Source organism: Nicotiana sylvestris, chromosome 10, assembly GCF_000393655.2.
Source record: "Nicotiana sylvestris chromosome 10, ASM39365v2, whole genome shotgun sequence".
Taxonomy (NCBI): Eukaryota; Viridiplantae; Streptophyta; class Magnoliopsida; order Solanales; family Solanaceae; genus Nicotiana; species Nicotiana sylvestris.
Window position 1 is genome coordinate 17,956,674 of NC_091066.1, and position 72,089 is coordinate 18,028,762.

At 37.1% G+C, this 72,089-nt stretch overlaps 2 protein-coding genes across 5 annotated transcripts; one reads left to right on the plus strand and one right to left on the minus strand.

Moving 5' to 3' along the window:
- Nucleotides 1–17,215: 17,215 nt before the first annotated feature.
- On the plus strand, nucleotides 17,216–20,268 carry LOC104235825 (uncharacterized). Of its 4 annotated transcripts, none has more exons than XM_009789649.2 (8): nucleotides 17,216–17,255; nucleotides 17,544–17,630; nucleotides 18,061–18,174; nucleotides 18,265–18,543; nucleotides 18,826–18,939; nucleotides 19,161–19,233; nucleotides 19,351–19,417; nucleotides 19,946–20,268. In XM_009789649.2, the coding sequence occupies exons 1-7, from the start codon at nucleotides 17,226–17,228 to the stop codon at nucleotides 19,386–19,388; spliced, it is 735 nt and encodes a 244-aa protein (XP_009787951.1). In that variant the 5' UTR covers nucleotides 17,216–17,225; the 3' UTR covers nucleotides 19,389–19,417; nucleotides 19,946–20,268. The 4 variants fall into 4 exon arrangements, with proteins under 4 accessions (XP_009787951.1, XP_009787952.1, XP_009787953.1 ...); XM_009789650.2 differs by lacking the exon at nucleotides 19,946–20,268 and adding an exon at nucleotides 19,548–19,635; XM_009789651.2 differs by having other exon boundaries at nucleotides 17,231–17,301.
- Nucleotides 20,269–21,049: 781 nt separating this feature from the next.
- On the minus strand, nucleotides 21,050–34,617 carry LOC104235824 (hexanoyl-CoA synthase-like). The gene is made up of 14 exons (XM_009789648.2): nucleotides 34,223–34,617; nucleotides 29,152–29,281; nucleotides 28,785–29,032; nucleotides 27,506–27,710; nucleotides 25,954–25,994; nucleotides 25,652–25,777; nucleotides 24,930–25,003; nucleotides 23,886–24,106; nucleotides 23,246–23,340; nucleotides 22,751–22,967; nucleotides 21,967–22,092; nucleotides 21,790–21,888; nucleotides 21,418–21,630; nucleotides 21,050–21,345 (listed from the first exon to the last, which is right to left on the minus strand). The coding sequence occupies exons 1-14, from the start codon at nucleotides 34,483–34,485 to the stop codon at nucleotides 21,235–21,237; spliced, it is 2,169 nt and encodes a 722-aa protein (XP_009787950.1). The 5' UTR covers nucleotides 34,486–34,617; the 3' UTR covers nucleotides 21,050–21,234.
- Between the last annotated feature and the right edge of the window lie 37,472 nt (nucleotides 34,618–72,089).

Sequence of the window (72,089 nt, forward strand, 5' to 3'; positions counted from 1 at the left end):
CTAAGACTGGCTTGCTCTCGTGTGTGCCTGGATTTTGGTCCATTTAAACGGGCTATGCTTCAGGCTCAAGCTGGTTGACAGTTCAAGTAGCGTGAATCCATTGACCTCAAATATAGTCGTTATTAATTAGGATTTCTTTTCTTTATCGTTAGAGACAAAAAAAAATTAATAGGAAAATGTATTCACTTTAGGATTGCCCTTTTAAAATAAACGAGATGAGTCTCGCTTAGTAAAACGCATAATGGCGGGGCCCTCTTTAAATGTATATATTAAATGCTTAGATTCCGGGACGGGCCGTTTAGCGAATTTCCTTGCCTCATCCAAAATAACAACGTGTTAGTCTCTTTAGGCGCGTAATTTTAATAATTTACTTTCTTAAACTCGGGTGCACATTTATGTGACCCAAATCCAAATCTCAACGAAGTTGAAATATGTCGATAATCACGGGTACATTGATTGTAACGTGGTTCGAGATGCATTTCCATGACGTTGCAATTCTTTTCTTAAATAATGAAATGAGACGAGCCTCAACAAACAAAATACATAAGCTATGGGGCCCTCTATAAGTGTTTGTAAAAATTCCTTAGACTTTGGGATGGGCCGTTTAGCAAAAAGTTCACGGCCTTCCCCAAAATGATGATACGCTAGTCGCTTTAGGCGTGCCTTTAATAATTTACTTTCTTAAACTTGGGTGTACATTTATGTGACCCAAATCCAAATCTCAACGGAGTTGTGTCGATAATCACGGGTACATTGATGTGACGTGGTTCGAGATATGTTTTCACGACGTTGCAATTCTCTGATAAAATAATAATGATAATAATAAAAGCGGTTAAAAGTTAAAATTTGCACATAGGTTCATAATTGTATAAAAATCAGATAATTAAACTGAATATGACAGTTGAGCGACCGTGCTAGAACCACAGAACTCGGGAATGCCTAACACCTTCTCCCGGGTTAACAGAATTCCTTATCCGGATTTCTGGTGCGCAGACTGTTAAACAGAGTTAATCTTTTCCTCGATTCGGGATTCAACCGGTGACTTGGGACACCATAAATCTCCCAAGTGGCGACTCTAAATTAAATAATAAATCTCGTTTTGATTGTCCTTTAATTGGAAAAACACCCTTTACGTCCCCTCACGGGGGTGTAGGTGAAAAGGAGGTGTGACAATTCTTTATCTTTCAACCCCCCTTAGCATGCTTCCCCTCCCATTAATATCTGCTTAGCTTCTATCACTTGTTATTTTTGTTAGCATATTGTTTAGTTGCATAGGTTTATGTATGTGTCTTGTCCTAGCCTCGTCACAACTTCACCAATGTTAGGCTCGGCACTTACTAGTACATAGGGTCGGTTGTACTGATACTGCACTCTGCACTTTCTATGCAGATTTCGGTACTGGACCGTATTGATCTGAATTGGGTTGCTGCCTTCAGTCCAACAGGTGACCCAAGGTAGATCTGTCGGCGTTCGCAGACCTTGGAGTCCCTTTCCAATTATTATAGTTTACTATTTTTTTTTAATTCAAAGACAGCTGTATTTCCTTTCAGCCAGTATTTGTAGTGACTCTTAGAAGTCTGTGAATTATGATACCAGTTTCTGGGTAGTCGTGTATAAGTACTTGGGCTATTATGAGATTTTGTACTCCTTTAATCTATTTGGGTTTAATTGTTGTTGTTTACTGGATTGGTTAGCGGTTAGCATAGTAAATCTCTATCTTGGCCTGCTTAGCATCTGAAAAGTTAGGCGCCATCACAGCACTAGGTAGAAAATCTGGGTCGTGACAAGTTGGTATTAGAGCACTAGGTTGCCTAGGTCTCATAATTCACGGACAAGCTTACTAGAGTCTGATGGATCGGTACGGAGACGTCTGTACTTATTCCCCAAGAGCTATAGAGTTTTAGGAACAAATTCACTTCTACTCTTCTCTGTCATGCGATTTTATCTCTCAATGCTAATTGAACTCTCTACTCTTGTTCTTTCGTATATGGCGAGAAAACACACCGCTTCTTTAGCCGAGTAGCAGCCAGAGCTCCTAGTGGCAGCTCCTATGAGGGGTAGAGGATGAGGCCGAGGTAGGGGAAGGGCTCATCCAAGAGCTCGGGAAGCAGCACCAGTGGCGGATCCTCAGGTAGAGTTTGATTATGAGGCTCCATCCTAGACCGTTCAAGCAAGGCCAGCCCAGGTTCCTGAGGGGTTCATCGCTACCCCGCTACTTCAGGATGCTCTAGTCCATCTAGTGGGCCTTATGGAGAGTGTTGCCCAGGTCAGCACGTTTCCTGTAGCACTAACCGTCTCTCAGGTTGGGGGAGCAGCCTAGACTCCTGCTACTCACACCTTGGAGCAGATGGCTCCCCGGTTTCAGACTCCAGGAGCTCAGCCTGTTGGGGTAGTTTCGCCGAGTGTTGCAGCACAGACTGGCAATCGATCAACTATGTCTTCTGAGGCTTTGTGGATATTGGATAGGTTTACTAAGCTTTTTACCCCCTCAGAATGGCGGTACATCTTCAGAGGATCCCCAGGACTATTTAGACAGTTGTCACGAGGTATTACAGAACATGGGGATAGTGGAGACCAATGGGGTCGACTTTGTTGCCTTTCGTTTGTCAGGTTCCACCAAGAAAGGGTAGAGGGATTTTTGTTTAGCTAGACCAGTCGGGTCGCCTGCTTTGACTTGGGACCAGTTCTCTCAGCTATTTCTCGAGAAGTTCCTTCATGTTATTGTGAAAGAGGACTATTGCAGGCAGTTCGAGTGTCTCCAGCAGGGTATTATGTCCGTTACTCAGTACGAGCCCCACTTTATTGATTTGACCCGTTATGCTCTTCTTATACTTCCTACCAGAAAAGAGAGGGTGAGAAGGTTTATTGAGGGACTTTCTCAACCTATCAGATTGTAGATAGTTAAGGAGACAAGGAGCGAGATTTCTTTCCAAGATGCAGCCAATGTGGCCAGACGAGTTGAGTTGGTTTTAGCCTAGGGTAGTGTTCAGGGGTCTGACAAGAGGCCTCGTCACTCCGGTGGATTCAGTGGGGCCTCATCTAGAGGCCGGGATACTTTTGGCAGAGGCCATCCTCCCAAGACATTTCATTCAGCACTTCAGGTTTCTCACGGTGCTTTAGGTGGTCGTGGCTCTCATATGTAGTATTCCGATCAGCTATCCTACAATGCACCACCAGCTACTATCAGTGCACCCTCACTCCAAAGTTTTCAAGGTGGTTGTTCAGGCTGACAGAGTCAGTTTTAGGGTCAGTAGTCTCAGCAGCCGAGGTCTTGTTATACCTATAGCGATCTGAGGCACATTGCTAGGAATTGCCCTCGAGCATCGAGTAGTTCTCAGCATCAAGGTTTTCGTGCCATGGTCCCGGCACTGGGTGTTCCACCGCCCGCTCAGCCAGCTAGAAGTAGGGGTTAGACAGCTTGAGGTGGAGGTATTAGAGGTGGAGGTCAGGCCGTTAGAGGTGGAGGCCAGCCAGACAGGGCCCGTTGTCGAGATGTAGTTCAGAGTGGTAGGCCCCAGCCTCGATTCTATGCTTTTGCAGTCAGGCTTGAGGATGAGTCATCTGACGCATTTATCACATATTCAATCCGGGATCTACTTATTCATATGTATCATCCTATTTTTCTTTATATTTGGTTGTGCCACGTGATTCTTTGAGTGTCCATATGTGTGTGTCTACACATGTGGGGGATTCTATTATTGTAGATCATGTCTATCATTCGTATGTGGTTATTATTGGGGGTCTTGAGACTCGTGTAGATCTCCTACTTCTTGATATGGTTGATTTTGATGTCATCTTGGGGATGGATTGGTTGTCACCTTATCATGCTATATTGGACTGTCACGCCAAGACAGTGACCTTAGACTTGCTGGGGTTTCCTCGATTAGAGGGGAGAGGAACTCCTGGTCATTCTACCAATAGGATTATCTCTTATATGAAGACTTGGTGTATGGTCGAGAAAGGGTTTTTGGCTTATTTGGCTTATGTTCGTGATTCTAGTACGGAGGTTCCTTCCATGGATTTTGTACCAGTTGTTCGGGAGTTTCCTGAGTTATTTCCTGCAAACCTATCGGGGATGCCACCCGATAGGGATATTGACTTCTGTATTAATCTGGTTCCGGGCACTCAGCCCATTTTTATTCCGCCATACCATATGACCCCTCCAGAGTTGAAAGAATTGAAGAAGCAATTGCAAGATTTGCTTCATAAGGGCTTTATTAGACTTAGTGTCTCACCTTGGGGTGCGCTGGTGTTGTCTGTAAAGAAGAAGGATTGGTCGATGAGGATGTGCATAAACTATCGACAGTTGAACAAAGTCACTATCAAGAACAAGTATTCGTTGCCGAGGATTGATGACTTATTTGATCAGCTTGAGGGTGCCAAGGTGTTTTCAAAGATTGATTTGAGGTCTGCTACCATCAATTGAGGATTAGGGCATCCGATGTCCCTAACATAGCTTTTCAGAATCGGTATGGGCATTATAAGTTCCTAGTGATGTCATTTGGGCTAACAAATGCCCTGGCAGTATTTATGGATTTGATGAACCGGGTGTTTAAGCCATACCTGGATTCCTTTGTGAATATGTTTATTGATGCTATCTTGATCTACTCCCACAGTCAAGAGGAGCACGAGCAGCATCTTTGGATCATTCTTAAGACTTTGAGAGACAGGTAGTTATATGCTAAGTTTTCGAAATGTGAGTTTTGGTTGAGTTCAGTTGTTTTCTTGGGTCACATTGTATCAGCAGAGGGTATTCAGGTGGATCCTAAGAAAATTGAGGCCGTTCAGAATTGGCCTAGACCTACTTCAGCCATAGATATCTGTAGTTTCTTGGGTTTGGCGGGTTATTACCGTCGTTTTGTGAAGGGATTTTCATCTATAATAGCCTTGTTGACCTAGAAGGGTGCCCCCTTCAGATGGTTGGATGAGTATGAGGCAATCTTTCAGAAGCTCAAGACAGCTTTGACTATGGCGCCAGTGTTGGTATTGCCCACGATATCAAGGCTTTACACAATATATTGTGACGCATCTCGTTTTGGACTTGGTGCGGTATTAATGTAGGGTGGCAAGGTTATTGTATATGCTTCGCGGTCGCTGAAGATTCACGAGAAAAATTATCCAGTTCGTGACTTGGAGCTAGTAGCCATTGTTCATGCACTGAAGATCTGGAGGCATTATCTATATGGCGTGCCGTGTGAGGTGTTCACGGATCATAAGAGTTTACAGTAATTATTCAAGCAAAAGGAACTCAATTTGAGGTAGAGGAGGTGGCTGGAGCTATTGAAAGATTATGATATCACCATCTTGTATCATCGCGGGAAGGCCAATGTGGTGGCCAATGCTTTGAGTAGGAAGTCATCTAGTATGGGCAGTCTTGCGTACATTCCAGTTGGTGAGAGACCGCTTGCATTGGATGTTCAGGCATTGGCCAAATAGTTCATGAGGTTGGATCCGTGTTTTAGCTTGCATAGTCGCTCGGTCTTCCTTATTTGAGCGTGTCAGAGATTGGCAGTATGATAACCCTCATTTGCTTGTCCGTAGGGACACAGTGCGATACGGTGATGCCAAGCAAGTTACGGTTGGAGATGATGGAGTGTTGGGGATGCAGAGTCATGTTTGTGTGCCTAATGTGGATAGACTTCGTGAGTTGATTCTAGAGGAGGCCCACGGTTCCCGGCATTCTATTCATCCGGTGTCGCTAAGATGTATCAGGACTTGCGGCAGCATTATTGGTGGAGGAGGATGAAAAAGGATATTGTTGCATACGTAGCTCGGTGTTTAAATTGTCAGCAAGTAAAGTACAAGCATCAGAGACCTGGTGGTTTGCTTAAGAAGATAGAGATTCCTAAGTGGAAGTGGGATCATATCACTATAGATTTCATTGTCAAACTCCCACGGACTCAGAGGAAGTTCGACGCAGTTTGGGTTATTGTGGATAAGCTGACTAAGTTGGCACATTTCATCCATGTGGCAGTTTCCTATTTTTGGGAGTGATTGGCAGAGATTTATATCCGTGAGATCGTCTATCTTCATGGTGTTCCCATGTCTATTATTTCTGATCGAGGTACGCAGTTCACCTTGCATTTTTGGAGGGTAGTTCAGCGTAAGTTGGGTACGAGGGTCGAGTTGAGCACCGCATTTCATCCTCAGACGGACGAATAGTCCGAGCGTACTATTCAGATCTTGAAGGATATGCTATGCGCTTGTGTTATTGACTTTGGAGGCTCTTAGGATCAGTTCTTGTCATTAGCGGAATTTGCCTACAACAACAGCTATCAGTCGAGCATCCAGATGGCTCCCTATGAGGCATTATATGGTAGACAGTGTCGGTCACCGGTTGGATGGTTTGTTCCAGGGGAGGCTCGGTTATTGGGTACATATTTAGTATAGGATGTCTTGGATAAGGTTAAGATCATTCAGGATAGACATCGTACAGCGCAGTCCAGGCCAAAGAGTTATGTCGACCGTAAGGTTCATGATTTAGCATTCATGGTCGAAGAGAGAGTATTGCTTCGGGTGTCGTCCATGAAGGGAGTAATGAGATTTGGGAAGAAGGGTAAGTTAATCCCTAGGTTCATCGGGCCTTTTGAGATCCTTGATCGAGTGGGAGAGGTGGCCTACAGACTTGCGTTGCCACCAGGCTTATCAGCGGTACATCTAGTGTTTCATGTGTCCATGCTTCGGAAGTATCATGGCAATCCATCCCACGTGTTAGACTTCAGCACTGTCCAGTTGCACAAGGATTTGACATACGAGGAGGAGCCGATAGCTATTCTAGACCGGCAGGTTCGTCAGTTGAGATGAAAGAGTTATCCTTCGGTTCAAGTGCAGTGGAGAGGTCAGCCTGTCGAGGTAACTACCTAGGAGTCCGAGTCCGATATGTGTAGCAGATATCCCCACATATTCATCGGCTCAGGTACTTTTCTATGTTCATGCGAGGACGAACGGTGGTTTTAGAGGTGGAGAATGTGATGACCCAAATTTTAGAACTCGATTCCATGTTCCGAGGTCGGAAAACCCTCATTTTATTCCTCCTCAATTTGGTGCGCAGCTCGAGCGCGTTTCTGGAAAGCCTTTATGTAAAAATTTGAGAAATATAATAATTTTTGCCTTAAAAAGTTGATTTAGTTGACTTTGGTCAACATTTTGATTAAACGGACCCGAGATCGTATCTTGATAGTCCATGTGGGTCCGTAGTAAAATACGGGACCTATTCGTATGCACGGAATCGAATTCCGAGGTCCCTAACCCGAGAAATGAATTTTTGATAAAAATTGTAAGACTGAAAATCTAATGATTTAAAGAATTTGATTAATGTTTGATCTCGTTGGTATCGGGTGCGTATTTTAGTTAAGGATCTCGGTATAGGTTTAATAATATTTAAGTCATGTCTGCAAAATTTGTTGAGAAACAGAGTTGGTTTGATGTGATTCGGACCTTTGGTTGAGAAAATAAAAGTTTTGAAACTTTCTTGAAAATTTCATGCAATTTGGTGCTAAATTCATAGTTCTAGAGGTTATTTTGGTGATTTGATCGCACGAGCAAGTCCGTATGATATTTTTAGACTTTTCTACATGTTTGGTTTGGATCCCCGAGGGCTCGGGTGAGTTTCGGATAGGCCACGGAGCAATTTAGAACTTAGAAATTTTTGTTGGTATAGCTGAACCTGTTGCAAGCCTCAGACTCGCAAATATGAGGTCAAGGTTCGCATTTGCGACTACTGTTAAGGTTGCATTTGCGAGCTTCTCATCACAAATGCGAGAGAAGCTGGGCCAGCCTATGTTCGCAAATGCGAACAAACCTTCGCATTTGCGAAGTGTGTCTGGGGAAGGGGTCTTCGCATTTGCGACCAATTGGTTCGCATTTGCGATAGAAGCAGAAATGCGACAGGTTCACATTTGTGAGCTTCGTAATTGCGAAGCTCATGTCGCAAATGCGATATCTGCAGCTGTGTAAAAGGGACTTAAATCGGATTTTTCAACCATTCTTCAAATTTTCAAAATAAGAAACCCTCTGGGTGATTTTCTAAAGATCAATTCTTCCCCAAATCATAGGTAAGTGATTCCTAACTTATTTCTTTCAATCTTTCACTTTATTTTACAAGATTTCAACCTAAAATCTAATGTTTTCATGGTGGAATTGAAGATTTTGGGTAGAAATTAGGGATTTCAAAATTTGAGGATTTAGACCTCAAATTGAGGTCGAATGCCAAAACTAATGATACATTTGGGCTCGGGGATGAATGGGTGACTGAGTTTTGGTCTGAACCTCGAGTTTTGATCGGGTTCAGGGTCGATTTTTGACTTTTTGGGTAAAATGTTGGAAAACTTATAATTATGCATTGAAATTGATTTCATTAGCGATAATTAATGTTATTAAGTTAATTATGACTAGATACGAGTGGTTCGGAGGTAGAAACTAGAGGAAATGCGGCGATTGAGCCTTTTTGGCCGTGGAAGCGAGGTAAGTGTTGTGGCTAACCTAGCTTGATGGACTAGATATTATTTGCTTATTTGTTATGTGTTTGGGTGTTGAGCATAACGTATAGGTGAGGTGACGAGTATCTATACGTTGTTGTCGAGTCATAGCATGTGAAACGAGTCTTATTCTTGTAAATGTTGTATCCTTGATCATATTATTCATGTTTAGATTATCTATTCAAGGTGTTGAGCCATTTCCTATCATGTTCTACTGAATTTGGTTTTGATTGAGTATTGACTCAAAATTTGGATTGGTATTATGGAACTAGGTGTTGAAGTAAGACTTGGTGTTGTCATTACTATCTCTTTATTATTGTCGTCTACGAAGGGTGATGCCATGCACGTTTCTATTATCGATTATCTGGTAAGGTTGAGAGTAAAAACACGAAGGGTGATGTTGTGCATTTTTTGTTTGTTGTGTTTACTTATTATTACCAGTTCAAGGTGTACTAGTTGTTTAAATTCCTATATTTATGTGATTCTTTATCTTGCAACCCCCCTTAGCATGCTTCCCCTCCCGTTAATATCTGCTTAGCTTTTATCACTTGTTATTTCTGTTAGCATATTGTTTAATTGCACAGGTTTATGTATGTGTCCTTGTCACTACTTCGACGAGGTTAGGCTCCGCACTTACCGATACATGGGTTCGGTTGTACTGATATTGCACTCTATACTTTTTGTACAGATTTCGGTACTGGACCGTGTTGATCTGAGTTGGGTTGCTGCCTTCAGTCCAACAGGAGACTCAAGGTAGATCTGCCGGCGTTCGCAGACCCTGGAGTCCCCTTCCAGTTATTCTAGTTTACTGTTTTCTTTTAATTCAAAGACAGTTGTATTTTCTTTCAGCCAGTATTTGTAGTGACTCTTAGAAGTCCGTGAATTGTGATATCAGTTTCTGGGTAGTCATGTATAAGTACTTGGGCTATTATGAGATTTTGTACTCCTTTAATCTGTTTGGGTTTAATTGATGTTGTTTATTGGATTGGTTAGCGGTTAGCGTATTAAATCTCTATCTATTAGTTTGCCTAGCATTTGAAAAGTTAAGCGCCATCACGACTCGTGACAGAAATGATTTTGAAAAATCAGTTCTACCCATTTAGTTTCTTCACGACAAAAACTCAAGCAAATAGTAAGAAGTGAATGGAAGTATTGATAAAGTGATTAGAGAAGAATGACAAATTGTCAAAGTTGGCATAAAAATATTTTTGAAAATAAATCTAGTAATTGAATTGATTTTTTTCTACACCTTGACAATAGAGACAAATATTTAGGCAAGCTTTTCTCCTTCGGGGCGACGATTGAACAAGACTTTTTGAAAGCCAACGGTTGATACTATTTTTGAAAGAACACTTAGTTGTTAATAAGAATAAACACAACTTTTCAGAAACGCCACTTAAATCAAAACATTTTTGTCCTATTTAAATTGCTAATATATTATATATTCTTAAATATTTTTAGAAGTAGAATATTTAAGTAAATGAGAAGGGCATTTTAGTAATTCAACTTTTAACTTTAGGGGTTCATGCTTCTAATATATATATAAATAAAAGAATATTAAGGCTTTTTTACCATGAATATTATATATTTTCTAAGAAAATACCATAGATTAACCTATTTTTACTATTAATTTAAAAAAATGGGCCCTTAAAAACTTTAGGGGCCTAAAGCCCTTTCTTCAATTGCTTGACCCTTATATATATATAAAAGAATTCTTATACTTTTTTACCATGAATATTATATATTTTCTAAGAAAATACCATAGATTAACCTATTTTTACTATTAATTTAAATACGAAAAGGGCCAAAAATACCCCTAACCTATTGGAAATGGTTTAAATTTGCCCTCCTTCCATCTATTAGGCCATAATTTACCTTAACGTTAACTTTTGGATTGAAAATACCACTCTCTTAACAGAATTATGAGATGACAAGCAAGGCTCTGTTTTCGTCAACTATTCGAAGGGAGGAGCTCTTGTTCTTGACGGGAGTGAGCTGATGCGCTTGGGTCAACAAATTTTCTACAAATAAACTACAAATCAGTTTAAGTATGTATAAAACAATATTGTTTTAATGGTATCTACAAATTACTATATTTATACTACAATTAAACTGCAATCTATATTGAAAAAAATGTTGACTACAAAATTTTCTCCTAATCTACAAATTTTCTACAAAAAATCTACAAAGAAACTACAAATCAGTTTACGTATGTATAAAGCAGTATTGTTTTGAAGGGTATCTACAAAATTACTACATTTATAGTATAATTACACTACAATCTATGTTGAAAAAAAATGTTGACTACAAAATTTTCTCTTTATCTACAAAATTTCTACAAATAAACTACAAATCAGTTTAAGTATTGTATAAAGTTGTATTGTTTTTAAGGGTATCTACAAAATTACTACATTTATACTACAATTAAACTACAATCTTATGTGGAAAAAAATGTTGACAACAAAATTTGCTCTTCATCTACAAAATTTCTACAAAAAACTATAAATAAACTACAATTGCACCCACACTGTCACACTTATATTGAGTCAGATGTTTGTTAACCTAAGTTTTTTTCTAGTTTGGTCAAGAACTTGTGTGTCAATGCCGGATAAGTGTGACACTTGAAGAATCTCTACCTTTAAAGAACCTCTAAATTGCCTAAAAAGACAATTTATTTAATATTGAAATAATATAGACAAAATGGAGCCGGAGGTTACAGAAGATTCATATGGCTACCCCACAAATTTACAATTGAGAATTGTTGAGTTGATTGATCGATTGAGGAAGTCTTCTGTGTCATACATCTACTCTCGATCTCGTAGTTGTTAAAATTCAGAACAATATCTGACAATTACCAGAAATTATAATAACCGAAACAATGGGTTTCATATTGAATCTCTTTGGCTAAAAATCTGATTATACTCAATGGGTCTCATCTCTGTATTTTTTGAGAAGAAGAAGGAATGGAGAAGAGAAAGAAATGGGAGGGGGGAAACGACGTTGGTCAGATCTTAGGAATTAAGGGGAGAGAGAAACGTGGGATATATGGATACCTTTAATTAAGGAGTAAAAACTGCCCATTAATTAGACCCTTAATTAAGTATGGTATAAGATTGGTAATTTGGTATACGGGTTTGTAATTAAATCAAACCTTAAACATTGAGGGTAATAAGGTTTCCTATGTGGTATAGGAAAGTAAAAATCCCACTTATTTATTGGTCCAAGTGGCAATTAGACCAACCCATTAAAAAATCCATCCGGGTTAACCCAAAACAACTACAAACCATTTGATTTTCTCACAGATTGTCCAAAGATTTTCAGCACTGTAAGTTTCAACTAGGATAATGGAAAGCTTGAAGTTCAATCCTCACAGAGGTACTCAAATAATGTTTTAAGTTCCAATCAACTTTAGCCAAGCAATTAACACAATTGATCTCAATAGAGAAATCCACCAGTAGAGGATTGAACAATGCCTAGTACGAGCTCCTCGAACCAACAACTTTACTCGATTCTCAGCTTCAAATCAATAGGTTTTTTCGAATGATTTCCAAAAATCCTTAAATCAATAATACAATTTTTTATCAACCCCAGATTCGTTCTTGAGAACCTAGGAAGGAATTCGAAAATTTCAACCAACCCACTTAAAATTCAGTATAAACTTCTCAAAAACTGTAAAAAAGGTGTTTTGAAACCAGAAACAACTCAAAATCCCAAATTCAAAACACCCAATTGATCCCTTAACAAATTTTCGGGGTTAAAATTCAACTCAAGCTATCAGATCGTTCAACAATGGCAATCCAAAATTTTCTGGCACAAATTCAATTCCAACTACAAGTATTAGCAGAAATCAAATTAAAATGATTTCGCATCCTTAATAATGAACAAACTTCAAAAAAATTACACAAATTTATAATTTGTTCATTCCCCGTTTCTTCAATGTTTTGCTTTTTACGACTGAGTGGATTCAGAAGGCGATATCGTCCTTGTTTGACGCTGCGATTTTTGGTTAAAACTAGCGCAAATAAGCTTCATTCTCGTCTAAGCTTCTTCATCCTATAAAAATGGGAGATTCTTCGAAACTCAGTTCCAATAATTGCCTAACTCATCGGTAAACAAATAAATCCTAATGGGTGGGTTATTTATGAGTCAGATTTTTTATGGGTTGGTCTAATAGCCACTTGGACCAATAAATAAGTGCCATAACCCACATATTTCATCTCATAATTCTGTTAAAAGAGGGGTATTTTCGATCCAAAAGTTAACTTTAAGGGCAATTATGGCCTAATAGATGGAAGGAGGGTAAATTTAAACCATTTTCAATATGTTAGGGGTATTGTTGGCCCTTTTCCGATTTAAAAAAAAATGGGCCCTTAAAAACTTAGGGGCCTAAAGTCCTTGCTTCAATTGCTTGGCCCTTCAACCGATATCACGATTAAAAGTTTTAGAGTTAGTAGTTAATGCTTTATTAATAGAACCTTTAAGCAATAACAAAAAAACCCTACCTATAGTAATAATTTTAAAACTCATCGGAAAATATTGTCCAAGGGAGTTACCGTTCTCATTCAAAAGGTAGAAGGGGTATTGGTTTCCAACCCTCAATGATTAAGGGGGTAAAGTGAAATTTATTCTAAAAAAAATTATGAAATATTGGTATTCTATAACAACATATAATAGGAAGAAATTTTTACATTCCTATGTCATATAGGAAACTTTATTACCCTCAATGTTTAAGATTTGATATAATTACATTTGGTATACCTAATTATCAATTCTATACCATAAGGTTTTTTAACTGTACATTAATTGTACATTATATCACTCCTACATTTATGGTACCATATATTCCTCCAAATTCCCCCCACCCCATCCCCACCCCCACGTTTCTCTCTCCCAACCCCACACCCTCACCCACGTATCACCACACAGCCAGAAACTAGAAAAACCAGAAAAACAATTGAAACCCTCTGCTAAATCCAGAAAAACAATTGAAACCTTCAACCATTAACGTCCAAAATCAAGATTTTTTCTTCTACAACCAGTCAAATCTTCAAAGTTTCATACACAACAATAACTTTTGATGGTTATGTTTTCGGGTTCCTTCAGTAATATAAGAGGAAAGGAAAAGAGAGCAGCAATTCTACCATTGACATCCATTAAAAAGCTTTGAAGCTTTGAATTCAAATTTGGGTTTTCAAAAATCATTATTTGTTTGGATTGGGTGCTGTTGTAAATAATTGAGAATATGGTTTGGAGTTTATATCTCAATTTTGAGGTTGATGAAGATTAGACTTGACTTTGGCTGAATTTCAGATTGAAATTCGAAGAAGAAGAAGACGTATATTGCATAAATTATAGAAAAATTGTAGACTGTTGTTTATTTATTTTTCTTGAAGAAAAATTGCAAAAATATTTTTTTGGATTCCATATTTAGCATAGCAGTTTCGTAATGAGTAACAAGAGCATATAGGAGAATCACATATTTGTAGCATAATCGGGATTTTCGACATAATTGCGTTTTTTGCAAAAGATTTGTAGAAGTTTTAGTCGTTTTTGATTTATGAAAACAGAAAACAAAGCATTTACAATCAGAATACAAATAATCTATAATTTATCGATAAAATACCTACAAACTGAGTACGTTGAATTTTAATATCCCAATTCTCATTCAATTGTAGCATAATTGGGATTTTCGACATAATTGCATTTTTTGCAGAAGATTTATAGAAGTTTTAGTCGTTTTTGATTTGTGAAACAGAAAACAAAGCATCTACAATCAGAATACAAATAATCTATAATTTATCTACAAAATATCTACAAACTGGGTACATTGAATTTTAATATCCCAATTCCCATTCAATTGTAGCATAATTGGGATTTTTGACATAATTGTGTTTTTTCAAAAGATTTGCAGAAGTTTTAGTCATTTTTTTATTTGTAAAAACAGAAAATAAAGCATCTACAATCAGAATACAAATAATCTACAATTTATCTACAAAATATCTACAAACTGGGTACATTAAATTTTAATATCCCAATTCCCATTCAATTGTAGCATAATTGGGATTTTTGACATAATTGCGTTTTTTCAGAAGATTTGTAGAAGTTTTAGTCATTTTTTATTTGTGAAAACAGAAAATAAAGCATCTACAATCAGAATACAAATAATCTACAATTTATCTACAAAATATCTACAAACTGGGTACATATTTGGACTTGAAATGCTTCCCCTGAAATGCATGTTTCACATTTTTGATACATATTTTTGTCCAAAACAATACTAAATCATCCACTTAAATACAATTTTTATACAATGTTGTTCAACTTTCATACAATAGGTAAATTAATAAAAGAAAAATAAATAAACAAATGTCTACAATTTATCTACAATTTCTGCAATATACATCTTCTTCTTCGAGTTTCAATCTGAAATTCAGTCAAAACCAAGTCTAATCTTCACCAAAACCCCTCAAAATTGAGATATAAACTCCAAACCATATTCCCAATTATTTTCAACAATACCCAATCCAAACAAATAATGATTTTTGAAAACCCAAATTTGAATCAAAGCTTCAAAGCTTTTTAATGGTTGTCAATGGTGGAATTACTGCTCTCTTTTCATTTGCTTTGTATTTTCGCCATAATTGCTTTTGTTGCAGAAGAATTGTAGAAGAATTTTTTGATTTTGATTTGTGAAATCAGAGAAAATGTTGAAACATAGTTTATCGCAAAAAATAGAGTACGAAAATTTTGTAAGGAAGTCGACGATAGTGATTACTGTGCGTGATCTGCGTTGGAAGATCTAGAAAATATTTAATTCCCCTTTTTTAGCGCGCCTAAATAAGGAATCCTATAGCTATAATGATTCTTTATTTAATGCATTGTATATATTATGTAGAAATACTATTAGCATGAAGGGTAATATACAAACTATGACCATATTTGGTAATATAGTTTCTTATATGGTATAGGAATGAAAATTTCCCTAGTAGGAATTGGTAATTTTTTTAGCCTTATATTAGGTTTGGCAATGATAGCCCTAAACAATTGGCATTATATAGCCAAGTCTTAAAAAAACTACCCTCTTTTATATTCTCTCTTAAAAAAAACTACACGCTTATTTTGGCTTCCCTCCCCCTTTCTCTCCTTGTATTTCTTCTTCTAACTCTTTTCTTTTGCTCTCATAATTTAGCAAAAAATTCTTGCAAATTATGCAAAAACAAATCAATTGGATGAAAAGGTAAGGTTGATCTCACATCAGAGAAAATCAAAAGCAAAAACTAAGAGAGAAAAACTATATTTCAACTTTGTTTTTCTTTTCTCTTCTTTTATTTTTGTTGGATTGAATGAGTGAGTGTGATTGAAATTGGTGAAAAATATCTAAACGAGGATATATACAAAATTTGAGCAAGATTCGCGAAAACTAAGAGAGAAAAAATATATTTCAACTTTGTTTTTCTTCTCTCTTCCTTTTTTTAGTTGGATTGAATGAGTGAGTGTGATTGAAATTGGTTGAAAATATATAAACGAGGCTATATACAAAATTTGAGCAAGATTAGAAGTGATTTAGACTGGTTTCGGGTAAAAATCAAACCTAAAAATCCAATTGCGACATGTGTATTTCACATTGTATATCGTGTACATTAGTGTATATCACACACAAGTTTTTAAGGATGTCTGTGTATATCACTTTGTATATCATGTATACAACATAAATTTTTTATGGACGCCCGTGTATATCACATTGTATATCGTATATATAACACAACTTTCATGGATATACACAGATATAATATACATGAGATATCACTGATGTACATAAAGATATACACGGGTTACAATAGGGGATCCCCATGTAGAGTCGTCTTGAACTTGAGTTTTCAATCTGAAATGTGTTATACAAAGAAGGAAAATAAACTTTTAATAAATTTTTTTGATATACACATTATTATTATGTTATATACTGTGATATATAAATAATATAATTATTATTATTATTGATCAAAAAAGGAAAATAAATTTTTGATATAGCATGTTTAAGCAAGTTCTAAAATATAAAAATAATAAATATAATTGTGGAGTAAATAATATTTTTGTATATAAAGAAAATTAATTTTTGATATACACAAAGAAGAAAAATAAACTTATGATATCTATTTTGGTATACACATGTCCAATGTGCTATACAAATAACACAATATTTTTATTGTGATATACATTGATATAAAGGCAATAATAACTATATATATAATTTTATATATATGATATACAAAGAATAATATTATTTATATTCAAATAATGAAAATAAAATTTTAATATATATGTTAATAAAGAAAAAGAAGAAGAAAAAAGTTGTAATATACATATATTATTGTAATATACATTTATTGGCTATTTGATGCCAATATTTATAACTAGAACTATTTTCTGTCAATTATATAGATATATTGTTATACCATGCCAAAACCCCATGACTAATCCCTACGTCCTATAATGGTGTAAGATTTCCGGAGTCAAATGAATATTCTTTCGTTGCAATTTTTTCGTACATATTTTATTTATTTTGAATTATTAATTATTACTCCTTAATTATAGTACTTTTTACTAATTTTAAATATATAAATTTTATTTTGAAAATTTTAAAAAAATTGTATTCAAATACACAGTCAAAATTAAGAAGGTTGAATATTTTATTTTTTTTCCTGAATGTATATATAAAAAATTCAATTACAACTACAGCTATAACCCTAAATGAGACGTACAGTTGGTCGTTTTGAACTGGTAAAGAATTGTCCCTCTGCTTTCCGTCTCATATTATTCTCTTAAGGTGTCAATACGAAACCCTAAAACTTCTACATAATTGTATTTCCGAGTTTTGAACTTTCTTTAAATAATTGGAAAAAAAGTTCCCCCCCCCCCCCCTTTTAGCATACTATGTGCTGATATATATATTTTCTCATCTTATTTAGTGTCTGGGTATAGCTTTGTAGCTGCATTTAATGTAGCAATTTAAGGGTCTAAAATTGTTGTTTGAGATTTCCTGAAGCGATTTTAGTGTTGTGAATGCAGATAATTTTGTTAGAGGAAATTATAATGGAAACCGATTCAGAAGTAAAAGAAAGCTCCTTAATTTTGATTAAGCAAGGTGCCGAGGCTGTAAGTTACCAGCTTCTGTTCTATTTGTTTTTTTTTATGAGCTATATTATCATTTAATTGCTGAAATAATGGTTATTAGATTTTGAGTAGTATCAACAGTAGAATATTCTTTTTTTATTAATGAGAAATCCCCCAAGACAATGGTGCACGGTTCAAAACTTAGTGGATAAAAGTACCTGCCCCTTTACCTCCTCCACTTAAATACCAAGCTTTTGTCTGCGACAAGAATTTGAACCGTTGAAGTGAAGTGTGCCTAACCTACACATCACGGACTGTGCTCTTACCACTTAACAATTGTCCTAAGGCACATCAATAGTAGAATATAGTAGTCTGAAGGCACTGATTTGAGCTGTTTATTTTTGTTGTTTACTATGTGAATCTTCTAACAATACCTTATGCATCTTTTCTGCTTTTCGCTCTTTTTCTTCAGAGAGTCTTTGAGACATCTTTTGTGGGAAAGAGGTGTATAGTTAAGGAACGGTTCTCGAAAAAGTACAGGCATCCGATTTTGGACACAAAGCTCACTCTCAAACGATTAAATGCGGTTAGTTGAACCAGAAATTATCAATTCCTTATTTCATGAATTTTGACCAGTATAGTTGCATGACTTTAAGATGTGTTAATGCTGGAACAGGAGGCCCGATGTATGTCTAAAGCTAGGAAGCTAGGGGTTTTAACTCCACTTCTTTATGTTGTTGATGCTATATCGCATTCGCTGACATTTGAATATGTGGAAGGCGCTTCGGTCAAGGACGTACTTCTCGATTTTGGATTACATGGTATAGTTGAAGAAAGAATGAATGACATTGCGATTCAGATTGGTCGTGCAATTAGCAAACTCCATGATGGTGGCCTTGTTCATGGTGATTTGACCACATCAAACATGTTAATCTGCAAGGATACCAATCGATTGGTAGGTGTTTGTAAAGGTCTAATCTGAGTCTTTGTTGATCTATTGGGTACTGTATACTACATGTGAAGCTCTGTTACAGTTTGTTTCCCTTTTTGTTTTTTCTATATTTCTTGGAATCATATGTATCTGAATATATAGGAATAGATAAGAAGTATTCATATAGCATGACCTAAGTAGTTTGGAATTGAGACGTAGTTCACATATTGATTATTCATGGATTGGTTGGTTCTTAACTTTTATCTTGCTAAACCAGTGGTAATCAGTAGCACTGTGTTTCAACAGGTATTGATTGATTTTGGTCTGAGCTTTACATCAACCCTTCCAGAAGATAAAGCAGTAGATTTATATGTACTTGAACGAGCGTTGCTTTCTATGCACTCTTCATGTGGAAATGTGGTAAGTACGGTCAGTTTTTCCCCTTTTTTTACCAAACCGAGGGTTTAAGTGTTCGTTTTGCTTTCCTCTTTCTTTCACATGGCTGATAAACATGACCCTCCCTACTCCCAAACCCGCCCCGCCCCACATGCACACGCAAAAGCAATATCGAAATAGATTTCCACCCATAAACAGCATCTTATGCTGGTGGATGTAATCTTGTAACGGTATGCATTTTGTAGATGGAAAAGATACTTGCTGCGTACAGGAAATCCTCCAAACAATGGTGTTCAACATTAAATAAGCTTGCCCAAGGTGTGTACTCTACAATTTGGTAGTTAAGTTCCCTTGGATCTTCTAGAGTTAGCAATAGTTTGATGTTTACATTTGTTGCTATACTGACTTCTTGTCTTTTTAAATTACAACTTTTAGTGCGACAAAGAGGTAGAAAGCGTACCATGGTTGGATGAGCTGTCTCAACAATCTACTCCATACATAGGTAGGATGAATTGTTGTGGATAGTATTAATGGAATATGTTTAGCATACACTGGTGTACTTGTTATATATTTCTCAATTAAAGCCTCTATTATTTATGCATTAGCTTTCTTTCATTTAATCTTCTTGGCAGAGAGGACCTGAGGTTGATATACAAGCTTTACAAAAGTGTTCTAAGACGTAAAGTTGTGAACAAGAGCTGCTTATGATATATATCCTGGCTTAGATTATCAATCGACATGATCTTTCTGATACTTTTTCCATGTCTTTTGCTTGATGTTTGAGCTAAAAAGCTCTATATAAACCAGTCTTATTGAAGTTTCATAGATTAACTAAAATACTTAAAGATTGGGTGCAGCATTAAAACTTCAAATACTTTTTCCAGTTGAAGTTACCTCCTAATTGTTGTTCAATAGCAGCTTATCTTTCAAAGATCTACAGTGACCTCTTCGCTGTAGTTCTATAGTTGTTTAATTGCAATTTGTTCGATGGACTGTTGCGTACTTTACCATCTTTATATTGATTCTACAGCTACTCCGAGCATTGCTGGGCGGCAAAACAAATATGCTGCTCGATATTGACAGGAATATGAAAGACAATTATGTTATGGTTGAGCGGTGTGATGCAGCTTTGGTGATGAAATATTTGGATGTATCCTGTTATTACTATTTATATGCATGAAGAGGGCTCTTTTTTTAAGTGTACCTTTCAATTATAACGGTGATTAAATTCAGTTTAAACTGGTGCAAATTTCACTATAATAGCAACTTGTTTTAGATAATGAGCTTAGCTATATTGACTTCTATTTTGTAATATTAACGTATTTTATAGTTTTGACGGATTAACTCTTCTGAGTTGCGCACTATCGTGTTTTAATTTATATATACATAATAACATATCAAGAAATTGTACTCACAAACAAGTTGCTATTTAGTTGATTTAGCTTACTTGGATTTTGGTCAAATTCAATTTATTCTGCCAGCTTATACGCAGTTTACTAACATAAAACTTGCCTATGAACATGATAAAGGGTAGTTTGGTGCATTAAGCTTGCTATATGCAGGTATCTCGGTACACTAAGTTCGCGTTATATATGGGATCTGGGAAAGGGTTAGGTCATATTTGTTATGTAGGCGGTCTTACCAGAGGCAGTCACGGATCAGCATCTATGTACAGTACCACATTTTAGTTGATATATAGAGAAATCTTAGGTCGTGTCTTAAAAAAAATATTTTAGTTGGTGTTTCCTATATTAGCTTGATCCAAAATATATTGGAAATTCACTTGCTCCTATATGATGGAATAACAGAACTGATAAATATTACTAATAATTAGCTATTCTCAGAATTACATGCCATAATCATTCTCTTCAATTCACACGAAACTGCTGAAACATATTTGATTAGATCTTCTCCTTTTAAATAAAACACAATAATTTTGATTTTCAAACACAAATCAGGAACCTAAAATGACTATTTTCCGAAATTTTATTGCTCTTGAAACAATTCTTTTCTTTTTCTATGGGGCAGATATTTGACTCTTCAGGCAAGTTCCAAAACTGGCCTAGGTAATTTCCCCATATCTAGTAATTCCTAAACGAAGTTCTAGGTTTTGGGTGCTATAATGGCGCTGGAATTAGATGGATCAATACCTTCAATCTTTCCCTGGAACGTTTCCAATTCACATGTAAAGTACATACTACTACATACTATGTTGAACTAGTAATTATGATACTCCATTTGTTATGTGATAAAGAAAATTTTAACCATATTACTATGTTGAACTATTACATGAAGTGCCTTCATTGGGAATAATCTAGGTCACAGTTTGGAACCTTGCTCTGCTTGAGAAAACTGTTGCCTCAATACCCTTCTCATAACTTTATTTGTTGCTGTTCTTGGAAGTAAAGGGAGAGGAACAATACTGGAAACCTGCACATTTTGTGTTTAGGTTAGATAATTTTACCTAACAATATTTACATTCTTTCAAAGCTTATGCTGTACCTTGAACAGAGGATTCAACTTTCTCTGCAAAGCTGTGTTGAAAGAAATCATCAACTTGTCCAAGTTTCGTTCCAAGTTATCTGAATCCTTGAATACGACAGCAATTACCAACTTCTCAGGCCCACCTCCAGTAGGTGGTACTCCAACTGCTGCTGTTTCTAGTATATTTTCGTCTGCTGCATTGCATATGCGCTCAATCTCAAGTGAACTCACCTGACAAAACAGAATACCAGAACTTTTAGGAAAGGAAACATTGCAGTCCAGAAAAATGCTTGGCAACTCAAACGTCTATTCATATGCATAGTTTACTGGATCCTAACTCCTAACACTAAAAGTACTTTTTCGGATTCAATTTCGAGGCTAAATGCAGACCTTTATACCCCCTAAGTTCATTGTATCATCTGCACGACCATGTGCATGGTAATATCCTTTAGAAGTACGTTCAAACACATCCCCGTGCCTTCTTAGAACCTGTGATATAATAGTGTCAAACAAGATTTTGATAGTAAAACTGTAATAGCTAGTCTATGGGATAATAATTTGCATTACCTTTCCATTCAAAACAGGCATTCCTTTGAAGTAGATCTCATTGTGGTCCGCATTCAGTAATGTGCTTGAAGCTCCAAACATGAGAGGACCAAGGGCCAATTCACCAGTCCCAGGAACATCTGATGGCTACACAAAGGTAAAAGTACTAGTGTTAAAGTGTCCCATAGTAGTAGAAGGAATGGACTATCGTCATCCTTATATGGTCTTGTGGAATATTCACCTCATGAGCTAGCTTATGGGGTTGAGTCACGCTCAAGATCCATTTTCTTAACATGGTAGCAAAATCTGACCTATTTCTATTCTTGGTTTACCCCAAATTTTAGGCCCTATGTATTGTCTACGCATGAGATGTCTAGTCTGAGCATAGGGGGAGGGGAGGATGTTAAGGTTCCCACATTGGTTGAGGGAGGGGGCTGTTATCTCCTTATATGGTCTTCGGCAATCCTCACATTATGAGCTAGCTTTTTGGGTTGAGTTAGGTCCAAGTTCCATTTTCTTAACATTCAGATTAAAATACCACAAAAACAAGCAACAAGGGGTTGTGAATATTTTAAGATGTGGCCAAAAAGAAAGCAGGAATCTGAATATTTTCTTTATGAGGATCCAAACAGAAGTAGCATGTTGCAGCTGCAGGCGAACTGATCACATTTGGTAAACACTCAACATTCACTAGCTTAAAAGGAACTTTCTATGCAAGCATAAAATGCACCGCATGATATTAATTCCAGTCCTGCTCTAGCAAATACTATTGAAGTTGCAGATATAAAGGTTGCGAGGTGCTTACTATAGGAAGACCATCGTCCCCAAGAATATGAAGACTACATCCCATGACTGCTGTGCTGAAAGCGGCTAAAGACTGGGGCTGCAACAATGACCCAGAAACAAAGGAGCCACCAATCTCTGTACCGCCGCAATACTCAATTATTGGTTTATATTCAGCTCTTCCCATCAGCCATAGATATTCATCCACGCTCGATGCCTCACCAGTGGAGCCAAAGCAACTACCATCATGTATGAACTACATTAAGCCCAAGAAAGGGAAAGGAAAAATAGACTTGAGCAGAATTCATTTAATGCACATATGTACAGGAAACAAACATATTTGTCTTCAAGTTATATCAGTATTCTGAAACTTGAAGTAATGAACCAACCATATGCAAGCTTGGCCACCAATTTCAGTCAATTAAGAGATAACGAAAGAGAAATAAAACAAGGAAGAAGATGCAAATAAAGCCTTCTGGCGAAGCAAAAACATATGAGAGGGTCACTTAGAAACTACCGGATGGTCGACCAATCAAAGCCATCAGGAGAATTCTTCGCTTTCCAAGTCCTCACTATACTTGGGATCACCCCGAGCATAGTTACTTTAGCGTCCTGGTTGGGTTGGAAGAGGATTTTTCATGAGCATGGATAACAAAAGATATTCAAAATTTAAACAACATAGATTTGAGATGAATCAACTAAATTATTTAAAAAGTATCTATCAGATATTGCAATGCCGATTAGTTTACTGATACTGGGGCGGTGAGAACCCGCAGGCTTAGCAATAATTTTATTAAATTTTAAGACTGTAAATGCAACTTAAGTGTTTCCTCTTTCCACTCATGATTTTTTCCCCTCATCAATTAAAGCTAGGAGCAGTGCAACTTAGCCTGTTTCTTTTTTTGATAGTCCACTCAAAATCAATCGCAAGGCTAATGCACATAGGAAGAGCGAAATCTCAAAGAAATAGATACCTTTTTTTATCTTTCTTTACTTCAAGCAACAAAATATATCAGGTTAAACGAAAACAAAGTAACATGTTGTCAGCTAACACAAGAATTATCTTATTTGAATAGAATTGTGATACAAAGTGATTTTAATCGAGTCATTCAACAAGAAATAGGAGAAAAAAATGTGTAACAACGAAAGAAATTAACCTGAACAAACTTAGCAAAGCCAGAATCAAGGGGAGATCCATTATACAAGGCAATGGACGCCCCATTCAATAGTGAAGCATAAACAAGCCAAGGTCCCATCATCCACCCAAGATTAGTGGGCCAAGCAACCACGTCACCTTTTTTTATATCCATATGGCACCATCCGTCAGCAGCCGACTTGAAAGGTGAGAGGAGACTCCATGGAATTGCCTTTGGCTCTCCTGGACCATTTAGAGTTTTAGTCGAGACCACTTATTCAATTGCTTTCCATTACCAATTCAATGAATTCTTTAGAATCAAGTGATAAACATAAAGGGGATTTTGTTCCCATTTCAGTTTGACGGTTGACTTGACTACCCAGTTATTCATTATTGTTTAGAAAGAGGGTATCTATATGTGTGTAACAAAACAATTTATGTGCGTTCTTCAACCCTTAATTTATTATGAAAAAGAATCTTCTACTCACCTCCCTCCTAACCTTCGCAAAACAAAAAAGGGAAGTGTCACTACCAAAATTTAACAAAAAAAAAAAAGATTGACAATCTTTCCAGTGGAAACCCAAGAATTACACTAAACTGGTATCCAACATCATGTAAAACTTTTGTGTCCATTCCAGTGTACAATATTTCCTATTTACTGTGTTGTTCACGTGACAGGCCCGAACTTAATGATGCTACAGTGGTTACACGTGACCCTTAAGTGAAGCCACTGTGATTACACGTGAACTTCCTTGCTTTCCTTCTTCAAAAATAATATTATGATCTTAACAACTACTTCTCAATCTCACCACCTTCCTCATTACTGTACCACCTAAAACCACAGTAGGCAAGGGCAAGTAACTTTCCTAACACTAAGTTTAGTCACTATTGCCTCCCACAATCTTCCAGCTTGCTCTAGATTTATCCTTACCCAAGAATCTCAATCCTGTCCTCACATAGTAATATCCCCAGCTTTACGATTTTGGAGAGTGTCATTCAGCTCAAAACAAAATTAAAATGCATATTGGCATGAAATAATTGGACACAAGTTTAACTTTTACTATACCTGTGGTGCCAGATGAGAACAGAATGTTTGTAAATGCAGTAATAGGTTGTTCTACTGCAACAAACTCGAGACCCCTGCAATGCGGGAAATTAAACCATTATTCCCAGCATCGGAACATTTCCAACAATTAGCACTCAATGGGAAATGGAGGTCACATTTTGTAAATGAAGATATAGTCAGAGATGACAACAGTAGACTTATTCTTTTTCATAATTTACCAAAGAAGGTGTGTGTGTGTGTGGGTGGGGGGGAGTTAGGCTCTGAGCCCTACCCGTTTGTTGGAAGCAAGTAAAACCAAAGTTAGAACAAGCAGGGAGACATTTTCCGATACCTCCATAATACAAGCTAAGGATGGATAAGCTCACCCAGCTATGTTTTGAGGTTATGTAAACAAATTGTTAATTACCTAAATAAGTCATGTGGGAGAAGATTCCCCTCCCTAACACTAGAAGACAAAAATGTGGTTGCAACTCATCTTAGGCAGCACATGTATAATGAAGTATGACAGGTATATGAGAAGAATTAAGTATTATGTGGATTCCCCTCCACATGTATTATGAGAAGAAGAAATAGATGCAACATACCAAGCTCTGAGCCAATTCATTGATAACAATTAAGTATGACAGGTATAAAGAACACACATTTTACTGTCCGTTTCATCAATTAAACATGTAGAAGAGAAAGAATTAAATGACAAGAATATCTGTGAAAGGAGTTCTTACCTGGAATCTTTCACTCTTTCTAAAAAGTCAGGCCAAGAGATGTCTCCATCACGTAATTGTATGCTTAAGCTGGAGGCTCTATTGGGAATGACAATTGCTGTCGGTGAACGAGCATCAACAACTCGACTGCAGTTTCAACAAGTGAGTCAAGAAAGAAATGAAATGAAAAAAGGGAAATGCAAAATTTACTAGTGGCACTAGCAATTAGGCATGAACCTGGATGCAGTTCAGAAGGCCTTTGAGGAACACAGAAGAAATGAAAAAAATTAAAATGTACATCAGAAAGAGAAGAGAGAGATGACCTGTACAAGGGTATCTTTTTATCTCCACGGAAAATAAAATCCTGGATACATGGTTGATAGATAACAAAATTAAACAAGTGAAGTACTCAAAAAAAAAAAAAAAAAAAAAAGAAACTGGAAGCTAATGGGCAAAATTGCATATGCAAAAAGGAGTAATAAGAATGAGATTATATTTATTTGAACCAAAATTCAACATTTATCGGAGTTTTGTCAAATGTAAGGAATAAAAATCTAAAATAAGTTTAATTTCATCATAGAGGGGTCCATAAGAAGCAGTGATCAAATAAGAAAGACAGAAAATAGTTTGTGTACTGGATACGTCTGTAGAATGTTAACCCAACTAGATTTGTGGAAGCCTATGTAAAATACTGGATCTCTCCGGAAATCTCCAAATGCCTTTAATAGAGACAAAAAGACACAACGTTCATGAGTATGAAGAGTTTACTTCTCCATGTTCGAACTATTTTGTTTCATTTGAAGGATTCAAATATGAAGCCATAACAAATCTGCTGGACGCTAATATTTGAAACATTCGTACATTTTTTATATTTGAAATTCATATACCAGCTTTCAGTCTCAATGTGGTCCAGTCATTCCTCGGACCCGCACATAGCGAGAGCTCAATGCACCGGACTGCCCTTATTTTGACTCTCAAATAGAATTTCTTTCGTCATGTTAATACATTGACTTTGGGTGCTTAATAGACTCTTCACCAAATTTCTCCAAGTTTTTTCAGAAATAATAAAATATCATGAATAATCTTTCATTAGGTGACTACTTCATAAATCTTCTAGATCTCTTGGACATAAATTGGTTATATCCAATACTGACATATCTAAATATTTTAAGAAGATATCAAGCCGTAATCTTACAACCAGTCTCTTGTCCCACTAATTTGGTCTCCCATATAATCTTCATACATTCCCTGATTGATGAAAAATAGAAACTCATAATAAAAAGGGCAACCCGGTGCACTAAGCTCCCGCTAAGCGCGGGGTCCGGGGAAGGGCCGTACCACAAGGGTCTATTGTACCCAGCCCTACCCTGCATTTCTGCAAGAGGCTGTTTTCACGGCTCGAACTTGTGACCTCCTGGTCACATGGCAGTAACTTTACTAGTTACGCAAAGGCTCCCCTTCGTAAAATAGAAACTCATAATATTTTTTCGAATTCACATGTATCTACTTTTTAGTGCATATATAGTAACACTTTATTAATCAAATTTTCCTCAATTCGTTGCTGAATTTGGTTATTATCCGACAAATTGTTGAATGACGAACTATAAAACCATCTAGTACTATCAGAATTTTGGATTTAGTACTATGTTATCAGGTACATCACAGCCAATGCACCAGTGTGGTCCTGTCCATGCAACCACAACTTTTCAGAATGTGGAAATGCTAGCATGAAAAGAACAAGAAATTTGCATTGGTCCAAAGAAACTCTATATCAGACTCAACTGGAATTAGGTTTGTCCAGTGACCTTAAAGAGAACATATATGATACAACACCCACAGAAAGAATAATATCCTCAGATTAGATAAGTACAGCACCTGCGTAAAAATTGCTTTTGCTTTTGATAAGATGAGCCTTGTCGAAATTTCACTTGGAGCAAAACTATCAGCAATTGACACAACTACATAACCAGCAAGAACAATAGCCAAGTAGATCACCACAGAATTAACATCCATCGGCATATCTATAGCTATGGCAGATCCTTTCTCCAAACCCAGGGTTTCAAGAGCATATGCAACTGCCCTGTATGAAAGGTTACAACTGTGAGAAATTGATGTTTCTCAGATTTCAAAGTCAAGCAAACTTGGAGAAATGCAAACCACAAGATGCAACTTGGACTGCAAAAGCTGTAAGCTGTATGAAAATTCACATTATAGAAACTGCAAAGTCGGGTAAAGTTGGAGTAACATGTTCATCACAACGTCATGCAACTTGGTGAGCATTTCTAGTGTCAACCATAAAGTATTCCCCAGAAGCAGACGACGGGTCGTTAACAAACTATATGTTACACATTTGAGTAACGTAATCATCAAACCACAATTTTTGGGCACCCTAAGCATGTTTCAAATTAAGTACCAAAGAATTTCTAGACAAATGCACTTGCAGGAAAAGGGGGGGAGGCATCCCGCATTTACGCAGGGTCTGGGGAAGGGCCGCACCCAAGGGGTGTAATGTAAACAATCTAACCTAATGCAAGCAATAGTGGCTACTTCCACGGCTCGAATCCGTGACCTATAAGTCACACAGAGACAAATTTACCATTGCTCCAAGATTCCCCTTCAGACAAATGCACTTGTAGGCAAAAGCAAAATATATGCGAACAACTCGGTTCACATGCTAATTTACAGTTTACTTCATAGAATAGTAGCAAATTGCTAGACTTAATGCTACATGCACAATACAACTGAGAGTTCCATCCCACGTTCACATGAAGAGAGCGACGCAGAAAGTACTCCTACATGAAACCACCGGGAATAGAACAATAAAGAGATATGAAACAGGTTAGATGGATTCAATTAGTAAATTAGTGATTCACTGCTACTTCATCCCCCCACCTCTCTTTTTGACTTAGTTACTACTTAGAGAATTGAACAAACAGGACCTCCATGAACTTAAAGTTAAATCATATTGCTTTCAAATTTTTAAAATTGCTGGCTAGTGGTATTTTCATGTAGTTCACTAGTTTCTTAATCTATAACTTATATTTGAAAAAGATGTTATCATTTCACAATATCAGATAAAACCTGATCTAGATAACTCTCGTAAACAGAACATCAGTTTGTAGAGAAAATAATTAACAACACCAATGTATCTTACCAAACTGATTCACATAACTCCTTCAAGGTCATTTTTTCAACAGGTGCTTCGTCATTTCCTTCACTTCGCCACACTATGGCTACATCACTTAAAGTCCTCTTTCTAAAACTGAGGCAATTCTTCGCTGGGTTCACTCGCGCTCCAGGAAGCCACTGACCACCTGGATGAGATGGACTCTCACGTAAAATACATTCAGGAGGAACTGAAAATGAAATATTCATTTCCTCCAATATGGTTTTCCAATATACCTAGCAAATGAAGTGATTGAGCAGGAAATGAGAGAGTCAACAAAGGCATGATTCCTTATTAGCATCAAAAGCACAACACAGAAGATCAGGAATTCATCCTCAAAGTACTTTCAACCTACCTCTGACTCGGAGACTGAAAATCTTTGAAAATCAGAGAAGCTAGAAATTGGGTCTTCATAATTTGATCCCAAGAACTCCTTTCCATGCCACTCCAGAAGTTGACCAATATTCGTCAAACCTGCATTTCTTCTGTTCCAACAAATGTGAAATAAAGTTGACAATAAGAAGAAAACTCTAACAAAATTCTAACAAATTTAAGTTCCGTGAATTCTATAACACACGTCATGTATTGTTTTCTCCATACAGTGCACGCACTAATGCAAAAAACTACTGCAGTTGAAAAAGGATCACCATTCACTTATCCCCCCCCCCCCCCCCCAAAAAAAAAAAAAAGCAAAAGGGGGATCACCATTCAGATAAATAAGTAGTAGTAGAAAATTGGCATGATTGACATCCGCTAAACCATTTGACAAGCAAACCCACAAAACTATGCCGCGTGATAGTAGACTCATCCATTAGTCCCAAATTACATTAGCTATCAGTTAGATGTCTTTGCTTTCAAATTATTGAACGTAACTCCACACGTGCAAGTAAGTTACTAAGATTTTTCACATGTACATTAGCAGATTCCGCCTATGTGAGCTTCAAAAGCATAGTCAATCACAAATCCAGATAAAGCACGATGGTCACGAAGTTGATATCAGTGTAAAAATAGTCAAATTATGACGAATCCTTTGAATTCTAAAACTTGGAACATTGTCAGTGCCTCCAGGGGCGGCCCGACGTATTTTGGGGCCTAAAGCCAAACTTTAATGAGGAGCCTTAATGTTTTCAATTTTTTTTAATTATTTGAAGTCAATTTTTCTAGCTTTTTTAGATGCAAAGTTACTAATAATTTTCTTATAATCAGTTTCTCCTAATAAGTCTTTCTCAATTGACAATATAGCTAACCCATTTAATCTCTCTTGAGACATTGTTGATCTTAGGTAAGATTTTATCAATTTTAATTTTGAAAAGCTTTTTTCCGCTGAAGCAACGGTAACGGGAATTGTTAACATTATTCTATAAGCAATATAGGCATTTGGAAAAGAATCAAGTCTCTTTATTTGATTGAGTATATCGATTAAACTATTATCTTCTACTTGTACTATTTCCCTTAATACTTTCAACTCAGAAAATAAATCTAAATCATCAATATCGGATTGATTATTATGCTTTAAGAAAAGTCCAAGATTAAGACAATGTGTTTTTAAATTTCCATCATCTAGTGATCTTAGTTTTTTACCACTAAATAGAAAACCAAATATATTTTTATACGCTTCAAATTGTTCAAATCTATTTTGAAGTGAAAAAATAGTCTTGTCTACTATGTATAAAAAGTAATCAACTCTAAAGGACTCTTCAAGAGACTTTGAGATTCCATTATCATCATTCTCATCGAATTGTTTCTTCCTAGATATCACACGTTTTTTCGAAATTCGAGTTCGATATTCATTTAAATGCAATTTCCTTGGCAGAAATCATAGCAGTTGCAAATCCTTTTTCTCTATATTTGTTAAAAGAAGAAATCAAACCTTTTAATTGATCTATGGAAACATCAATATGCATGTCTTTTGACTGCATATTTTTACTAACTGAATTAACAACAAATAATATATCATACCAAATAGTCATACCCAATAAAAATACAAAATTTTCGAGTTCATATGTTACTAAGCAATTAGCTTCACTTTTAGTTTTTGGATCATCACTAATTTCTACTAATTTCAATAAAGCATCTCTTATTTGTGGAGTTTGAAATCTTATTGCTTTAATGCTTTCAATACGACTTTCCCAACGAGTTTGTGACAATGATTTAAGAGTTAGACTGGGTACATTATCCTTTAATACTTTCCATCGCTTAGTACAAGATGAAAATATTGAATATATACGTTGTACCACTCCAAAAAATGATATAGCTTTTGTACAAGAATTAGCCATATCACAAAGTAACAAATTCAGATTGTGACAACCACATGGTGTCTAAAATGATCTAGGATTTACATCAAGAAGTCTTTTTTGCACTCCTTGATGTTTTCCCTTCATATTTGACCCATTATCATATCCTTGCCCTCTTAAGCTATCAATATCAAGTCCAATATTTTTTATTTCATCTATAATAACTTCAAAAGGACCTTTCTCACTTGTATCATCTACTTTTAAAAATTCTAAAAAATATTCATTAATTTTTATTGGAGTTGCTGAAATATCCATTCTTCGCAGTATAAAAGACATTTGTTCTTGATGACTTGTATCCGGAGTGCAATCAAGTATGATCGAGAAATATTTGACTTCTATAATTTTATTCTTAATTTCACTTGCCAATAAGTTTATCAATTCATTTCGTATTCTATGACCAAGGTAATGACTATGAATTTCATCATGCTTAATTCGTCGAATATGTTCCTACATGACAGGGTCAAATTTTGCAATCATTTCAATTAAACTTAAAAAATTTCCATTATTCTCTTGATATATCTTTTCATTTTTTCCTTTAAATGCCAAATTATTTTTTCCAAGAGTTTTGATCACGGCAATAATTCTTGATAATACATTTTTCCAATGCTCATTATCTCTATTGATTTGTTCTTGAACATCTTTATCGATTGTTTTATCTTTTTGCAGTCTTATTTCTAAATCAATCTATGCAGCCATGTTAATAATATGTTCATTTGTTGTTTCATGGGTTTTGAGCTTAGTACTAATATTTCTCCAATCATTACTACCTTCACTAGCTAGTTTACTATTACAAGTTCCGGACCTCGAACTAAACAACTTACAACAAAAACAAAATACTTTATCTAAGTCTTTAGAATAAACTAACCATCTTCTATCATGTCTTTCACCGTTTGCCAATTTTTGAATATAATGTGTAGTAGAAAAATGTTTTGAAAAATTATCATTCGGAAAATTTGTGTCAATTATTATAATCGGTCCCTTTTCTACTAATAGATCTCTCAACTTTGTATCTACATTAGTCCATTGACTAGGATCATATATATTTATAGGAGTTGAATTATCTATTTCATTTATAACCTCTTGATTTTTTGAGGATCTATTTCCGACTTGTCACTTACTTGTTCTTTTTCTACTTGAATATTATTAATTTTAGAATTATCTAACTCAACCGAATTACTAACTTGCTTATCTGGAGACCACTCTCCCAAACTTTTTGATTCAAGATCTTTATTATTCAATAAAGATTTATCAAGTGCATCTTTTTGAGATTGTATTAGATTTTGAATTCTTCTTCTTTTCTTGAGTTTTTCATAACCAGATTCATACTTTCTATTTGACATACTTATCTTCTAATAAATAATCTAAAAATGCACTAAATAGCAAAATATTAAATTTTAGATGAAAAAATAATAAAAAGATAGAATGATAGAACCTGGTTCAAGAACGGATAACTTGATATCAAATTAAATTTCTGCTCGAGTATGCTTGTTGTAAGACTTGAATTATGATAATAGAACGAACAAAAAACACTCCACTATTTTTTGAATCAATACACTGAACTCTGAAACTCCACAATAATCTTTGGCTATTGCAAAATAGAGGCTTGAATTGAAGAACAAAGTATAAAAATATAATATGGAATAGTGCACACGTTTTTGTTTTCACTTTGCTTGAGAAAGTTGTGACTTGTGATAGAAAAGTTAAAACTTTAAAGGAAAAGTTGTACTTGTTTATGTACTACAACCAATAAAAATATATTCCTACCTAATTGATTATTTTCCAAGATATCCTCCTTAAAGAGGGACTCTTTCCATTCCCGAAAGGACTCTTTCTATTCCCAAAAAGTTAGTAACGTTGGTTCTTACCATGCAACTGTACTTTCAGATTTTATTTTATTTTGAAAATAAATTACCATGAGTAATAGAAGTGGGCCCCTCCCACTGGCATTCACAATCTCAAATTTATGTTCTCTTTTTGTGCAAACTTTGCACGTTAGTTTTTCTTTTTTTTTTGTTTTTTATATATAGAACTTAGGTATAATAAAAAAATGGGTGGGGCATAAAGCGATTGCTTTACCTGCTTTATGGATGGGCCACCTGAGTGCCTCTAAAGCATATGACTAATTTAGCCAATCCCAAACCAGTTCGCAATTGAAGCTTAAGGCATCTCCAACCTTTACCCCATTTTTGGTCCCCAAAATGGGGATTTCCCCATTTTGGGGACAACTTACTCCAACCATTCCCCCATTTTTTTTCTCAAATTTTTTATATTCTTCTCTCTCTTCTATATTATATTATTATCTTTCATTTCAATTTCATTTTTTAATTTCCATTAAACAAATTCCATCTTTTATTTTTATTAATTTGTAATTTCCATAATTAAAACAATTCCATAAAATTCTAAATAATATAATTTGTAAGCAATTATTATAGATTAACTAATACTTCAAATAAAAGTGAAATCATTATGGTACAAGATTAATTAAATACATATTACATAACGATAAAATTCATTCGAAATACTAGATAAATATTCAACCTCAACCTCTAGTATTCTCCCATAAATGATCTATTAATGCATTACGAAGTGCAAAATGAGCATCTTTGTCCTTAATTCTTCTATGTCGAAATAAAAATTCTTGAAATCGTTGATTTTCATCTACTGCCATTTCTACATAAAAATAATAAATGCACGAAAATTAATTTATCAAAATTATACACCAAAGTTAAGATATAATATTAATATTATAAATACATTACATAAACATAATTAGATATATATAAAGAGATAAATTAAAAGATTAAATAATAAAATAATAATAAAAAAGTGATGAATAGTAATGGGGAGATGAATAATGTACCCATATTTGAGGGAACACTATTCATCCCCATTTTGGGGACAAAAATGGGGGAGGGTTGAGCTAAATTCCCCCAAATTTGGAGATGGCCTTAGTGTACTCAACAGATATTTACCGACCAATGTAAAAAAATAGTCTAATTATGACCATTCATTTAACAATTAGATCAAAACAGAGGGATAGTTGATTGAGTGACTTGATAAACTGATAGAATCCATTTTTCCCGTCTTTAACCCAAAAAATGATCAAATAAAAGAAAGAGAAGAGGGACTAACGAGTCGGGTAACCAAGCAGGCGGGTCAGGGCCAAAATCCTTGTAACATCCATAGTACATCATCTGGTGTAAAGAGAAAGGGAGTTTCGGGGTGAGAATTTCTTTGGAAATATGGTGCCATGTTTGGGGAGTGGTAGCACCGTAATTACGAACAATTCGGGTGAGTTTTTCGTGTATTTCTCCGGCGAGTTCAGAGGCTATTCCTAGAGCTTCAACGTCGGCGACGGTGACGGAATCTAAGCCTTTGTAATTCTGATGTGCCATAATCCTACACAGTCCACAGCCACTGCTGTAAATTTTTTGCTACACAGTGGTAAAAAGTGATTGATTACACAAAAATTAGAGAGAAATTAGCATATAGTATGTGTGTAGGCAATGATTTATCAAACACGTTGGAGTTGGGTGACTTGTTGGGTATTAGATGAAGATAAACTGTCACTATCTACCTGTCAACCTTTGATTAATTTGACTGATTTGGCAACTTGTTGATGGCTGCCAAATATGCCCATTTTTTTAGTTATCTTGTTAGAATGAGTTTCTATTTTGTTAGTACTTTGGTTCATTTTACCTGATTCTAAAATATTAATTTAGTTTATATACTCCATCTCTTTTAATTCGTGTATCCAACTTTTCTGTGTATCCCATGCTAATTAGTATAAATTTTTTAAAAGGATTGAAATATTTTTAGAATAAGCATGCAATGAGTTACATGGCTGGCACGTCTTAAAGTTTGTGCCTTGTGTTTAAGAAATTGTCGCCTCCTTTATTTTTTACAAATGCATATGTATCAAGAAGTTGTTTCATAATGAAAGTAGTATTTTATAGAAGCTGTACAGAACTTAATCATATTAATATATGTCTTCTTTAGGGTGGCTAGTAAATTATTGTCAATTTATGGTGTACACGATGTAAAAGTAGTTGTGAATTGTGGTAAAAGATACACAAGTAATTATTAAAATTAGTAAATTTGATTCATGTATATAAATCACAACTACATGTACACCGTTTATCTGATTGAGAATTATGAATCCTACCATCTGTGAATTTGATAAAAGAATATTGGTTGAATTGTGTAAATATATCTTAATACAAAATATAACACAACAATCGCGTGTCAGATGTTGGTAGTGATATATTGTCATACTTCATGAAAAATTTAACACTTCTATAAATTAGAGAATGATCGATACAAATTACTTTTTCAACCAGAATTTGAATATGAATTTCTTAAGCTTTCAAATAAAAAAATTTATATTGAAGAAAATATAAAAACTGATAAAATTATACTTAACAATATTTATAAAACTGAAAAAGAATCGTTGATTTTTCAAATTGTGAATCATGTGTTGAGATCTAGAACCAATTGATCAAGTTTGTGAGTAGAAATGAGAGATTGAGCTGAACAAAATTAACTCATTTTTCATTGAAATCAACTAACCGACTATCTATGTACAGTAGCTATGTATATATATATATATGTACAGTCAACTTAACTCTAACTAACTTCTATTAACCGCCTCTATTAACTTAGCTGATGACAGATGTCACCTAATGACTTTAACTACCTAACAGAATGAGCTAAAGAAGCTACTTGATAGTTATAACTCATATCGATCCTTCAACACACTCTCTCAAGCTGATGGTTGAAATACATCTTTCAACCCCAGCTTGGATAGTAGATAATCATGTTGTGGCTTTCACATACTCTTAGTCAGTAGATCAGTTTTTTTTTTTTTGTAGAAATATGATGTGTCTTTACCATTCCTTGAATAATTTTCTCTCTAACAAAGTGACAATCTAAGTCAATGTGTTTTGTGTGTTCATAGAATATGGGATTGACTGCAATCTAGATTGCAGCTTTGCTGTCACAGTATAGATCAATAGGCAATTGAATCTCCACTCCTAGTTCTTTGTATAGACATGTTAGCTAGGTTAGTTCAGCCACTATTGAAGCCATGCTTCTGAACTCTGCTTCTGCAGAACTCCTTGCCACAATGTCTTGCTTCTTTGACTTCCAAGAAATTAAGGCATTTCCAAACTTCACCAGATAGCGTGTAACAAACTTTCTAGTCTGCAAGCAGCCTCCCCAATCTGAGTCACAATAGGCTTTTATTTTCCTAGAGCTTTCAGAGGGCATCAACAATCCCAAACCAGATGCATTCTTGATGTACCTTACTACTCTTAGTGCAGCTTCCATATGAGATTGGGCTTATGCATAAACTGGCTAAGAACCAGAACATCAAAGGCAATGTTTGTCCTGGTCATTGTCAGATACAGAAGTCTCCCTACTAGCCTTTGATATTGGCTAGCATCAGATAGCAGGTGATCTGTATCTGCATTGTCTTTGTCTGTTCTTTGATTGTTGATGAAGTTGTCATAGTCTGTACAGGTGAGTTTCTGATTATGCTCTAATAGAGCACTAGCAGGTTTAGCCCCTCCGAGTCCCAGCTCAGCAATTAGCTTTAGGATGCCCAAGAAGAACTTGAGCTCACAAAGATCCTTCATCTTGAACTTGAGTTACAGATCACATCTAGTCTGCATAATAAGTTGAGGACAACTCCCTGTAATCAAAAGGTCATCAACATACACTAAGACAAGCACTAGCATGTTCTACACTTTCTTAGTGAACAAAGAGTAATCAAAATGGCTTTGGGTGAAACCAAGCTGCAGCAAAGCATCAATCAGCTTCTTGTTTCGCTGCCTTGGTGCATGTTTGAGGCCATATAATGATTTGTGTAACCTACAAACCTTGTATGACCCTCCCTGAGTAGAAAAACCTTGTGCCATGTCGATATACACTTCTTCTAACAAATCCCCTTGAAGGAAGGCGTTGTGAACATCCATTTGAATAATGTGCCAATGCTTAGCTGCTGCAACTACTATAACTAACCTGAATGTGACCATCTTGGCCATAGGAGAGAAAGTTTCTGTATAGTCCAACCCTTCTTGCTAGTTATAATATTTAGCCACTAGCCTTGCTTTATATCTTTCTACAGCTCCTGGGGCTGTGTATTTAACCTTGAAAACCCATTTGCATCCAATGGGAACTTTACCAACTGGCAAGTCAACAATGCTCCAAGTCTTGTTCTCCTATAGTGCTGTAATCTCTGACTTCATAACAGCAATCCATTTAGGATTTTGAACTACTTCATTATAAGATTGTGGTTCAGTAATAGATGAGTAGGCACTTAGTGCAAAGCTATAGGCAGAAAAGATGTTGGCATAGATTACATAGTCTGATATGGGATAACAACAGTTGGACTTCCCATGAGTTGGTAGCACATAATCCTTCGTCCATAGTGATGGTTTGGATAATCTTTAAGATTTTCTGCTAGGTTCAGGTACTTCATTATGTAACACTGGTGCTGAAGCCTCAGTGGGATGCTCTGAATTTGATGGTATACTGGTGTCTGAAGTAGCTGATAAGTTTGAAACCTCAGTAGATATTAAGGGATCAGCAGGTGGTTCAATAGGTAGCTCTGTATGAGGTGAGTAAGAGGAATTTTGAAGGGATACTGGTATATTGCTTTTAGAGTAATATCAAGGGAGAACTCTAAAATAGGGAATACTGATGATATAGGAGAGGTGGTGTGTTTGAAGGGAAAAACATCCTCCCTGAACACCACATTTCTACTGACTATAAACTCCTTAAGGCTAATGTATACATCTTATAGCCCGTTTGAACCACTGAATACCCAATGAAAACTGCAGGAACAACTCTAGGAGCAAATTTATCAGTTCTCCTTACTTCTAACACATAGCCTAGGCATCCAAACACTCTCAGATGAGTGAGAGAAGAAAGAGCACCATGTAGTACTTCATATGGTGCTTTACCTTTGAGTATTGAAGCAGGTAGCCTGTTTCTAAGATAAATTGCAATAATAACACACTCTCCCCGTAATCTGAGTGGAATTGAAGCTGGGAATCTGAGTGTTCTTGCCACATTGAGTATATGCTTGTGCCTTCTCTCAGCCACTCCATTCTGTTATAGAGTGTAAACACAAGAGCTTTTATGAGTGATGTCTAGTGACTTAAGCAATTCTGTCATTTGAGTATTAAAGAATTCACATCTATTGTCTGTTCTTAGAAATTTAACAACGGAGGAATGAATAGTTTTAACCATTGAGAAGAAGTTCCTAAGAACAACAATTACTTCAGCTTTTGAGGGTAACAGATAAATCCAGGTGAATCTGGAATGATCATCAACTATGGTTAAAAAATACCTATTTTTATCATAAGTAGGAACCCAGTAAGGACCGCACATATCAGCATGAATAATGTCAAAGCTGGAATGAGCAATTGAAGTACTTAAAGGAAACGGTAATCTTATTTGCTTAGCAACATGACAAACGGTACAATGTTTTGTAGTATCATCAAATTTCATAGACTGAAATTCACTTACTTTCTTCAGTATATCTAAAGGTACATGACCTAGCCTCATATACCATAGGGAAACATTTATTCTAGTATACTCATTGGTATTTACATTAAGAGATCTTGGAACAGAATTTGAGTTTGTTGTAGTAGATGCACCACCAATTGCTTGTATTATACTCTCAGAAGTCAACACATACAATTCACTATCTTCTTTACCAATCTCCTTCACCTGTTTACTGAAGAGATCCTGAAATATACAAAAGTTAGGAAAGAATATAGCTACACACTTCAGATCCTTTGTAATCTTTGAGACAGATAACACATTGTATCTGAACTCAAGTATATGCATCACATTAGTTATTTTGTGTCCAAAAAATATGTATGTGGAGCCTAGGTGTCTTACAGTGGCTAAATCTCCTGTAGGTAGATACACTTTCCCTACTTTAGACTGTCCCAAGTGTTTTAAATTAAACCGCATATATATCTTATGCACCATATGATTAGAAGATCCAGTGTTAATTATCCACTTAGGCTTATCTTCGAGAAAGATTGTATTGTGTGACATACTTGCTGTCATGGATGAGCCACTATTCTCACTTCATTTTCCAAGCATCTGCATAATTTGGTTGTATTGCTCCTGTGTAAATTGAGGAATTCCACTTAGTGCAACCTGAGCAAGCTGGTTGTTAGTGAGATTGGCTACTTGTGAAGACGCTAATGGACTACCATAGGTTAGGACAGTGTTGGTTGAAGTGGGGTATGTCCCTCCAACAAAATTGTTAGAGAACTGATTCTCTCCAGTATAAGCAGTTGAGTTTGCTGAAGAATACTTCTTTTTGGATTTGAAATCTAAGGAATAACCATTAAGCTTATAGCAAGTTTCCCTAGTGTGGCTTTTGAAAATGCAATAATCAGAATACAGCTGGTTCTTCTTTTGCTTGAAATTATTAGTAGAATATGAACCTCCTTTGTTATTGAACAATAATTGATTATGGTTCAGAGGGCCAGGGGAATAAGAGGCAGGACTAGAAGAGTAAGTAGCAGGACCGGATTTATTAGCAAACTGAGATGAATTAGGGTGACCTTTACTGGTGAACAAAGTTGTTCCTTCATGAATTTCTGCTTCATTTGAGGAATGATTAACCAAAGACCTTTTACTTTCTTCTGAAATGATCATAGAATATGCTTTGTTTATAAAGGGAATAAGAGACATATTCAAGATCTGGTTGCTCGACTGTGCATAGAACTCATTCAGTCTCAATTAAAAACTGTAGCAGCCTTTGATACTCAAAATGTTCTACATATCTCTTTGATTCTACATAGCTACAATCAGGACAAGGCACAAGAGCATCAAATTCAGCCCAAAACTCCTTCAATTTAGAAAAATAGGAGGACATTGATTAGATGCCTTGTGACACAATAGCAATCTGCTTATGCAAGTACAAGACTCTCGAGTTGTTCACCTTTTCAAAGCTTTCTCTAAGGTCACTTCACATCTTGTGAGCACTTGTGGCATATATCATTCCACTTAATAACTCAGTATTCACAGAGTTCATTATCCATGAAAGTACAATATCATTATATTTTTTCCACAAATCATAAATAGAAGGATCAAATTTCTCCTTAGAATATCGTCCATCTACAAAACCTAATTTGCTCTTACCCAGTAGACTAATACGCATAGAACTACTCCACAGAGCATAGTTTTCATGTCCAATTAGCTTGATTGAGATTAGAGAGCTACCTGGAGTATCTGACGGTTGGAGAAATAGTGGATGATATTGATCTACAATTGTAACACCCACACGACTTAGATCTGCAACTAGAGTTGTACTGTTGGATAGAATTTGGGTTGTATCAGTAGTAGTATCTTTAATTCTTGTGCCTGTGCTGGTACCAATAGCTCTGATCACCATTAAAGATAAAAAATCGAGAGCTTAGGTGAGAGTGCAACACAGAAAAGTAGAAATACCTAATTGCTCAAAAACGACTCAACCTAAGATGAGGTGAATCGAAGAAATTATATAGATAACCAAAGTTCTAAATACAAAAATCAATTGCGAGTAATTTGAGTGAATCGATGTCTTCACCGGCTCTGGATACCATGTTAAGATCTAGAACCAATTGATCAAGTTTGTGAGCAGAAATGAGAGGTTGAGCTGAACAGAAAATGAACTCATTTCATTCATTGAAATCAACCAACCGCCTATTTGTGTTCAGTAGCTATGTATATATATGTACAATCAACTTAACTCTAACTAGCTTCTACTAACCGTCTCTATTAACTTAGTTGGTGACAGCTGTCACCTAAGAACATTAACTACCTAACAGAATGAGCTAAAGAAGTTGTTTGAAAGCTATGACTCATACTCGTTCCTTTAACATCATGTTTATTATATTTGACTCATCCACAATTTTTCTTAATATTCCTAATATTAGTTCCAAAAGCATTAGTTACTTTAGTTTATTTTGCTTTAAAATTGATTAAATTGACTCAATTTTTTTTATAAAAAAAATATGATAAATAAATTATGACGAACATAGAAAGAACAGTCTTACTGGAATAAAAAATATATATAAGAATAGTCACGTATTAATAGTAACCAATGAAAATGTGCAGTCAACCTGACGTTTAGCTTTCATGGAAAGCCATAAAACACTACCAACTTTTTGGGTAAAATATATGAATTTAACTTGATTCGGAGGAACAAATATTCATTTTCTCAAGCCTATATCGTACCATCTTCTCTTATTTTCTATTTAGAGATTTTTATTTCCTCGTTAACTGTGGGCAACAATTCTAGTGGGCGTTTGGACATAAGGATTGTAAAATTCCAAAAAAAAACGAAAAAAAAATCAAGTGAAAATGACATTTGAAAATTAGAGTTGTGTTGGACATGAATATAATTTTGGATTGTTTTTGAAGTTTTGTGAGTGATCTGAGTTAAAATTTTGAAAAATAACTTTTTAAGTTTTTCAAATTTTCGAAAAATTCCAAAATACATCTTCAAGTGAAAATTGAAAATTTTATGACCAAACGCTGATTTCGAAAAGAAGTGAAAAATTTCTTTATGTCCAAACGGGCTCCTAGAATTTGACACTCAAAATTAAGAGAACGTTATTATAGAAAGGAAAAGAAAATAAATAGAAAAAGCAATGAATTAAAATTATTACCACTATTTCTTTTTCAAATTGAATGCTACTGTCCATTATTCATTATGCATGAAAAGAGAAGTTTTATTTTGTGTCTTATACAATTGACACTAGTTGTATGAGGCTTTTTTTGTCTCATAAATTTATGGACCCCAATCTTTTACTTATAATCCACAGAAATCTGGATCCACAAAACTATGAGACAAAAAAATTATCTCATACAACTAGTATCAATTGTACGAGACACAAATAAAATTTTCGTGCATGAAACATTCAGACGCTAAAGTAGAGTGCACGCACAAGATTTTACAGACTTCCTCTGTTTGGATTTAGGTGTAAATTTGGCTCCACTAATCTTTAGGTGTAAATTTGGCCTCACTAATCTATGCATTATTAAAGGAATCTAATCTTCCCATTTCTATATTAATTAAAAAAAAACTTGTCTCATTTCGTTACACTTCTGAATGTTATTCACTCATGTGAAACACGTCTAATGCAAGAAATAGAGCAATAAATTAGAAAGGGAGAGTACAATATATTGCAGAGACAGCTAAGTAATCAGAGGCGGATCTATCTACCATGTGAAACATGGTTCACGTGAACCCGTGATCCTCGGGTTAAAGTATGGATATGGTGTATATAATTTGAAAAAAATAGATATATATACTTGATGGAACCTATGGTCAAAAGAGACTAAGTGGTGCACTGGTTTTGGTCTCTTATTTCCAGTAGCCTAAGGTCAGGGGATCAAATCCCTTACCAACTTTTTGGTTTAATTTTTTTTTTTAAAAAGTAATAGTGAACTCATCCTTCAAACATCCTGGATCCGCCTCTGGCTAAGTTCATGATCCACAATCATAGAGTCTTATTAATTACTGGAGACCAAAATATGTAATGCCCAGAGGCGGATGTAGTGTTCTTCCGACGGGTTCAATTGAATCCATAATTTTCAATGCGGAGTAAAATTAATATGTAAAAATTTATTAAAATTGCAAAAAAGTATATACGAACCCATAACTTTAAAAATATAACGGGTTCAATGCTAAAAACCTTAAAAATTGAACTCATATAGTTTAACTTCTGGATCCGCCTCTAATAATGTCATACATTACATTGCAACTAAGTAGCATATATACAACTTTGCAAAGATGTAGTCCAAAAAACTAGGCCAAGATTCAAGTTCAACTTCAAATAGGTTCTTATAGTCCCTATTATGTTTTAAAAAAATAAGCTTCTAACTCAACTTCTGAATCAATAACTGTGACTCAACCATTAGTTTAACAATCAAATCTATTTGGGCGACGGAAATTAGATTTGTAGGTAATCCACCATTGTTGAACAAGCTTAAATAAGTGAGTTTACTGGAGATTCAGACTGGTTTTGAACAAAATTACAATTGAAACTTATAGAAGTTCATTGTAGGTACATTTTGTATATATGTGTATAATTAAAGGTAAAACGTTTTTTCTTGGAAGAGAAGGATGTTGAACTCTGCATGAACGTGATATGTGCTTTATAGGCAGCAGATTTCTCCAAACTTCTCTTCCTTAGAGAAGCATTTTACCTTTAATTCTTTTGATTAGTATTTCCATACTTTTGTCACTCAAATCATTGTCTGAATCCAAAGAAATATCACCAATCCCATTAAGCTTTTACGGATCAGATTTGGAAGAAAGTTGAGAATAAAACTTCCTTTCATCTTTGTCATTACAGAGTCTTATGATCCCCGTTTTATGGGAACTGCCATGAGCAACGGACAACTTTCCATTACCATCAACCTTGTCACTCTCAATTAAACTTCTTTTACTCTTGGAAAATTGATGGGTTTTCAATGTCTTAGCCTTATGCTTCCTATGTTTTGATGATCTAACAAACTTATTGTGAAGAACCAGATAGAGAATCTGTTCCATAGGATACATTTCATATGAACTTGTCAGCAAATGGACGAACGACCACAGAGAGAAACACAACAGAGACCTGGTGACTTGGTCCCTTAGGGTTCTCTGACAGAAATACAGGTCAAGTGCACAGCTGGAACGTAGCAGAAGAAAGTGACCATCCGGCAACTGTTACAGAAGAGGAACACAACCAGGACCTGGTCCGTTGGTGTGTCCTGACAGAAGTACAAAGTCCATTATCCAGCTGGAACGCAACTGCCCAGAAGTGGCTGTGCAGACAGTGCAGCAGTTACTTCTCACTAGGAAGAAGTACACCAAGAGTTGACATCACTATATATTGTGATATCTTTTGTGATAAAACAACTTGGTGCAATACACACCATTACTTGTGCATTCAGTGATATTCTCTCAAGAAGAAAAGACATTCATCCGGCATTGAAATCACTGGTGTGTCAAGAACAAGAAGATAACTCCACTAAGGATCAGTTTCTAAACAAGTCTTATGTACATCTATAGTTGAGTTGTAATCTTGTTAATTGTTCTACATTATAATTCCTAGTTTGCTTTCTCAGAAGCGTTGTCTTAGGAACAAACCAAATTTGTAAACTTTAGAGTTTATGTTGTGACTAGGAATAGTCATAAGTTAAATCCTCTGTAACTAGAAAAGTTAGAGAGTGGCTTGTGGTGATTTCATCATAAGTTAGTTTGAAGTCTTTGCAATAGGGTGTTTACAAAGTGGCTTGTAATATGTAGATTACAAGTTAGTTGAGTTAAAAGCCTACAAGAGTAGGTCGTGATTTTTTGATCCCCTTATGTGGGATCTTTCCGCATAGAAAATCTCTTGCTTTCTTTACATTCAGTCTTTACTACATTCTACGTATAAGTCTCATAGAGGACCAGGTACTCTACAGTTTGGTGGACTCATATAAGCTATCAATTGGTATCAGACCGGGTTCCTCCTATCAAGCTAACACCTAAGAAGGATCCTAAATGGCTGCTCCACCAAACTTTGAATAAGGACAATCAACCTATAGACCTCCCAGATTCAATGGTCAATACTACGGCTGGTGGAAGACTCGGATGCATGATTTCATGATGGCTAAAGATTCAGAGCTGTGGGACATCATTTGTTATGGTCCTCATGTTCCCATGAAGAAACTTGAAGAAACATGACCATTGGTTCCCAAAGGGAGAAGAGAGTACAACGACATTGACAGAAAAGATGTAGAAAAGAACTATCGTGCCAAGAAAATCTTGATGTGTGGCATAGGACCTGATGAGTACAATAGAGTATCAGCTTGTGATACTGCCAAAGAAATATGGGAAGCCTTACAAACTGCAGACGAAGGAACCACTCAGGTCAAACAATCCAAAATAGACATGCTCACCACTGAATATGAACTCTTCAGGATGAATGATGATGAGTCCATACAAGATATGCCCACCAGATTTACCTCCATCATAAATGAGCTTCACTCACTTGGAGATGTCATTCCTAGAAACAAGCTTGTAAGGAAAATTCTCAGTATTCTACTTGGGTCTTGGGAAAGTAAGGTAAATGCCATCACTGAAGCTAAAGATCTATAGACTTTGACCATGGATGAGTTGATTGGTAATCTGAAAACATATGAGATAAAAAGAAATAAAGACAATGAAAGAAGAGATCCTAAGAAGGAAAAGAACCTAGTGCTTCAGGCTGAAAGGAGTGATTCAAGTGATGAAGATAGTGACATGGCCTATCTTACTAAGAGATTTCAAAAAATGGTTCGAAGAAATGGTGGCATACCAAAGTGGGGCAGTTCAAGTAAAACAAGGAACATCGATCTCTGTCACGGATGTGGAAAGTTAGGGCAATTCATCAAAGACTGCTCACTCGCGAAACAGGAGCAGTACAAGCAAAATCCTGACAAAGCAAGAAAAAGGAACCTGGTTCCAGAAAAAAGATTCAATCGAAAAAGTGCTGCAGACAATATCGTTAAGCAGGCTCTTGCTTCTTGGGGAGACTCCTCAAGTGAATCCGAAAGGTAATCGGATACAGAAAACAGTTCCATGATGGTAGTGGAAACTGAAGCAACGAAGTACGATTTATTGTTCGCGCTGATGGCTCAGTCAGATGATGATGATGAAGAAGATGAAAACGATGAGGTAAACTTCAGGGATGTTCAGAGAAATCTGAAATCCTATTCTTCTAAGAAGCTAAGATCCTTATCAAATTTCCTAATTGATTCTTATTATAGTCTCGCACATGATAAGGAGATCCTGACCATAGAACTAGGAGAGGCCGAACAATCTAGAGATGATCTAGTGGTCTGTGTAGTGGACTTAAAAGAGACCATAGCTAATCTTGAACAAGAGAAAGGCCCTGAATGAAAAAATAACTAGTGTGGAAAATGAGAGAGACGATCTGATGGTAGTAGTTGTTGATCTAAAAGAAACAATACTAGGTCTTAGCAATGAGAAACACACTTTAGAAGGAAAAGTTGCATCTACTAAAAAGGAAAAGGATGACCACTAATGATATGCACTGATCTAGAGGAAACCATTGAGGGACTCACTAGAGAACATAAGAATGTAAGTCTTGGGAAAGGGAAGAAAGTAGCTAGTGAGTCGCACATCTTGCTCGAAAAGGAGTTAACTGTTGTAAAAACCAGACTCTACAGTGAACTCGAGAGGAATCAGCAACTCTAAACTGAGTTGGAGAAAGTAAGAAATGATCTTGAGAAATCCCTGAAGTGGACCTGGTCCTCAGATACCGTCACTGCCATGTATCTCAAAAATAGTGGGAACAAGCAAGGCAATGGGTTCCAAAGGGAGAAAACTCCACACACAGCAAGTATGTCACTGTACCTGATAACTGGCTATGTGCCCATTGTGGAAAAAACAGGCATTTTAAAGAAAATTGCCAAGCCAGGGTTCAATCTTCTCAAAAGAACAAAGCGTTTACTTATAGAGTGACTACTAGCAAAGGACCAGGTATCACTCGCAAAAAGCAGATGCTGCCTACGTGGACTAGGAAATCCCTCATTCATCCTTTTTTATAGTAACAAGGGACCCAAACTAGTTTAGGTTCCTAAATCTAACCCTTGATGTGCATGTGCAGGGAGTAGTGAGAGGAAGCAGGCTGCGATGGACTATGGACAGTGGATGCCTAAAGCATGCAACTGAAAACATCATGAATTGCTTCTCACTGAAAGCCCTGTAGGAAGGGAATGTATTCTTGAGAAGAAAGTAAATGGTACATTCTTAGTGAATGAAAAGGCAGAAAGGTTCCTTTGGCACTCGAGTGCTAACGAGCACTATGTGAATGGCCTAAAAAGGGTGCAGTCACCAATCTAATAACTCTCCAAGTAGTCTCAGTGAACGAGGGTAACAAGAACAGTCACTCCTGCTAGTCATTAATCTCTACAAGCTGGTGGTATGAGATGAGTGAAGTCGCAACCACGACATGAAGAATTGGTATATGCAAACTTTTCACCTCCAAGACCTGGTCAGTGGTCTGCCAAACTCAAGCGTCACCTGGACATGAGTTCACAAAAATGATGAAGGAGGGGGAGAAGGGATCACACACAATTACACCAAGGACTCCACAGCAACATGGCGTAGCTGAAGGAAAGAACGAAACTGGAAAATGCTGCGTGGATTGCGCTCATCGCCTATGGAATCACCAAGAAATTCTGGGCAAAAGGAATGAATACTTCTCTCTACTTTGAGAACAGGTGTCGAACTAGGTCCCTCCCAAATCAAAAAAAAACTCACCAGGAACTACCAATTGGAATAAAATGCCTTGTTCCTGACAACAGGAAGGATCAGCTTGGGAAGAGCAATGCAAAAAGGCGAGTGAAGGAATCCTTCTGGGGAATAACCCACAAAACAAAGCCATAAGGTTTCCAACAAAGGAAGCACTAAATGGCAGGAGATGCTCATGGGGTATTCAACAAGACACTTTCCCTTGCCAAGAAAGAAATCGTGAGGACTAATATGATGAACCAATCCTGTCTCTGGGAAATATCTAAGGCTTCAAATCAGGAGGATGATAAAGTAAGAAAGATGAAAGAAACTGGCAAAAGACAACACAACATCATCCTCCATATCTCACAAAGAACCGGGTACGTCACTTGCTACCACTGAAGCTGAAGGAATAAGTAAAGATGCGTCTCATGGCACTACACAAGCAGCAGAATACAAAGTGTGAGGAAATCAAATTAACCTCCATATTTCTCTCTTCAACCAACTTCTGTCTCAAATTGGAAAACCAAAGTGCACCTGTCATGATGCATACCTCATCTTTCGGGAGATAATGAAGCAAAATAAAATGACCTCATCAACACCTGGAGAGAAATTGCAAACACATTGAAGGGTGAGATCTTCTTCTGAGGGCCAATATGGAGAAGGGATTGATTGGTGGAAAATATTGCAGAACAGAAGACCAAACTCCAGATATCTGCATCAAAGCCTCAAGTAGAGAATATTTCGGATAAATCAAGGTGAAGACGGGGACACAAGAAACTAATGAAGAATCTGATCCTCCATCTATTGACTATGTAAGACACCGTCAGGTAAAGGTAGCTAAAGTGTTTTCTGACCAAGCCTAACTCACATCAATACCGTTGTAGGTAAACACGTATGACGATCATAGAAGTTAAAGGTATAGTTATGAACTGCAAGAGGGGAGCTACAAAAACTTTGTTCAAAAGATTGCTCTGGCATCAGGTTCCTGCATCTCAGGTTAGTAGTAATGTGCTTAATTTTGCATGCCATTTCTAAACAAAAAGAATATAAATATTTTGTAATTCAGCTGCCACTTCATCCTACTTTTCAATGTCTGTGTGTCATGTCTTGTCCGTCAAATCCTTTCATCCCTCTGCACGGTAACACTTTCCCACAAACCTACCGCCGTTTTCAGAACTATTCAGAACCTGTTTCGCTCTCCACTCATCATTAGTTCTTCTTCCAATAAAACTTTCTTTCTCTCTCACGACAAGTCATGAACCTTCATCTCCCGTGTATAGCTAGGATCCTCTTCCCATCTATCTCTTTCTCTCTCTACTCGTCTACTAAGTACTCATCTAATGACAATCGAACAATCTTCTCATTCCCTCGCCATTAACACTGTTCTCACGTCTTCATTATCCTTGAAATCATTCCTTGAGCATCATTATTTCACACCTTCTACCACTTTACACACTTCTGGTTCCTCCTCCACCCCTATAGTTTTTCCATTTCTAATAAACCATGTTTACCACTATTTTGAGAATCCTATGTCTAGTCAATCCTATGATCTCATTAAAGACCACACAGGAGGTCTTACTCCTCGAGTATCAGAAGCCCCTAAGGATGATCCTGACCTGAACACCTCCATGTTGGACTCAGTGACTCTCAAGGAGTCACCAGAAAAGGAAGCAGCTCATAACATTATGGCTATTTCTGCTAAGAGTCTGATGAATGAAGGAGCATATCTCTCTTCTGAGTATCAGGGGGAAGACATGCCATTCTTAGGAGATGTAAGAACCAAAACACTCCTCGAGTCCTTGGCTCATAAGATATTCTTAGAAAAACCTTCTGATGAACCTAATTTACTTTCATGCAAACTCACTCCTACACCTCTTGTTCATTCCAAGCTCTTGGAGTCTTCTTCAAAATCACCCATCACCAAGTCCCTACAGCAAGAGAATTTTGAATCCTCATTGCAGAAAAGTAAAAGGAGTGTCAAGACAAGGATAAAGAGGAAAATGAATCCAAAGGAATTAATTAAGAGTGTGTTAGTAAACCAGATAGACAAGATGCTTTTAGGGAACCTGATTCCTTAGTGTAACAGTCTATGACGATTAAGGAAACTGTTGAGGAACAGAAAGGGTCATCTGTGAAGTACAACAATAAGTCTAAACGGAGTAAAGCAGAGCTAGCCGTGTCTGAGGACAATACTGTGAGGGTAGCAAGTTAGAAAGGAAAGTCTGCCGAAGGGACTAGCAAACAAAAAGGGGAAACTGTTAAGGAACTTGGTTCAACAAGATCCTTGACCTGTGATGGTGTTCTGTGGCAGCAGAGATTAAGAACTCAAAAAGTGTTGTGGGGATGAACATTTGATCCAGCAATTTTGGAGATGTCAGGCATGAGACAAATTCTGGAGATTGTGAAATTTCAACAATGGGAACACCTGTTTGAAGGGAGCATGCCTCTGGTGTACGAAGACGCAGTGCAAACCTTCTACGCATCTCTCTTTACTATTGAGGGGGATTATATATGTGCGCTTGTAAATGGGGTGGATATCGTACTCGACGCTTCAACATTGGGAAAAATTCTCAGTATTCCGTGTGAAGGTGTGTCCTCAGTTAAGGACATTTGTGGAATAAACTTTTGGAGATCCATCATGAAAGAGCAAGCTATTCAACAGGGGGAACAGTTCCATAATAAGGTATTGCTTCCTGAGTACCAGCTTTTCTTTGAACTGGTTAATAAAGTACTCTTACCCCGCTCTGAGAGACGTTCCATTGCTACAAAATCAGATTTGGTCCTGATGGAAGAGCTTGATGAGTTTGTGCCAATCAATTTGCCTGCAATCATGATAGATCATATGCAGAAGGTGGAAAATTTTAAGGGTGGAAATCATGGGTTACCTTATGGCTTTCTCCTCACTCAAGTATTCAGATTCTATAAGGTTCCCTTGGAAAGTGGGTACACGTAAGTAGACCTTCTCTAAGACCACTCTAGAAGAATGAGAATGTATAGAAAAAGTTGGTGGAAGCATCTCGACCATTTTTTAGTTGATAAACGCTCAAAATACAGCCTCTGAGAAAATAAGAAGGCTGAGGGCTCGAAATGCCATACTGGAAACTCAACTTAGCCAAGCAGCTAAGAGACTTGATTCTGTACATGAGGAGGTTGCCCGACTGAGAAAGGAAAACGAGAGACTTCGGTCTCAACTACTTGAAGAACAATTGGCTGCAAATGCTAGACTGGACCTGGTTCTCAAAACCATTATTGTCTCTTCCTCCAAGCCTCCTTCCTTTAGTGCTCCCTAGGATCCTCCCTAGTGTCAAGCTATTTTTGCTCCAACTTCCTGTGGCTGCTGTTTTACTTGTGTTTACTTGTTTTTGTGATAACATGTTGAACTTAACCATTACTGCTCCTGTATTGCTCAGTCCAATGTAAATATTAATAAAACAGCTCCCCTTTCTTTAGGTGTACAATATTGTGCTCCTCTGGCTTCTCTTTTCTGTCATATTGTGTGCACATATGTGGCATGAGCTAGCTGTGTTAGACTTTTTTATGCTTATTATATGATTTTGCTCTTCGACACACTTGTTCTTTTTAATGATGACAAAAGGGGGGAAAAGAAGCGAATGCTGTTGTTGGGGGGTAATATTATGCATGTGATCCAAAAAGGGGGGAGTCTGAGATTGAGGGGGAACTAAAAATGACAAGGAGGGAGATCTAAGATTAAGGGCGAACTGCTATCTCATCTGGTTAATTTTGATCCAAACAACTACTTTCCATGCCTAAGTTTGTCATCATCAAAAAGGGGAAAAGTGATGGGTTTTCAATGTCTTAGCCTTATGCTTCCTATGTTTTGATGATCTAACAAACTTATTGTGAAGAACCAGATAGAGAATCTGTTCCACAAGATACATTTTATATGAACTTGTCAGCAAATGGACGAACGACCATAGAAAGAAACACAACAGGGACTTGGTGACCTGGTCCCTTAGGGTTTTCTGACTGAAGTACAGGTCAAGTGCATAGCTGGAATGTAGCAGAAGAAAGTGACCATTGAGCAACTGTTACAGAAGAGGAACACAACCAAGACCTGTCTGCTGGTGTGTCCTGATAGAAGTACAAAGTCCACTATCTATCTAGAACACAACTGCCCAGAAATGTCTATGCAGACAGTGCAACAGCCACTTCTCACTGGGAAGAAGTACACCAAGAGTTGACATCACTATATATTGTGATATCTTTTGTGATAAAACAACCTGGTGCAAGACATACCATTACTTGTGCATTCAGTGATATTCTCTCAAAAAGAAAAGGCATCCATCCGGTATTGAAGTCACTGGTATGTCAAAAACAAGAAGATAACTCTACTAAGGATCGGTTTCTAAACAAGTCTTATGTACATCCATAGTTGAGTTGTAATCTTGTTAATTGTTCTACATTGTAATTCCTAGTTTTCTTTCTCAGAACGTTGTCTTAGGAAAAAACCAAATTCATAAACTTTAGAGTTTATGTTGTGACTAGGAATAGTCATAAGTTAAAACCTCTGTAACTAGGAGAGTTAGAGAGTGGCTTGTGGTTGTTGCATCATAAGTTTTTTTGAAGTCTTTGCAATAGGGTGTTTGCAAAGTGGCTTGTAATAGGTAGATTACAAGTTAGTTGAGTTAAAAGCCTACAAGAGTAGGTCGTGGTTTTTTTATGTGATGACCCAAAAGGTCATCACTTGCTTTAAATTAAATTCTGTGTTTCTAAAGCCTTGAAAACCTCATTTAGAGTCACCTCGATTTGCGTACATAGTTCGAACGCGTAGACGGAAAGCTTAAATGTAAAAATTTGTGAAAAATGATAAGTTTTGACTGTAAAATAAATAAATTTGACTTCGGTTAATATTTTGGGTAAACGGACCCGGACCCGTGATTTGACGGTCCCGGAGGGTCCGTAGGAAAATATGGGACTTGGAAGTATGCCCGGAATCGAATTCCAAGGTCCCAAACCCAAGAAATGAATTTTTAAAGGAAATTATTTTCTGAAATTGTTTAAGGAAAATTGAAATGAAATTTGCTTAGAACATGATGGTATCGGGCCCGTATTTTGGTTTCGGCTCCCTGTACATGTCTTATATATGATTTAAGATGTTTCTGTGGAATTTGGTGAAAAACGGATGTCATATGACGTGATTCAGACTTAAATCGCAACGTTGATGTTTAAAGAAATTTTTAGAAAATTTCATTGATCTCGAGATTTAATTTGATGTTCATGATTTTATTTTGACAATTCGATTGCACGAATAAGTCCGTAGGATATTTTTGAGGATTTTGTGTATATTTTGTTTGGAGCCCCGAGGGCTCGGGTGAGTTTCGAATAGGTTCCGGGATGCCTTAGGCCTAAAAACACAGTTGTTGCAGGTTCAGAGAAGTTGCAGGTCTCTGAACCCGCCAGTGCGGTCCGCACAAAAACGTGTGCAACCGCGGAAGGGGGCAAGTGCAGCCCGCGGTCGGCTTTGTGCGGTGCGCGGTTGAGGCTTGTGCGGCCGCAGTCCATTTTGTGCGGTCCGCATAGGGCACTGGACCGCAGTACCCTCAGGAAGGCCTGTGCGGCCACAGTCCATTTTGTGTGGTCTGCACAAAGGGTCTGAGAGGGGTATAAATAGACGGGATTTTCAGTCATTTTTTATTTTTCAAAACCCCAAAAACAAAAGAGGCAATTTTTCAAACAACCTTTTTTCTCCAAATCAATTGTAAATCATTTTAAATTAGTTTTCTTCAATCATTAACATCTTTTAACATGATTTCAACTTCAAATCAATGATTTTCATGGGGAAAATTGGGTGTTTTGGGTAGAACCTAGTTTTTTTCAAAAATTGGGAATTTGGACCTCGATTTAAGGTCCGATTTCAAAACAAATTATATATTTGAGTTCGTGGGTGAATGGGTAATCGGGTTTTGGTTCGAACCTCGGGTTTTGATCACGTGGGCCCGGGGGCAATTTTGACTTTTTGGGTAAAAACTTTGAAAAACTCATTTTCATGCATCCAAATTGATTCATTTAGCGTTTATTGATGTGATTAAGTAACTTGTGGCTAGATACGAGCGAATTTGCGAAGGAATCAAAGGGTAAAGCTATAATTGAAACTTGAGTTGTGGTCGAGGCATCGAGGTAAGTGTTCGGTCTAACCTTAGATTGAGGGATTAGGAGTTGAGTCCTATTTACTAATTGCTTCTTGTTGAGTACGACGTATAGGCATGGTGATGGATATCTATACGTTGGTGTCGAGCATGACTGTGAGTCGTAAATTGATACTTGTTGTATTCTTAAATGATTCTACGAATGCTATAGTGGGTGAATTCTTGATAATGAGTAAAGACTTAAGTTATTTTCATGGAAGATACTTATGATTGAGAAATGGTGATAATTGAGATGAGTAGGAGTTGAGTTAAGATTGGTTATAGCTGATTCTCCCTTGCCGGGATGTATATACTTGTACTGTTGAATTCCCTTGCCTGGATAGTGTCGTCTATTGTTGACCCCTTGCCGGGACTGTTATTATGATCAGTCTTGACTGTATATTTGGAACGGGTTGCACGCTGCACCATTATTATATATATTTATGGATCGAGTTGCACGCCACAACATATATTATGTTGGATCGGGTTGCACGCCGCAACAGATATTATATTGGATCGGGTTGCACGCTGCAACGATTATATATGTGGATCGGGTCGCACACCGCAATAATATTAAATGATAAGGGATCGGGTTGCGCGCCGCAACAGTATTGTTATTGTATTGTTGTAGCTATTGAATTGTCCTTTCATATCTTATTAAGTTGTTGTTGGATTTGATATGTTCCCCGAAGCATGTACCCCCTCCCATCTAAACTGCTTATTCCTATTTATTTTCTGCCATATGTTATATAACTACAAAGGTTTATCTGGAGTCCGGTCCTAGCCTCGTCACTACCTCGTCGGGGTTAGGCCAGACACTTACTAGCACATGGGGTCGGTTGTGCTGATACTATATTCTGCACTCTGTGCAAATATCGGAGCAGCACTTGGTCAGCAGCAGTAGGGGAGCCAGCCTTCAGTCCACTGAGACTCCGAGGTAGTCCTGCAGGCGTCCGCAGGCCCAGCGTCTCTTCTATCTATTACTATGTTCTGTTATAATTTGTATCCGAGACAGACTATGCTTCTTTCCTTCAGAAATTCGTATGTAGTAGTCATAGACGGTCCGTGAATGTTGTGACACCAGTTTCTGGGTAGAGGCATATGTTGATTTCCGTATCATTTTGGTTTATTTTGTCCTAGTCTTCCGCTTAATCTCATATTCCGCTGTTATTTAAATGTTTATCACTTGTTAATATAAGTTGTAAAAAGGATTAAAACAAAAGAGTTAAAGATTTCTAATTTCATAGCTTACCTAGCTTCTTTGATAGGCACTTTCACGACTCCCGAGGGTGGAAAAATCCAGGTCGTGACAAGTTGGTATTAGAGCTCTAGGTTACATAGATCTCACAATTCACGGACAAGCTCAGTAGAGTCTGAGGGATCGGTATGGAGACGTCTGAATTTATCCCTAGAGACTATAGAGTTAGGAAAACTTCACATTTGTTCTTCCTGTCGTGCAGTTTTGTTTCTCAATGCTAACTGAATTTCTACTATGTTCTTTTGCAGATGGCGAGAACACGCACTTCCTCATCTACCGCTCAGGAGCCCGAACCCCCAATAGCAGCTCCCACGAGGGGCAGAGGGCGAGGCCGAGGTAGGGGCAGAGCTCAGCCCCGAGCAGCAGCACCAGTGACGGAGCCTCAGGTTGATTTTGATGAGGAGGTTCCGGCCCCAGCAGTTCCGGTGGGCCCAGCTCAGGTCCCAGAGGGGTTTATTGCTACCCTAGTTCTTCAGGATGCTCTGGTCCGATTAGTGGGTTTCATGGAGAGTGTCACCTGAGCAGGCTTGCTTCCTATAACACCAGCCGTCTTTCAGGCTGGAAGAGGGGCCTAGACTCCTACTACCCGCACTCCGGAGCAGGTAGCTCCCCAGATTCAGACTCCAGCGGTTCAGCCAGTTGGAGCAGTTCAGCCGGGTGTGGTAGCTCAGACCGGCGATGGAGCAGCTATGTCTGCCGATGCTTTGTAGAGGCTGGATAGGTTCACTAAGCTCTTCACTTCTAATTTCAGCGGTGCATCTACTAAGGATCCCCACGATTATCTAGACAGCTGCCATGAGGTTCTCAGGAACATGGGTATTGTTGAGACCAATGGGGTCAATTTTGCTACATTTTGCTTGTCTGGATCCGCCAAGACTTGGTGGAGAGATTATTGCTTGGCTAGGCCAGCTGGATCGCTATATTTGACTTGGGAGCAGTTTACAGTGTTGTTTCTGGAGAAGTTTGTCCCCATTACTCAGAGAGAGGCCTACTAGAGGCAGTTGGAGCGTCTCCAGCAGGGTTCCATGACGGTTACCCAGTATCGACTTGGCTCGCCATGCGCTTATCATCCTTCCTACCGAGAAAGAGAGGGTGAGGAGGTTTATTGATGGTCTTATTCAGCCGATTCGTCTTCAGATGGCTAGGGAGGCTGGGAGTGAGATTGCTTTTCAGGAGGCGGCCAATATAGCCAGGAGAGTGGAGATGGTTTTGTTGTAGGGAGGTGGTCATGGGTCGGATAACAAGCCCCGTTATTCAGGTAGATTCAGTGGTGCCTCGTCTGGAGGCAGAGATTCATATGGTAGATGCCATCCTCCTAGGCCCTTTCAGTCAGCTTTTCAGGTTTCTCATGGTGCTTCAGGTAGCCATGGTCCGCAGATGCAGTATTCTGATCAGCAGTCCTACAGTGCACCACCAGCTCCTACCAGTGCACGGGTGGTTATTCGGGTCGCTAGGGTCAGACTTAGTTTCCTCAACCACAACACTCAGGTGGATGTTTTGAGTGTGGTGAGTATGGTCATATCAGGAGGACTCGTCCGAGGTTAGTGGGTACTCAGTCGTAGTAGCAGGGTTCCCGCGCTATGGTTCAGGCACCAGGTTTTCCACAGGCCGCCCAGCCAGCTAGAGGTGGGGGTAGAGGTGCTAGAGGTGGAGCTCAGGCTGCTAGAGGTGGAGGCCAGCTAGCTGCAGGCCGTCCCAGAGATATAGTTCAGGGTGGTGGGGCCCAACCCCGAAGTTATGCTCTTCCAGCTAGGCCCGAGGCTGAGGCTTCAGATGCAGTTATCACAGGTACGGTTCTGGTTTGTGATAGAGATGCTTAAGTGTTGTTTGATCCAGGGTCTACATACTCATATATGTCATCTTATTTTGCACCGTATTTGATCATGCCTAGTGATTCATTGAGTGTTCATGTTTATGTATCTACACTGGTGGGTGATTCTATTATGGTCGATCGAGTCCATCGTTCTTGTGTTGTGGTGATTGGGGGTCTTGAGACTCGTGTAGATTTGTTGCTTTTAAACATGGTCGATTTTGATGTTATATTGGGGATGGACTGGTTATCACCTTACCACACTATCTTGGACTGTCATTCCAAGACTGTGATATTAGCTTTACCGGGTATGCCTCGTTTAGAGTGGAGAGGGACTCCTGGTCATTCTACCCGCAGTGTTATCTCGTATGTGAAGGCTCAGTGTATGGTCAAGAAGGGGTGTTTGGCCTATTTGGCATATGTTCGCGATTTCAGTACTGAGGTTTCATCTGTTGATTCTGTGCCCGTTGTTCGTGAGTTCCTTGAGGTATTCCCTTCAGACCTGTCGGGTATGCCACCCGACAGGGATATTGACTTTTGCATTGATTTGGCTCCGGGCACTCAGCCCATTTCTATCTCATCGTATCGTATGGCCCCGCCCGAGTTGAAAGAGTTGAAGGAGCAGTTGCAAGACTTGCTTGAGAAGAGTTTTATTAGGCCGAGTGTTTAGCCTTGGGGTGCGCCGGTGTTGTTTGTTAAGAAGAAGGACGGGTCGATGAGAGTGTGTATTGATTACCGGCAGTTGAACAAGGTTACGATCAAGAATAAGTATCCATTACCGAGGTTTGATGATTTTTTTTATCAACTTTAGGGTGCCAAGGTATTTTCACAGATTGACTTGAGATCTGGCTACCATCAGCTGAGGATTAGAGCACCCAATGTCCCTAAGACAGCTTTCCGCACTCGATACGGACATTATGAATTCTTGGTTATGTCATTCGGGTCGACAAATGCCCCAGCAGCTTTTATGGATTTGATGAACCGAGTGTTTAGGCCTTATTTGGATTCGTTCGTGATAGTCTTCATTGATGATATTTGATGTATTCCCGCAGCCGGGAGGAGCACGAGCGGCATCTCAGTGTGGTTCTTCATACTCTAAGGGATAGTCAGCTATATGCTATGTTCTCGAAGTGTGAGTTCTGGCTGAGTTCAGTTACATTCTTGGGTCATGTTGTATCAGCATAGGGTATTCAGGTGGATCCGAAGAAGATTGAGACAGTCAAGAACTGGCCTAGGCCAGTATCAGCTACAGAGATTCAGAGTTTCTTGGGATTGGCAGGCTACTATCGTCGGTTCGTGGAGGGGTTTTCATCCATTGCAGCCCCGATGACCAGGTTGACCCAAAATGGTGCCCAATTCAGATGGTCGAACGAGTGTAAGGCGAGCTTTTAGAAGCTCAAAACAACTCTGACTATGGCACCAGTGTTGGTTTTGCCCACAGATTCAGGGCCTTATATAATCTATTGTGATGCATCTTGTAATGGACTTGGTGCAGTGTTGATGCAGGATGACAAGGTTACTGCTTATGCTTCGCGACAGTTGAAGATTCATGAGAAGAACTATCCAGTTTATGATTTAGAGTTGGCAGCCATTATTCACGCATTGAAGATTTTGAGGCATTATCTACATGGCGTGGCGTGTGAAGTGTTTACGGATCATAAGAGTCTTCAGTATTTGTTCAAGCAAAAGGAGTTGAATTTGAGACAGAGGAGGTGGTTGGAGTTGTTAAAAGATTATGATATCACTATCTTATATCACCGGAGAAAGGCCAATGTGGTGGCCGATGCGTTGAGTAGGAAGTCAGCCAGTATGGGCAGTCTTGCTTATATTCCGGTCGGTGAGAGACCGCTTGCTTTGGATATTCAGGCTTTGGCCAATCAGTTCGTGAGGTTGGATGTCTTTGAGCCCAGCCGTGTGCTAGCTTGCACAGTTGCTCGTTCTTCGTTATTGGAGCGTATCCGTGATCGGCAGTATGATGATCCCCATTTGCGTGTCCTCAGAGACACGGTGCAGCACGGAGGTGCCAAGCAGGTTGCCTTAGATGATGATGGAGTTTTGAGATTGCAGGGTCGAGTTTGTGTGCCTAATGTGGATGGGCTTCGAGAGTTGATTTTAGAGGAGGCCCATAGTTCCCGGTACTCTATTCATCCGGGTGTCGCGAAGATGTATCAGGATTTGCACAGCATTATTGGTGGCATAGAATAAAGAAGGACATCGTTGCATATATGGCTCGGTGTTTGAATTGTCAGCAAGTTATGTATGAGCATCAGAGGCCTGGTGGTTTATTTTAGAGGGTTGAGCTTCCCGAGTGGAAGTGGGAGCGGGTTACTATGGTTTTCGTTGTTGGACTCCCGCAGACTCGGAAGAAGTTCGACGCAGTATGGGTCATTGTTGATAGGCTGACCAAGTCAGCGCATTTCATTCCTGTGGCAGTCTACTATTCATCCGAGATGTTAGCTGAGATCTATATCCGGGAGATTGTTCGTCTTCATGGTGTTCCTGTGTCTATTATTTCGGATTGAGGTACGTAGTTTACCTCGCGTTTCTGGAGAGCAGTTTAGCGAGAGTTGGGCACTTAGGTTGAGTTAAGTACAACATTTCATCCTCAGATGGACGGGCAGTCCGAGAGGACTATTCAGATTTTGGAAGATATACTCCGAGCCCGTGTCATCAATTTTGGAGGTTCGTGGGATAAATTCTTGCCTTTAGCAGAGTTTTCCTACAACAATAGCTACCAGTCGAGCATCCAGATGGCTCCTTATAAGGCTTTATATGGTAGGCGGTGTCGATCTCCGGTTAGATGGTTTGAGCCAAAAGAGGCTCGGTTGTTGGGTACGGATCTGGTTCAGGAGGCCTTGGACAAGGTCAGGATTATTCAAGATAGACTTCGTACAACTCAGTCCAGGCAAAAGAGTTATGCAGATCGCAAGGTTCGAGATGTGGCTTTATGGTCGGTGAGCGGGTGTTACTCCGAGTGTTGCCTATGAAGGGCGTGATGAGATTTGGGAAGAAGGGCAAGCTTAGCCCTAGGTTCATTGGTCCGTTTGAGATTCTTGATCGAGTGGGAGAGGTGGCTTATAGACTTGCATTGCCGCCGAGCTTATCAGTCGTGCATCCAGTGTTTCATGTGTCCATGCTTCGGAAGTATCACGGCGATCCATCCCACGTGTTAAATTTCAGCACTGTCCAGTTGGACAAGGACTTGTCTTATAAGGAAGAGCCGGTAGCTATTCTAGACCGGCAGGTTCATCAGTTGAGGTCGAAGAGTTTTCCTTCTATTCGTGTTCAGTGGAGAAGTCAGCCTCCTGAGGCATCGATCTGGGAGTCCGAGTCCGATATGCGGAGCCGTTATCCCCATCTTTTCCCCAATTCAGGTACTTCCTTCTTCAGTCCGTTCGAGGACGAACAGTTGTTTTAGAGGTGGAGAATGTGATGACCTTTTTACTTGCTTTAAATTAAATTTTGTGTTTCCGAGGCCTTGAAAACCTCATTTAGAGTCACCTCGATTAGTGTACGCAGTCCGGGCGCATAGCCGGAAAGCTTAAATGTAAGAATCTGTGAAAAATGATAAGCTTTGACTGTAAAAATGAATAAATTTGACTTCGGTCAACATTTTGGGTAAACGGACCCGGACCCGTGATTTGACGGCCCTGGAGGGTATGTAGGAAAATATGGGACTTGGGCGTATGCCCGGAATCGAATTCCGAGGTCCCAAGCCCGAGAAATGAATTTTTAAAGGAAATTATTTTTTGAAATTTTTTAAGGAAAATTGAAATGAAATTTGCTTAGAACATGATGGTATCGGGCCTTTATTTTGGTTCCGGCACCGGGTACAGGTCTTATATATGATTTGAGATATTTCCGTGACATTTGGTGAAAAACGGATGTCATATGATGTGATTCGGACTTAAATCGCAAAGTTGATGTTTAGAGAAATTTTGAGAAAATTTCATTGATCTTGAGATTTAATTTGATGTTCATGATGTTATTTTGATGATTCGATTGCACGAATAAGTCCGTAGGATGTTTTTGAGGATTTTGTGTTTATTTGGTTTGGATCCCCGAGGGCTCGGGTGAGTTTCGGGTAGGTTCCGGGATGCCTTAGGCCTAAAAACACAGTTGTTGCAGGTTCAGAAAAGTTGCAGGTCTCTGAACCTGCCAGTGCAGTCTGCACAAAAAAGTGTGTGATCGCGGAAGGGGGCCAGTACGGTCCGCGGTTGGCTTTGTGCGGTGCCCGGTGGAGGCCTGTGCGGCCGCGGTCCATTTCGTGCGGTCCGCACAGGGCACTAGACCGCAGTACCCTCAGAAAGGCCTGTGCGGCCGCAGTCCATTTTGTGCGGTCCGCATAGCAGGTTTAATAGGGGTATAAATAAACGGGATTTTCAGTCATTTTTCATTTTTCAAAACCCCAAAAACATAAGAAGCGATTTTTCAAACAACCTTTCTTCTCCAAATCAATTGTAAGTCATTTTTAACTAGTTTTCTTCAATAATTAACATCTTTTAACATGATTTCAACTTCAAATCAATGATTTTCATGGGGAAAATTGGGTGTTTTGGGTAAAACCTAGGTTTTTTCAAAAATTGGGGATTTGGACCTCAATTTGAGGTCCGATTCAAAACAAATTATATATTTGAGTTCGTGGGGGAATGGGTAATCGGGTTTTGGTTCGAACCTCGGGTTTTGACCACGTGGACCCGAGGGCGATTTATACTTTTTGGGTGAAAACTTTGGAAAACTCATTTTCATGCATTCAAATTGATTCATTTAGCGTTTATTGATGTGATTAAGTAACTTATAGCTACATACAAGCGAATTGACAGAGGAATCAAGGGATAAAGCTATAATTGAAACTTGAGTTGTGTTCGAGGCATCAAGGTAAGTGTTCGGTTTAACCTTAGCTTGAGGGATTAGGAGTTGAGTCCTATTTGCTAATTGATTCTTGTTGAGTACGACGTACATGCATGGTGACGAGTAACTATATGTTGGTGTCGAGCATGACCGTGAGTCCTAAATTGATACTTGTTGTATTCTTAAATGATACTATGAATGCTATAGTGGGTGAATTCTTGATAATGAGTAAAGACTTAAGTTATTTTCGTCGAAGATACTTATGATTGAGAAATGGTGATAATTGAGATGAGTAAGAGTTGAGTTAAGATTGGTTATAGCTGATTCTCCCTTGCCGGGACGTATATACTTGTACTGTTGAATTTCCTTGCCGGGATAGTGTAGTCTATTGTTGACCCTTTGTCGGGACTGTTATTTTGATCACTGTTGACTGTATATTTGGGATGGGTTGCACACCGCAATATTATTATATATATTTATGGATCGGGATGCACGCCGTAATAGATATTATGTTGGATCGGATTGCACGCCGCAATAGATATTATATTAGATCGGGTTGCATGCCGCAACTGTTATATATGTGGATCGGGTTGTGCGCCGCAACAATATTGTTATTGTATTGTTGTAGCTATTGAATTGGCCTTTCATATCTTATTAAGTTGTTGTTGGATTTGATATGTTCCCTGAAGCATGTACCCCCTCCCATTTAAACTGCTTATTCCTGTTTATTTTCCGCCATATATTATATAACTGTACAGGTTTATCTGGAGTCCGGTTCTAGCCTCGTCACTACCTCACCGGGGTTAGGCCAGACACTTACCAACACATGGGGGTCAGTTGTGCTGATGCTACAGTCTGCACTCTGTGCAGATACCGGAGCAGCACTTGGTCAGCAGCAGTAGGGGAGCCAGCCTTCAGTCCACTGAGACTCCGAGGTAGTCCTTCAAGCGTCCGTAGGCCCGGCATCTCTTCTATCTATTACTATGTTCTATTATCATTTGTATCCGAGACAGACTGTGTTTCTTTCCTTCAGACATTCGTATGTAGTAGTCATAGATAGTCCGTGAATGTTGTGACACCAGTTTCTGAGTAGGGGCATATGTTGATTTCCGTATCATTTTGGTTTATTTTGTCCTAGTCTTCCACTTAATCTCATATTTCGCTGTTATTTAAATGTTTATCACTTGTTAATATAAGTTGTAAAAATAATTAAAACAAAAGAGTTAAAGATTCCCAATTTCGTGGCTTGCCTAGCTTCTTCGAGTAGGCGCCATCACGACTCCCGGGGGTGGGAAAATCCGGGTCATGACATTTGATCCCCTTGTGTGGGATTTTTCCACGTAGAAAATCTCTTGCCTTCTTTACATTCAATCTTTACTGCATTCTACGTATCAGTCTCATAGAGGACCAAGTACTCTACAATTTGATGGACTCATATAAGCTATCAAAAATAAAGTAGAGAATTCCTCTATAACCTCTTCTTTTATCTGCTTAGGAAATGTTAAATTCCTCCCTATACCATCACTGTTTGAAACACATGCCATTGCATTCTCATCATCATTGTCGCTAATGAGAACAACAATTAAAGACCCACTCTGCCAGGTACTGTATCTAAGTTATTCTTGGCGGAAGTTACATTGCATGTCTAATAAAGTCATCAACCCCTTCTACAAAATCCTCCCGCAATCCTCGCCGATTAGGATAATTCCTATTGTACCTCCAAGTACGATGTTCCATCTATACAAATAAAACAAGAAGAAATTAATTTAGTTAATTCATATCCTAATCTTTTTTTAGTTAATTAATTCCATATCCTAAAGGTTCAACTCATATCCTAAAAAGATCAATTCATATTCTAAAATTTCAATTTATAAACTAAAATTCCAATATATAAACTAAAAGTCCAATTCATATCCTAAAGGTTCAATTCATATCCTAAAGATTCAATTCATATCCTAAAAATTGAATTCATACAAAAAAAAATTAATTCATATCCTAATGGTTCAATTCATATCCTAAAAGTTCAATTCATATCCACAAAAGTTTAATTCATATCCTAAAATTTCAATTTATAAACTAAAATTCCAATACATAAACTAAAAGTCCAATTCATATCCTAAAGGTTCAATTCATATCCTAAAGGCTCAATTCATATCCTAAAAGTTCAATTCATACACAAAAATTTCAATTCATATCCTAAAATTTCAATTCATATCCACAAAAAGTTCAATTTATATCCTAAAATTTCAATTTATAAACTAAAATTCCAATACATAAACTAAAAGTCCAATTCATATCCTAAAGGTTCAATTCATATCCTAAAGGCTCAATTCATATCCTAAAATTTCAATTCATGTCCTAAAGGTTCAATTCATATCCTAAAAGTCCAATTCATATCCTAAAGGTTCAATTCATATCCTAAAGGCTCAATTCATATCTTAAAAGTTCAATTCATACACAAAAATTTCAATTCATATCCTAAAGGTTCAATTCATATCCTAAAATTTCAATTCATATCCACAAAAGTTCAATTCATATCCTAAAATTTCAATTTATAAACTAAAATTCCAATATGTAAACTAAAAGTCCAATTCATATCCTAAAGATTCAATTCATATCCTAAAGGCTCAATTCATATCCTAAAAGTTCAATTCATACACAAAAATTTCAATTCATATACTAAAATTTCAATTCATATCCACAAAAAGTTCAATTTATATCCTAAAATTTCAATTTATAAACTAAAATTCCAATACATAAACTAAAAGTCCAATTCATATCCTAAAGGTTCAATTCATATCCTAAAGGCTCAATTCATATCCTAAAATTTCAATTCATGTCCTAAAGGTTCAATTCATATCCTAAAAGTCCAATTCATATCCTAAAGGTTCAATTCATATCCTAAAGGCTCAATTCATATCTTAAAAGTTCAATTCATACACAAAAATTTCAATTCATATCCTAAAGGTTCAATTCATATCCTAAAATTTCAATTCATATCCACAAAAGTTCAATTCATATCCTAAAATTTCAATTTATAAACTAAAATTCCAATATGTAAACTAAAAGTCCAATTCATATCCTAAAGATTCAATTCATATCCTAAAGGCTCAATTCATATCCTAAAAGTTCAATTCATACACAAAAATTTCAATTCATATCCTAAAGGTTCAATTCATATCCTAAAATTTTAATTCATATCAATAAAAGTTCAATTCATATCCACAAAAGTATAATTCAAATCTAACTAAACTAAATTCAACACTAATTAAACTAATTAGTTAATAAAATTAATTAACTAAGCTAACTAAAACAAGACCTAAACCCTAATCCTCAAGAAAATATAATGTTCAAAGAATTGAAACACTAATTCATATCTTTAAACTACAATATTGAAATAATTGAACAAAAACTAGAAATAACAAAGATTCAAGGTTATAATTCAAACCTAGGTTTTTTTTAGGTGGAGAAGGAGAGAAAGGGGCGACAACAACGGCTCCGGAGGTCACAGTGGTGGCGCGGGGTGGGGGGATTGATTTGTGTGAGGGAAATAGAGAAGGGGAGGGGAATGTGTTGAGAGAGAGTTGGGAAAATTTTGGGGAAGAAAATAAGAGAATGGGAGGGGGAAACCCGTTTTTGAGTCTGGATTTACAAAAAGCGACCAACGTTGGTCGCTATTTTTGGTAGCTAATTAAGTTTTGACTGTTTGACCAAAATAGCGACCAACGTTGGTCGCTATTTCTAAAAAAATTAAATAACTTTTTTTTCTATTTTGGTTTTTAAATATTATAAGTTATAAAAAAATCTTATTCGCTATAAATATTTATTTTATTAAACTACAATTATTATAAGTAATTAAAAACTATAAGCATAATCTTTAAAAAAAAATTATATTAACTAGGTAATTACTTTTAATATATTATAATAGCATGTATGTAAAGGAATTTTTTAAGTTATATTTAAGTATATGAGTAATATCATACACACGCATAAACTATATTGTAATTGATGATCAATCTTATACATTACTATTTACGAATAATTAATGAATTGATAAACCAATATAATATTATTCTATGAATTTTGTGTGTGTGTGTGTGTGTGTGTGTATATATATATATATATATATATATAGAGAGAGAGAGAGAGAGAGAGAGAGAGAGAGACACACACACACAGACAAACACTTCACTGTAATACTATAACGTATATATAACTTGTTATAGTATATGTTAGTGTGTGTATATATATAACACACACTTCGTGCTACTTTAACTACATATATAGCATGTTATAGTATATGCTAATGTATTCATTATTTGTATTATAACAGAGTTAATGAATTACATTCATTCATCACTAGGTTATAAGTCGATGAATCAATTATAACATATTAATTGATATAAGTCGAGACGTTTTGTTTTTAATATTCAAAGATGCATCTGAGTAGGTTATAAGTCGATGAATCAATTTACAATTTAAGCAATCCCTAAAAGAACCCGACCCTGTGTTCCTAGCGCTTTATGTTCTTATATATATATATATAGACACACACACACATACATACGACACACACACACACATGTATACACAAACACTTCACTGTAATACTATAATGTATATGTAACTTGTTATTGTATATGTTAGTGTGTGTGTATATATATATATATATATATATATAACACACTTCGTGCTACTTTAACTACATATATAGCATGTTATAGTATATGCTACTGTATTCATTATTTGTATTATAACAGAGTTAATGAATTATATTCATTTGTCACTAGGTTATAAGTCGATGAATCAATTATAACATATTAATTGATACAAGTTGAGACGTTTTATTTTTAATATTCAAAGATGAATCTGAGTAGGTTATAAGTCGATGAATCAATCTACAAATGTATCAATACCTAAAAGAACCCGGCCCTGTGTTCCGAGCGCTTCATGTTCTTATATATATATATATATATATATATATATTGTGACAACCCAAAGGGTCATCACTTGCTTGTAATTGAATTCTGTGTCTCCGAGGCCTTGAAAACCTCATTTAGTCCAATTCATATCCTAAAGGTTCAATTCATATCCTAAATGCTCAATTCATATCCTAAAATTTCAATTCATGTCCTAAAGGTTCAATTCATATCCTAAAAGTCCAATTCATATCCTAAAGGGTCAATTCATATCCTAAAGGCTCAATTCATATCTTAAAAGTTCAATTCATACACAAAAATTTCAATTCATATCCAAAAGGTTCAATTCATATCCTAAAATTTCAATTCATATCCACAAAAGTTCAATTCATATCCTAAAATTTCAATTTATAAACTAAAATTCCAATATGTAAACTAAAAGTCCAATTCATATCCTAAAGATTCAATTCATATCCTAAAGGCTCAATTCATATCCTAAAAGTTCAATTCATACACAAAAATTTCAATTCATATCCTAAAGGTTCAATTCATATCCTAAAATTTCAATTCATATCAATAAAAGTTCAATTCATATCCACAAAAATATAATTCAAATCTAACTAAACTAAATTCAACACTAATTAAACTAATTAGTTAATAAAATTAATTAACTAAGCTAACTAAAACAAGACCTAAACCCTAATCCTCAATAAAATATAATGTTCAAAGAATTGAAACACTAATTCATATCTTTAAACTACAATATTGAAATAATTGAACAAAACTAGAAATAACAAAGATTCAAGGTTATAATTCAAACCTAGGTTTTTTTTAGGTGGAGAAGGAGAGAAAGGGGCGGCAACAACGGCTCCGGAGGTCACAGTGGTGGTGCGGGGTGGGGGGATTGATTTGTGTGAGGGAAATAGAGAAGGGGAGGGGAATATGTTGAGAGAGAGTTGGGAAAATTTTGGGGAAGAAAATAAGAGAATGGGAGGGGGAAACCCGTTTTTGAGTCTGGATTTACAAAAAGCGACCAACGTTGGTCGCTATTTTTGGTAGCTAATTAAGTTTTGACTGTTTGACCAAAATAGCGACCAACGTTGGTCGCTATTTCTAAAAAAATTAAATAACTTTTTTTTCTATTTTGGTTTTTAAATATTATAAGTTATAAAAAAATCTTATTCGCTATAAATATTTATTTTATTTAACTACAATTATTATAAGTAATTAAAAACTATAAGCATAATCTTTAAAAAAATTTATATTAACTAGGTAATTACTTTTAATATATTATAATAGCATGTATGTAAAGGAATTTTTTAAGTTATATTTAAGTATATGAGTAATTTCATACACACGCATAGACTATATTGTAATTGATGATCAATCTTATACATTACTATTTACGAATAATTAATGAATTGATAAACCAATATAATATTATTCTATGAATTTTGTGTGTGTGTGTGTGTGTGTGTGTATATATATATATATATATATATAGAGAGAGAGAGAGAGAGAGAGACAGACACACACACACAGACACTTCACTGTAATACTATAACGTATATATAACTTGTTATAGTATATGTTAGTGTGTGTATATATATAACACACACTTCGTGCTACTTTAACTACATATATAACATGTTATAGTATATGCTAATGTATTCATTATTTGTATTATAACAGAGTTAATGAATTACATTCATTCATCACTAGGTTATAAGTCGATGAATCAATTATAACATATTAATTGATATAAGTCGAGACGTTTTGTTTTTAATATTCAAAGATGCATATGAGTAGGTTATAAGTCGATGAATCAATTTACAATTTAAGCAATCCCTAAAAGAACCCGACCCTGTGTTCCTAGCGCTTTATGTTCTTATATATATATATATAGACACACACACACATACATACGCAAACACTTCACTGTAATACTATAATGTATATGTAACTTGTTATTGTATATGTTAGTGTGTGTATATATATATATAACACACTTCGTGCTACTTTAACTACATATATAGCATGTTATAGTATATGCTACTGTATTCATTATTTGTATTATAACAGAGTTAATGAATTATATTCATTTGTCACTAGGTTATAAGTCGATGAATCAATTATAACATATTAATTGATATAAGTTGAGACGTTTTATTTTTAATATTCAAAGATGAATCTGAGTAGGTTATAAGTCGATGAATCAATCTACAAATGTATCAATACCTAAAAGAACCCGACCCTGTGTTCCGAGCGCTTCATGTTCTTATATATATATATATATATATATATATATATTGTGACAACCCAAAGGGTCATCACTTGCTTGTAATTGAATTCTGTGTCTCCGAGGCCTTGAAAACCTCATTTAGAGTTGTCTCGATTTGCGTGCGCAGTCCAGCGCGTAGTCGGAAAGCTTAAATATGAAATTCTGTGAAAAATAATGAAATTTGGTTATAAAATGAGTAAATTTGACTTCGATCAACATTTTTGGAAAACGAACCCGGACCCGTGATTTGACGGTCCCGGAGGGTCTTTAGGAAAATATGGGACTTGGGTGTATGCGCAAAATCAAATTTCAAGGTCCCAAGCCCGAGAAATGAATTTTTTAAGAAAAAATATTTTTTGAAAATGTTTATGGAATTTTGAAATGAAATCTGATTAGAACATGGTGGTATCGGGACCATATTTTGGTTATGGCGCCCGGTACAGGTCTTATATATGGTTTAAGTCATTTCTGTAAAAATTTGGTTGAAAACGGAGTCCGTTTGACGTGATTCGGACCTAAATTTCTAAAGTCGATGTTTTGTGAAGTTTGAGAAAAATCCTTTGATTTTGAGGTTTGATTCATTGTTTTGAGGTTATTTTGGCTATTTGATCGCACAGATAAGTTCGTATGCTGTTGTTGAGTTAGTACGTGTGCTTGGTTAGGAGTCCCGAGGGCTCGGGTGTGTTTCGGATGTGTTTCGGGAAGTTTTGAGTTTAAGAGAAGTTGCAGATTTTCTACAGTCAGTGCCCAGGGATTTTACCCTTCGCGTTCGCGTGGTCCCCTTCGCGAACACGTAAGGCAAAGATCCCACGTGCCCAAAGTCTTCTTCGCGAATGCGAAGGTTGTAACGCGAACGCGAAGCTGAGGGGGGAGACTCTTCGCGAACGCGTCCTCCCTCTCGCGAAAGCGTAAGGTTGAGGGGAGGGGTCACCAAGTTGTTAAACGCGAACGCGGTCTCTTGAACGCGAACACGAGGCTAGAGCAGTTCCTGCTTTGCGAACGCAAGCCGCTATCCGCGAACGCGAAGGCTATTGCAGCCTTAGCCATCGCAAACGCGAAGGGTCTGTCGCGAACGCGATGCATATTTTCGCCTAGTTATTTTAAAGACCCAAAAACAGAAAACTAACAGGATTTCTCAAAATTTTACAAAACTTCTTTTTCTCCAAAGCTCCTAGGCGATCCTTGAAGCACTTTTTCACCAAAACTTCTTGGGTAACTAATTTTTAACTCGTTTTCTTCCATTTTCATCAACATCTATTGAATTTCTAGACCTAAAGCATATGATTAAGGATAGAAAATTAGGGATTTGGGTACAGTTAAGTCTTTTTAATTAATTGTGATTAGGCCTCGTTTTGGGGTCGAATTCTGGAAATAATTATATATTTGGACTCGTGGGTGAATGGTGATTTGATTTTGGTCCGAACCTCGTGTTTTGACCAAGCGGGTCCGGGGTCGATTTTTGGGTTTTTGGGAAGAATGATTGGAAAGCTATAATTAGGCATTTAATTCGTATTGTTTAGCATTTATTGATGTTATGAAGTCATTTATGTATAGATACAATTGATTTGGAGCCAAATTCGAGAGGAAAAGCGGTAATTGAGGATTGAGTTGGCCGTGGAAGTTTGAGGTAAGTGTTCGGTCTAACCTTAGCTTGAGGGATTAGGAGTTGAGTCATATTTTCTACTTGTTCTTGTTGAATACAACGTATATGCATGGTGACGAGTATCTATACATTGGTGTCGAGCATGACCGTGAATCTTAAATTGATACTTATTGTATTCCTGAATGATACTGTGGTTGGAGTAGTGAGTAGAACCGTGGTATTGAGCAAGGACTTAGTTTATTTTCGTGAAAGTTACTTATAAGCTAGAAATGGTAGAAATAGAGATAAATAGGAGTTGAGTTGAGATTGATTATAGCTGACTCTCCCTTACCGAGACGTACGTACTTGTACTGTTGAGTTCCCTTGCCGGGATCGTGTAATTTATGGTTAAATCCCTTGTTGGGACTATTGTTATGATCACTGTAAGCTGTATATTTGGAACGGGTTGCGCGCCGCAATATTTTTATTGTGTTATATATATATATGTATATTGGATCGGGTTGCATGCCGCAACAAATATATTATATGGATCGGGTTGCACGCAACAATAGATATATTATATGGATCGGATTGTACGCCACAACAGATATTATATTGGATTAAGTTGCACTCCACAATAGTTATATACATGGATCGGGTTGCATGCCGCAACATATATTATATTGGATCGGGTTGCACGCCGCAACTGTTATATATGTGGATCGGGTTGCACGCTGCAACAAGGTTAAATGAAAAGGGATCGGGTTGCGCGCTGCAACAATATTGTTATCGTATTGATTGTAGACATCGAGTGTTCTTTCATACTTTATTAAGTTTTTGATAGAATTGGTATGTTTTCCCGAAGCATGTTCCCCCCTCCCTTTTAAACCGTTATTACCTGTTTATATTTTTGTTGTATATTATATAATTGCACATGTTTATCTGGAGTCTGGTCCTATCCTCGTCACTACCTCGCCGGGGTTAGGCCAGGCACTTACCAGCATTTGGGGTCGGTTGTGCTGATACTACACTCTGCACTCTTGTGCCAATACCGGAGTAGCCTTTGGTCAGCAGCAGTAGTTCGGGAGCCAGCCTTCAGTCCACCCAAACACCAAGGTAGCCTTGCAGGCATTCGCAGGCCCGACGTCTCCTCTATCTTATTTCATATTCTGTTATCTCATGTATTTGAGACAAACAGTGCTATATTTCTTTCAGACGGTTGTATTTAGTACTCTTAGTAGTCCGTGGATGTTGTGACACCAGGTTCTGGTAGAGATATGTATTGGTTTCTAGATATTTGGGTTTCATATTTATTTAAGACTTTCGCTAAATTTTATTTTCCACTGTCATTTAAATGCTTAATTATGGATAATTTAACTGGCTAAACATGTACAAAAATGAATGAGTTAATGGTTTCTAAGTTCATGTCTTGCCTAGCTTCTACGAGTAGGCGCCATCACGACTCCCAAGGGTGGGAATTCCGGGTCGTGACAAGTTGGTATCAGAGCTCTAGGTTACATAGGTCTCACAATTCAGGGACAGGCTCAGTAGAGTCTGAGGGATCGGTACGGAGACGTTTGTATTTATCCCCCAGAGGCTACAGAGTTAGGAAAACTTCACATTTGTTCTTTCTCGTCGTGCGGTTTTATTTCTCGATGCTAATTGAACTTCTACTCTGTTCTTTCGCAAATGGCAAGAACACGCGCTTCCTCATCTATCGCTCAGAAGCCCGAGCCCCAAGCAGTAGCTCCCACGAGGGGCAGAGGGCAAGGGCGAGGCCATGCCAGAGGCCGAGGTAGGGGTAGAGCTCAGCCCCGAGCAGCAGCCCCAATAGCGGAGCCTCAGGTTGACTTTGATGACGAGG

Coding starts and splice junctions, on each gene's coding strand:
- LOC104235824 (XM_009789648.2), bottom strand. CDS start 34,485: ATGGCACATCAGAATTACAAAGGCTTAGATTCCGTCACCGTCGCCGAC. Junction 29,033..29,151: donor TTTCAGTCTCCGAGTCAGAG/GTAGGTTGAAAG, acceptor TTCATTTGCTAG/GTATATTGGAAAACCATATT. Junction 27,711..28,784: donor GAGTTATGTGAATCAGTTTG/GTAAGATACATT, acceptor CCTTTCATACAG/GGCAGTTGCATATGCTCTTG.
- LOC104235825 (XM_009789649.2), top strand. CDS start 17,226: ATGAGACGTACAGTTGGTCGTTTTGAACTG. Junction 18,175..18,264: donor CTCTCAAACGATTAAATGCG/GTTAGTTGAACC, acceptor ATGCTGGAACAG/GAGGCCCGATGTATGTCTAA. Junction 18,544..18,825: donor GCAAGGATACCAATCGATTG/GTAGGTGTTTGT, acceptor GTGTTTCAACAG/GTATTGATTGATTTTGGTCT.